General features: G+C 45.1%; 3 protein-coding genes and 1 pseudogene across 5 annotated transcripts; 2 read left to right on the forward strand and 2 right to left on the reverse strand.

The window, feature by feature from the left end:
- Positions 1-1,496: 1,496 nt before the first annotated feature.
- Positions 1,497-7,536, reverse strand: LOC149866652 (C-type lectin domain family 1 member A-like). Its single transcript, XM_090041156.1, has 6 exons — positions 7,442-7,536; positions 6,959-7,084; positions 4,343-4,480; positions 3,483-3,568; positions 2,376-2,494; positions 1,497-2,059 (listed from the first exon to the last, which is right to left on the reverse strand). Exons 1-6 carry the CDS (start codon positions 7,500-7,502, stop codon positions 1,879-1,881), a joined length of 711 nt encoding a protein of 236 aa, XP_089897282.1. The 5' UTR covers positions 7,503-7,536; the 3' UTR covers positions 1,497-1,878.
- Positions 7,537-17,674: 10,138 nt separating this feature from the next.
- Positions 17,675-24,562, forward strand: TMEM52B (transmembrane protein 52B). 3 transcript variants are annotated; one of them, XM_090043986.1, is made up of 6 exons: positions 17,675-17,974; positions 18,206-18,600; positions 19,259-19,302; positions 20,392-20,430; positions 20,849-21,018; positions 23,546-24,562. In XM_090043986.1, the coding sequence occupies exons 2-6, from the start codon at positions 18,547-18,549 to the stop codon at positions 23,788-23,790; spliced, it is 552 nt and encodes a 183-aa protein (XP_089900112.1). In that variant the 5' UTR covers positions 17,675-17,974; positions 18,206-18,546; the 3' UTR covers positions 23,791-24,562. The 3 variants fall into 3 exon arrangements, with proteins under 3 accessions (XP_089900112.1, XP_089900111.1, XP_089900113.1); XM_090043985.1 differs by lacking the exon at positions 18,206-18,600; XM_090043987.1 differs by lacking the exons at positions 17,675-17,974; positions 18,206-18,600; positions 19,259-19,302 and adding an exon at positions 19,309-19,724.
- Positions 21,665-21,880, reverse strand: LOC149866654 (U2 spliceosomal RNA; annotated as a pseudogene).
- Positions 24,563-43,959: 19,397 nt separating the features above from the next.
- Positions 43,960-55,897, forward strand: GABARAPL1 (GABA type A receptor associated protein like 1). The gene is made up of 4 exons (XM_090043988.1): positions 43,960-44,219; positions 48,215-48,293; positions 51,379-51,497; positions 53,133-55,897. The coding sequence occupies exons 1-4, from the start codon at positions 44,130-44,132 to the stop codon at positions 53,196-53,198; spliced, it is 354 nt and encodes a 117-aa protein (XP_089900114.1). The 5' UTR covers positions 43,960-44,129; the 3' UTR covers positions 53,199-55,897.
- The last annotated feature ends 15,160 nt before the right edge of the window (positions 55,898-71,057 follow it).

Raw genomic sequence — 71,057 nt, forward strand, 5'->3', positions numbered from 1 at the left:
AAGGCCCTTACATGTTACACTTAGACCATACTACATCTGTGGAATTTTAAGGGGTGTTAACGTTAGAACATGCTTTGAGTAGTTGCACATTAAGTGTTAATACCATTTCTTGCCCGCACAGCTCTGACTTGCCTTTAGAGGGATGGTGATCGGAGCCTGGCTAGCAGCCAAGACACCGGGGCTCTTTCCCTGTTCTGAGTGGGAAGGCAGTGTTGGAAGCAGTGCACACTGGGACATGTGGGGTAACCTTTTAAAGAGTGCCCTGGCACCCAGGCAACTGCAACTAGAGCTTCCAGCTCTCCCAGACTGCTGCAAGGGGGCAGAGCAGGGCAGGAGGAGGCTTGGAGCAGGCTATTCCCATCAGGAGTCAGGGCGGCTAGGATCTGGAACCAACTTCCAAGGGAAGTGGTGCTGGCTCCTTCCTTGGGGGTCTTTAAGAGGAGGTTTGACATTTACCTAGCTGGGGTCATTTGAGCCCAGTTTTCTCTCCTGCCTATGGCAGGGGGTCGGACTAGAAGATCTACAAGGTCCCCTCCGACCCTACATCTATGAGTAAGGAGAAAATCTGCTTCCAAGAGGCTGTGCGTGTAGATACCTTCCCAGGGCTGGCTTACTGTGCTGTTATTTTACAGTGCAGTAAGCCTAATGTACATTAATAGTACATGTAGACGCACCCACTGAGATCTAGGTGAAGAAGTGCAGCTAAAATTGGGAGTATTGCTGGTTTAGAGCAGTGTGACCATGAAGCAGCAGGCACCCTGTTGTTGTTGCTGTTTTTCTGAGGCCCGGATTGCTGATTACTAAATAGACTACTAAAATTACTAAATACTGAAAATGCTATAAATTACTAAATACTGAAAGATGCTCGGTGCTGTTATTGTTACTGTCTTAACTAAGACTGTTCAGTCCTAGTTAGCATTCAATCTGTTCAATCACTGTCTTTAAGCCATCCTAAAATGACTATTTTCCTGGGTCATTAGCCACTGCTTTTAGGAGAACTCAAAGTGGTGCCCAGCCCTTCACCAATGATCTAGTTTTAGGACAAAGACCCTCTTTTTCACAGCCTCAAATACTAAATGACACTAGTGAGACAGAATTTATAAGGATGAGCAGTCTTTTATGTCTGTGGTACTACAAAAGCAGAATGGCCTTTATCCTTCTCTATTTCTTTTGATTTCAGAGCTTAATATTCACTAAATGCATCAGAAAGGTATTAACAGGAACAGGAAAAGCTGGCAAGTTTTCCTGCTGACAGGGCCTCATTCCTAACAGCTTTAGAGTTGATTGGTGCTATGGAAACAAGACTTCCAAGACTTTGTATCCCTGCTGCCCATTCAGCCTCCCAGAGAGATGCAAGTATAAGGACACCACATATAGAGAGCTTATGGTGTTATGGCTTTTCACAGCCAGCTTACAAGGCTCTGAAGTTTGAGGTCCTCAGTCACAGAGGATCAGGAAGAAGGATATACCACACAAATTATTGTTACCAACAATATTTATACAGGTTGTAAAATTCACAGTATACAGGCTGGACAATATAATTTAAGAAAACAATTATCCAGAGCAAACAGACAGAATGGATAGAGTGTGCCATACCCTGACACTGTTTCTTTGATAGCCACCAGATGTAACACAGTTTCCTATTACTGTCCAGTATTGCCAACACCAGGCATGAAAATTTGGAGAATTAAAATTCTGGTAAGTAAATAAATTTTGGATGTTTGTAGTTCCCTTCTGGATTTTGAGCTTCTGGGATCTACTCTGGTCACATTTTCAAGCATTTTTCCACAATCATGCAGACTAGAAACGGGATCTGCCTTTGTCAGAAATCACTAGGCAGAACTAGTTTCAGTATCGCAGAACCCAGCATGCATTTCTTTATAGAGTATTGCGCCCTGCCATCGGTCTGATTAGCCTTTTTTGCCCAATCCCTGGTGGATTTGCCATCTTCTCACAAATGCAGAACTTGTAATCACTACATTCTGCAGTGCTGACATTTGTACCTTGAATCCACACACAGACCAGGGAAGAACTGGAACTGGCTTCTGGGATGCGAAATCTAGAACAGAAAATCAGAGTTTCCATCCAGCTGCAGCCTGATTCAGGTTGTAAAAATCACAGATCAGCATTATTAGTTCCAACCCTGCCACCACCTTAAATAACAGGTAAGTCAGCTGTCAGATAACTATCCATCTGTTTTTGTCAGGTACACAAGTAATACATGAGTACATGAGCTAACAAAAGGAGGGTGGGATCAGTTGGATGAGTGGGTGATTTCTTGATATAGTATCACTTTTTGCTTCGTACCTCAAATTACATTTTATGTAATACATATGCCCAAAACTCCATTCTTTTTAGATATAGTACAGACTTACAGGTCACTGGAAAAAGGTGTGCCATCCTCCCACAACCATGGTTGGCCAGCTCCATTATGAGATAAACCAATCCAGAAAGAATAGGAACTGTATAACTGTGCTGTTTTCATTACAAAATCCTACATGGAAAGAGATAAGCGGAGTTTTGAATCTCATCATGACTTGGAAGCTGCTCAGAGTTAGAGAGGGGGAGAGATAGCTAGAAACAGAAAAAGAGACTCTGGTATCTGCCACTTATAACACATTTTGTTTTACAAGGAAACCTAGATAAGTCTTCTAAGTCCTGGCAATTATTAAGATTTTATAGGCCAAAAAGAATGAGATGCTGAGTGTCATCAACTGTTGTTGGGTACATTGGGAGGAACTGAGGTTGATCAGTGCTTCATAGAATTGGCTAATAGGTCTGGAAGAAATTCTCTCCCTCAAAATCCACTACTCAGGGCATGCCCACACGAACATACACGTGTGGTTTGCAGCACCATAGACCTATCTGCAGTGCTGCAAACTACACATACTCCACATGTAGGCATTTGCTTTGCTGCTAATGTGCAGCATGGCAGGTTTTTTGACACCAGGAAATCCTGGTGTCAGACAACAACCTGCCAGATAAAAGTGGGGTGGTGCATGTGGTGGCAGCATGCCTTACCTGAAACCAGAGCCTTGCTGGCCAGATCCAAGTTCTGGCTGCCAGCCAGGGTCCCTGCACCCAGATCTCTACTGCTGGAGCCCTGGGTGGGCCCCAGGACCCCAGGTAAGGCAGCTGGGGTCATCCAAGTGCTGGCTCCTGCCTCTTCTACCCCACCCTGGTCAACTTGCTGCATGCCAGAGCACACATGCAAGGACATTGCCTGGGGACAACTAGCAGTACAAATGTGTACCGTGGCTATTTGTCCCCAGGGGATGCACATTTCTACTAATGAGGACACACCATCAGAGGGGGAAATGAAAGGTTTTAGCTCTTTAAGGCTGCGCCATGGGGGTTTAATTCAGTTTAATTCTCCCTAAATTGAAATGGTGGGTTTTTTAAAACACTGTTTCAATTTAGGGAGAATTAAACCAAACGAAACCCCTGTGGTGTGTATATAAGGGTAGTGGCCTGATTCTTACCTGCCTCTTCAGCGGCGGGAGGAGAGGGAGGTGGGGCGAGCTGCTGGAGGGAAGTACTGGGCCCCCGCACAGCTCAGGCAGGAAGGCTCCAGGGAGGAAAAAAAGAAAAAAGATCAGGCTTGCCACTTTCTTTTTTCTTTCAGTAGAGCCTGCCTACACAGGCTTCTGCCAGGTCCCACAGTCCCTGAGCTGTGCAGGGCCCACCAAGCCCTGAGCATGTCAGCTTCCAGCACCCTGTGCACTGTTGCAGTTTGTTAGGTAGCAAACTAAAACACCTCGGAGGTGTTTTATCTTGCTACGTACCAAAGTCATTTAAAAGTGGCATATGGTGCGGAGCATGCAAACAGCAACACCGTTAAAGCAGTGCAAAAAGGCATTTAAGCCACTTTAAAAGCCAATTTTGTGGCATGTACCAAGGCCCTAAATGAGCAGCACATGGTATTCTTACAGTAATGAAAGTCAAAATGAGAATAATACACAAAAAATCATAAGCTTCAGAGTTTAAACTACTTGCTCATGAGATCTGAGAGGACATTTCATTTTACCTATTCAGTCAGTTAAAGAAAGATTTGCCTGCACAATATTGTAGGAGTAAGGAAAGGAGATGGGCAGACATTTGGATCTCATGGGACAAGAGACAGAATAACAAACCAAACCATCTTAGTCTTCAAATTCAATTAAGTCCTGAGACAGGCAATCAGACTAAGAAAGAAGGACCTTGATTTAATTCATCTGAAGATCTGGCTGGTTGTTCTTATGCATCAAGCACCATTCAGGATTTCTCCCTTAGATGAACAATACAAATTATACACCAGATGATAAGAGAAATTAAAAATAAATCTTTACCAGCTCTTTCTTACTCTCTATCTTAAGGAATCTAGAATCCAGAGAAGAGCAAAGAGCTTCACTTTCTTGCCAAGTTTTCCATTCAGCAAAATAGTAGTAACAATTCTCTCCATGCTGTAGCCAGTTTTCAGGGCAAGGAGTACATTTATGTCCTTGAGAACAGAACAGAATGTCACCATGTTGATAGAAAAATGCTGTTTCTGATATTTTCCCTGTGAAAGATTACAAAAACACTCCAGAGACTGCATTATGGGGTAGCAATGGTTATTCCATAGTTTGGTTGTAGTTAAGTTCACAAATCTATCAAAGGTTTGCTAAACCCAACTGATTCAGCACTTTCAAACAAAAATAAAAGTAAAATAATAATAGTAAAATCCATTTGGAACCTGGCCAGAACTTTTAGGGCTATAACCTCTAGCCTCACAAATAATATTATGAAACCTTCAACATGTACAAGAAAGAAGAAACTAAGTATCTCATTTGCATCAACATTTCCAGCAACAAAATGACCCTGGACAGAGGGCAGAAACACTGTCTGTTCCTCTGTGAACAAGAGGATAAATTTAGCCTTTCTTTCCTCTCAGTTTTGTATATGCAGAAAGATTGTGACTGTCTGATCCAGTTAATTTCAAAGGGGCTACCCCTCCCTACCTCTTCCCTGACTTCAGACTAACATAACTGACCACCTCTGCACCTTTCATTGGCATAAGTGATTGGAAAAGGGATATGAAAGAATCTGCTGCTGAGACACAAGTCTGAAAAACTGGTCTCTGTTCACTAGGTTATTGTTGTGATTTAATAGCCAACTTAGGGAATTCTATTTACCATGTGAACATCTGCATTCATTTGTTTTAATATCTTGCTGAAAGTATTGGGACTCACACTCACACTCATTACAGCTGTGCCACTGATAACATCTTAGACCTCATTTGCATTATTTAGTACAGGTGTAGCTACCAAGATGTAAAGCAAGACAAAGTGAAGCTAGTTGCTCCTTAAGAAAAAGACCTGGCTGTCTTGCTGTTTTGTTTTTTTTTAACTAACATGTCATTCCACTAACTTGCTATACCCAGGCATCATAACAAGACCCTGGGTCAACAGTGAAGTCTGGAAGAATAAATAAAGAAATGTGGATGTTTTTATCTAATCATCCCTGAGTCCATGGAGCTGGTAATACCATATTAAAGAGAAACAGGAAGAAGAGAAACAACTGCAGACAATAACTCTTTTTAATAGAAATCCAGGCTTTTTAAAACTCTCAAAAGCTCTGACTGGGGGCAGCGTGGAGGGGAGAGGCTTTTTGTTTTATTTTTCTTTTCCTTTGTAGTTCACAGCTTAACTTGGTCAGTTTATATTCTTGTCTGCCCAGGCCAGATGGCAATTAAGATACAACTGCAGGCTATATTTAGCCCTTTGATATGCTGCAATTGTGCTGCTTTATGTATCTAGAATCAGCTGGTTTTCTTTCAGTGCAGTTTGAATGCGGCTACCCAAGGAAATAACCATAATACTCTGTCAAGGAGATTTTTGTTCCTACTTGCTTTGTTCCCCACTTACATTCTCAATCTACACCACTCCTTGTTTTACTGTATGGATGATTTATGTGTAGCATAACAATTTTTGCAAACTCAGATATTCCTGCACTAGAAGTCTAGATCTTGATCACATGATAGAAAGAAGAATCTTTGGCTTAAAGTTTTGGGTTTTCTTTAAAGAGTTGAATAGTTCTGATCATATTCAGAGCAGTGCTGATGATATTAACATTTTCTGTTTTCTAATAAAAAAGATATATTTTATTTACTGGAACCTCCCCTTCAGTGCAGTTTTATTCACACACACAAAAGTAGTAAGAAACCATCATGGGTGACTGAATAGAAGAGAATTTGTACACATTGTTATCAATAAAAATCACTCCTTTTTAAGGGGTGATGGGTCTTGTAACTGCAACATATGAGAATGAAACAGCTTTAAGGAAACAAAACAGACATCAATAGTTAGACCCATTCATGAGTGACTAGTGCCTCCTTAATCTGGTGGGGGGCACCCGCAGAAGCTACCAACTGCAGTGGCCCTGGCAGGAGGGGCACCAGCCCTACTGACAGAATCGGTATTGGCCGACAGGGGTGCACCAGCCCCATTGGGTGCGGGGGTGGTACGTGCACCCCCTACCAATTGCCTATGTACCCATTTGGGAATTTTCCCACAAAATGGGTGTTTTAGAATTTAAAAAGCTGAACTGAAACTGTTCATGGCAAGACTGAGTTTCAATGAATTGCCCAAAGTACATTTTTGAAGCAGGTGTGGGGGGGAGTGTTGACATTGTTAATACTTTTGACATTCTTAAATGATAAGCTTCATTTTTGGTTTAAAATGCCCTTTTCCCAAAATTTAAATTAATTTACATATTTAAAAGTTATAAAAATAAGTCAAAATGAAAAATGAAACATCTTAATTGAGGCTATCCAAGATTTTTTCCTCAGATAATCAGTTCCCAGGTAGTTTTGAGAGTTTGATGCTTTCCATCCCAGGTTCAGACAGAAAAAAAAAATCAAGCTCTTGAAACCTCTCAAAGGACAACAAAACCACTTCCTGCCCAGCTCTAACAGCACGTACTTCCCCCCACAACTTACCTCTCGAGCTTGCTAGTTGTTCCAGAGTCTTTGATAGGTTTAAGTTCTGGGCTTGCAGGAGCTCCAGCTGCTGCGTGAGGTTTTCTTGCATTTCTCTTTCGCTCATTAGGTGGGACACCTGAGTAACTTCAATTCACAATACAACTAGAATGAAATTATTCCATTTAATATTCAAGTGAACTATATCACACACAACTGCATCTATTTTGAATTCTGTCATCAAGAAATTCGCCTATTATTCCCCCTGAAATTGCTTCACTCTTCAGAAATGTAGGAGAATGAAGCCACATGGGTTTGAGCTGACTAGGCATGGCCTGTGATCAAATACAGGGAAACTGAGGAAGAAAGATCAAGTGATTGCCCAAGGTCACAGAGCAAGGAATAATTTTGAGCTTCCCTCACCCTCAAAGCTAAATCGTCCCTGTTCAATGTCTTCCAAACATTTTTATATTATTAACATTAAAACTTCCTGCTAATACTTACACTTGACAACTAAGACACCAGCTGTTGCCATGAAACCCAAGCAAAAGAGCCCAAGGATCATTGCCACAATTCGCCAATAAGGAGATGGAGTTGGAGCATCTGAGATAAATAACAAAGAAGGCAATAGACAAAAATATGGATACTTTCAGTTCTCTGACTGAAAGTCATCCTAATCTAATGGTTTTGCAGTGATCTTCAAACTATATTAAATGAGTGTTGGGATTTCAGTTAATTTCATAGGAATATTTTACTAAAGCTGCCATCATAATTTTGTTACATAGTAACAGTCCCACCCTGCATTAGTAGACAGAGGGTAGATAAAGGTGTTTGGGGAGGTTAAGGGGAGGTTAGATCACATTTAACATGGTCACTTGATCTAACCTAGTTTGCCTAGGTGCAGTCCTTACACTTAGATCCCTAGTTAAATTGATCTAAATGTGAACTATACAGAAGTTCCAGGAAGTGTAGATTAGTCTAAAAATGGCTGAACCAATCTAAATTAACCCTACCCCCAAGGAAATTTAACTTAGATTGGGCTGAACATTTTTAGACTGATCTAACTGTCCAAAACTTCTGTACAGTTCCCAGCGTAGCCCCAGGACTAGGAAAGCTCAACTACTGGCCCCAGCCACAGCACCAGGGCTGTGCTTTTCCTACCTGCCCCCTGGCACCAGGCTACTTCTAGCACTCTGGCCCCTCGCTTCACCCCCAGATGAACAACCTATGCCCCAGGACCAGCCAATTCCTCCTCTGCCCCCCACCAAGCCCTCCATCCCAGAAGTTGCTCCCAGTTTTATTAGCATTTGCAGATGCTGGGAGCCAAGAAAGTAAGTCTTGGTGGAGAGAAGGGCAGGAGGGATAATAGGGTGGGCTTACTGGAATGGGATTGTGGGGGGGGGGGGCTAAAAATAGCCCCAGGTCCTGTGGGGTGGGGGAGAGAGCTCCCATCCCCACCATGGACTCCCCTGATCCTGCTAAACCCTCCACCAACCCCCCATGTACCTCACTTGGCCTCCTTGATCCCCCTTGCAGATGCTGCCTCCTCCCCAATCTCCCTGATCCTCCTACAGATCCTGCTTGCCTCCAGGCCCTCCCGCAGATGCCCCCTGCCTCACCCAATCCCCCTGATCCATCCTAAATCCCCGCTGCAGGTGCCACTTGTCCCCACAATCTCTCCCATGGATTCCCACCTGCCTTCTGATCCCTCCGATTCCCTCAGTGGGCCCTGCCTTCCCCTCCAAGGACCCAGAGACCCTACAATCTCCCAGAGTCCCCGCAAGCCCACTTAACCCCCTGGTCCCTTTAATCTCCTCACTAGCCTCCCCGCACCCAACTTACTTTAGAGCAGGTGGCCATTATTAATTTGATCGGACCTTCCCAAATGTCTGTAACTAGTCAGAAGCTATAGACTGAATGTGCCATGGAATAGCCAGTTGCATTCTTGTATGTGTGGGTCTCTGTGTATATACTGCATTAACCAAATACATTAATTGAATGCATCCTTTGAATGCATTGAATGCATTAATTTAATTATAAGTATGTTTGAATACAATTTAGTGTAATTAAATTTTATTTATGAATACATTAATGATGTGATAATATTATATTATTTATATTATATTACATTACATTAGATTTTAATGCAATTATTTATATATATATGTATGTATGTGTGTGTGTGAGCGTGTATAGTATAGTATATAAGTGTATGTCTGATTTTTTGAACTGGCCATAAAAGGATACAGATGACTAATGCAACATGGAATGTACATATGTAAGAGCACACATATATTAGTAAAGCTATGTGCACATGTATACATATATAAAACAAAAAGTGAGCAAGAATTTCAACTATGATTAATGATGTTGGATACCTTTATTTTGAGTGCAGATATTTGCAGGATTCCTGATTTTCAAAAAATAGCTACTGAAACACTCAACCTCTGAAAATGTTTTGTTTGTTCTTTTATATAAGATATCTCAAATTGAACACCACCCAAAAACAGTGACCCAAAATTACTAAGCACTTTTGAAAATCTTGACCATACAGGCACAAACAGACATGTTCTCCCAGACTGTGAATCTGCAGGTACACACAGAGTACTCAAACAGAGGCTAGAAACTTCTACTTGCATATGTGCCCCCATGCTGGGAACCAAGGGAATCACACACAGGGGTCTCCCCTCCACATTTACAGAGGCATGCAGGAAAATATTTCTTTAGGGGGGACCCCTGAGCATGCCTGCAAACCCAGAGGGGAGAACCCTGTGAGAGTATGAGGGGTCCAATCCTGAGTGGGGTTTTCCCCGCCCAGCCAGACCTGCTCCCCTGTAGTTGCGGGGGACAGGTCTGGCTGAATGGAGAAACCCAACTTCCCCACTTATGGAGAGGCACCCTGAGATTCCCAGGGCTGATTCCCTGTAAGCAGGGAAAGCAGGGGCCCTCAAGCCCTCCAGGTACCTTGCTGGGGTGGTAGAAGAATACATGCAGTTCAGGCTGCTTGTGCTCTTCTGCCACAGAGGTAATAGATATCCACTGCAATAAAACAGCAGAATCTAATACCACCTTTTGTTGCATCACTGATTTCCTTTGATGTGCGATGACAAAGGGTATCAATGTCTATTTTTTTCACCAATTGTGCCACTATAAATTTTTTATGGTGGCACTACTGAGACATTAGGTGAGGTCTGTTTCCACACATGGAGACACAGGTAGGCAGCACGTGCTTGAATACATAAATACTGACTGAACACATATATACGTGCACAAAGTTAAAGACTGAATTTCCTATCTGTTTCTCTGGTTCCTTTTATCAGACCCCAAAATGAAAAGTCTGAGCTGGAATACTTCATTATGCTGAAGGCATCAGATGAAATAACAGAGATCCAACACACCCAACATCTGGATTAGCCCATCACCCCATCACTGTCACCACCCCAAGATACCAGGGCCTCCATGGAGACCAGCCAGGACCCATGCAGACAGGGTGAGCAAGCAGGTGGAGAAGATGGGGCCATAGGCAGACAGGGAGCTGCATCCAGGGCCAGGGCCAGGATCTTGGGGTGGTGGCAGAATGGGACTGAGGCCTAGGATAGAGCCACAATCTGCTCCCCAAGTACCTCTGCCCGGGAACCTGTGCCCTTTGCAGGGCCGTGCAGGCAGTGAATCACAGCTCTGCCTTAGCCCCAGCAGTGGCTCTGCAATGTCTCCACCCCACAATCCTGCCCCATGATCCTGGCCTTGTCTGCCCATCCCAGTCCTGATCACCACTCCCCACCTGCCCACAGCCCCACTCCATTTGCCTGCCAGTGTGCCCTGCTGTGTGGGTCCCACCCCTTGCAGGGGGTGTGGAGTGGACTTGCTAGGGTGGCTGGATAGTGGGCCCGGGTCTGGCAACAGCGGCAGCCAGGAGTCACCGCTGCCACCACCAGAGCTGCTGGGAAGCAAGTCCAGCTGCTGCACTGCCCCAGCCCTGCTGCACACCTGGAGGTGGTGCAACTACCCATATGCACCATGGCCCAGGCTGCCCGCTGTGCCTGAGTTGGGCGGGACTGAGGGACCCAATGTAGGCTGAACAAAATCCTTCAGTGGGCCAGATCTGATCTGTAAGCCATATTTTGCCTAACCCTGGTCTGGACCTATGACTATTGTACAGTTACACAGCATTAGCTTTACAGCCTCACTTAAGTTGGAGATAGAAAGGTCTAGCTATCTATTCCATCCCCTGGAGATAATGTAGAATGTTTCCCTGTAGTGTATACTTCTGTCATTGTGAGAGCTGGGGGAGCTGATGCCAACCTAGCCTGAAAATATCCCCCGTAAACTTAGCTGATCCCTGTTATCCCTAAGTATCTCACTATCCTTGCATGAACAGTTCTTTCTTGTTGGTGGTATTTACACACTCTAGCAAATATACAGAGAAGTCATATTCCTCGTCATTATTTTTTTAGCTCAGAGAAGCACACTTAGACCCACTCTAGTCAGGTTTACGCCACAGATAATCCCAATTACTTCAATCTCTGTGCCTGCAGTAGGATTGCAAGAGTGTAAAACAGATGATAATATGGGGCTTAGCTGTTTTTTCCTAAAAATTCCAGCCCTCCAGTCTCTTAACCATTTTGCACTTTTTTTTTTTAATTCTCCCTTCAAAATTTTTATTTGTATGATTGTTTGTTTGATGGGAGATTCAGACCTTTGCAAAACTAATTGTAGCATTTTAGGTGAGGTCCTACCCATGGCACAAGCAGGAAAAATTCTTAGCATGAAAACTTGCCATGAAAAGATCTACCCCACCCTGCTACCTTTTGTGTTGGCTCCATGAAGCTCCTGCTTCCTGGGCTGCTCCAGTGTCATAAACCGCAGGTCTGCATATGTCACTTCTTCTGCCATTTCTTGTAAAGTTCTGATACAAATCAAAGTTAGGGCTGAGCATGCAGAGGGAGAACCAGACAGATGTAGTTCGAGCTGTGATCATTCAAGCAGCTGCTGTCATTAGGAAGTGATTCATGTAAAGTCAAATGGAGACTTTGGTTCATGCCTGAGAGTTTTATGACACAAAAGTTCTGAGGCCTTGGAGTGTTGTCCTTTATATACTGTGAGAACTTTTAAAATAGATTGACAGGGTTATATATGTATCATCTTCTGACTAAGCAGAAATGCAGCTAGCAGGGGTTATGGAACCGCTGTCTTCTTATCATGCCTAACCCTAGCAAGGCTGCTGCTTCCAGGGGTGGGTGACGACTAGTGGGAACTGAAAGTGGCTCTTCTTGGCTTACAGATGAATTACAGTAGATCAGCAGATGGGAGAATTTAAGCCCCATCACATTCTGAATCCTTGCTAGCCAGAGGACAGGAAAAGGACTTGAGTTTGTGTGTCATGCCTGTCAGCCCAGAACATTGACTCACAGGCTGCATCCAGATGAGCAGGCATGTGTGGTTTGTGGTGCCGCAAACCTCCTTGCTGTACCACAAACTGCACGTATTGCATGTTAAACCATGCCCCGTGCTGCTAATGTGCAGCACTGGGGCTAAATTTGCTACTGGGATTTCTTAGTACCAAAAAAATCCCATGCAAAGCAAGCCAAAGTGCAGTATACCAGGACAAAAGTGGAAATGGGAGAGCAGACAGCCCAGGGCCATGATGTCCTCGCAGTGAGGCATGCAGAGACAAGAGAGCAGCCAGCTCAGGGCTGCCTGCTCTCCTGTCTCACAGCATGTTGCACTCCAGTTAGCTGGGGTGTGGCTGGCTGGCACACAGGGTGCCTCAGTGCAGGGACTCCACAGCACAGAGATAGAGCAGCAGGAAGCCCTGGGCTGCCTGCTCCTCCCTCTCCATATGGCACTCCTGGGCCGGCTGTGTGAGAGCTGCCTACTGGCTAGCACTACACTGAGACACACTGTGCCCCAGCCAGGCCCCATCTACAGCACATGAAGCAGTGGGACGTGTCCCACTGCAAACTGCATGAGCAGGGGCATGCACTGCAGCACAAAATAGCGGCTTTGTTTGTACTGCTGCAAACGTAAGTCCCTGCTCATGTGGATGCAGCCACAGAGGACAAAAACCCAAACCCTGCAGCATTCTCAGCAGCCACCAGTATGGCGGGCAATAGGCTAGTACTGGGCAGTTTTGACTGCTGTTCTGGAGGTGGCTGCAGTCTTACCTCTACAGCATCCCTAGGCAGAGGGCATGAGAAGTCAGAGGCTCCGTTCTCCTGTGAGAGGATTACTATAGCTGAAAATAATGCTTAATCCGTTTGAGGTTACCTGAGATCATGAAAAAGATGAACATTCATCAAGTTTTACTGTCCAAAGTCTAGGAGACAGCACATTTTGTGCCCAGTTCTGGACAATTCCTTACATATATCCTTTTGTGGAACAAAATGTACACAATGATTGCACCATGCAGCAGTGTAAAACCCAGTAATCCCCAAGCGGGTGGCACAGTTAGTTATAACAGGACTCCATCTTATTAAGTCTCCATCAAATCCTCTGAGGTTTGTGTAGCAACCCCCATGGAACTTGGATGGAGGAGCACAGATTGCAAGGGAGAAGAGTTTGGATGAGGCACCAGAAAGCCAGTCTATGTGGACATGGCAAAAATGCAAGCTAGAGGTGATGCATCTATGTTTTAGTTGTCTCAGTAAAAAGCCAAATTAATTTTACAAGCAAAGCAATGTAGGACTGGAAGGGGCTTCATGGGCCATTACATCCAGTCTCCAGCCTTTCCAAGAATCATAGAATTATAGAATCATAGAAGTCGGAAGGGACCTTGTAGATCTTCAAGCCCGATCCCCCGCCTGGGCAGGAGAAAAAGGCTGGACTCAAATGAGTCCAGCCAGGTAGTCATCAAGCCTCTTCTTAAAGATCCCCAGGGTAGGAGCCAGCACCACTTCCCTAGGAAGTTGGTTCCAGCTCCTAGCTGCCCTAACTGTGAAGTAGTTCTTGCGGATGGCTAATCTAAAATCTACTCTCTAATAATTTGTGTCCATTATTCCTTGTCATGCCAGGGGGTGCTAGGGGAAACAGTGTCTCCCCATACCCCTCTGGTCCCCCCTAGTGAGTTTATAGACACTCACCAGGTCCCCCCTCAGCCTTCTCTTGTGAAAGTTGAACAGGTTTAGGTCATGCAGTCTTTCAATGTAGGGTCTGCCCTGTTGTCCCCGGATCATGCGGGTGGCCCTCTGCTGGACCCTTTCAATGTTGTCCACATCCCTCCTGAAATGGGGCACACAGAACTGGATGCACTACTCCAGCTGTGGCCTGACCAGCGCCGCATAGAGGGGGAGGATCACCTCCCTGGCTCTAGTTGAGATGCAGCTGTGGATGCAGGACGAGGTCCGGTTAGCCCTGCCAACCGTGACCTCGCACTGTCGGCCCATGTTCATCTTGGAGTCAATAATGACTCCAAGATCCCTTTCTGCCTCTGCTCTCAAGAAGGGAGTTTCCCATCTTATAAGTGTGCTGCTGGTTTCTACTGCCCAAGTGCAGCATCCTGCACTTGTCAGTATTGAAACACATCCTGTTTTTGTCAGCCCACTCCTGTAACCTATCCAGGTCTTGTTGCAGTCTTTCCCTCCCTACTAGCATGCTCACCTCACCCCAAATTTTGGTATCATCAGCGAATTTAAACAGGTTGCATTTCACCCCGTCGTCCAAATCACTGATGAAGAAATTGAACAGCGCAGGCCCCAGGACCGAGCCCTGGGGGACTCCGCTGCCCACTTCCCCCCAGGTCGAATATGATCCGTCCACCACCACCCTCTGAGTGCGACCCTTGAGCCAACTTGTAATCCATCTGACTGTGTAGGCATCAATGCCACAGTCGCCTAGTTTTTTAATGAGGATGGGGTGGGAGACGGTGTCAAAGGCCTTGCTGAAGTCTAGAAACACTACGTCTGTGGCGACACATGTATCCATTGCCTTTGTGACCTGATCATAAAAGGCAATCAGGTTGGTCTGACATGACCTGCCCCTAATGAAACCATGCTGGTTGCCCTTGTGCATCATCTCTGAAGCCGGCCCATCACACATGTGCTCCTTGAGGGTCTTCTCAAAGAGTTTCCCAAGGACAGAGGTAAGACTGACGGACCTATAGTTGCCTGGGTCCTCCCTCTTCCCTTTTTTGAAGATGGGGACCACGTTAGCTATCTTCCAGTCATCTGGCACCTGGCCCGAGCACCACGAGTGCTCATAGAGCCGTGCCAAGGGCCCTGCAATAACCCCAGCTAGCTCCCTCAACACCCTGGGGTGGAGAGCATCTGGACCCGCTGATATGAACACGTCCAGCCCCACCACAAGCTCTCTAACCCGGTCCTCCCCAACCTGAGGTCTGGAGGCGTTCCCCTTGAGTGCATCTGGCATCACAGCGGGGAAGTCTCGGTCCCTGCACCATTTGTCCAAAGAAATTCACAAATATATATATCCACTCTGACCCCTCCTGCACACCGCAACTACAAGGCACTTTAAAAAAGACATTAGAATATGCCTGAAGGAAAGACCAGGAGAGACAAGGGCACCAACAATGCTTTACCTCCGCAGTAGCAGGGAGTTAGCCCTTTTATGTGGTACACGGACTGTGGGTCTACTCCATATGTAGTTGCAGGGGAAAAAATGAAATTCTTGTGAAATCCAAGTTCTTTCCCATTTTTTGTGTTTCTAAATATGCAAGAAAAAATATCAGATGTGTGATGAGGCTGGTCTTATCAAAACAGTCCTCAGAATTGTGATAAGACATGAATAACTTCTAAGTTTCCATCAACTAAGAGTTGCACAGTTAATTTTCTTCTCAAATCTACAAGTAGATGTGCTCCCAGGTGAGATTGGGTTAGCTCAAGGAAGAAGATGTGTGTAGTCTATACATGTTTTTACACATGCAGTGTGCACATATCCATAAGCGGACCTTGTGAATAAGGAACTCCCCTTTATCTACACCTACCAACTATGCCTTATGCAGAGCCCAAGGGTGGATATGTATAAATCTGTGGACCGTTGAAATCTTCAGCAACACAGAAGAATATATTTGAAAGACAATGGTGTTTTTAAGCAATTTTGTACATCTGTTCTCACAAGCTTATAATTGTAAATCTTTAAAGAGAAGAAAATTTGGTGAGAGAAAATTCACTTTGGTATCAAATAAATCAAAGAACTATAAAACTGCTTGATAATGAGGAAAAGTATTACATTGATGTGAAGGGAATTTGTCTGTAACTATTTAATGGACTAACAAGGCTATATTTGAATTACAGTTCTATTGCCACAATATTGTCAGACACACCACAGAAATTAAAGGAGTTTAGTAAACAGTGTCAAGCCAGCATGAACAATCTCTGAAGGCTGCTGTTTCAGATGCCAGAGTTGTTCTTTCATTAGAGAAACTTTTATCACTTAACATGCTATTTCTCCAATTCTGATAATTCTAAAATTGAAATTCTCTTCTCACTAATAGTTAAAGTCTGACTGACAGTATGTTGTCAATGACTATCAAACTAAAAAAAAAATCTGGAAAGGTTTGAGCTTCTGTACTTGATGATATATGACCAACCAGATTCTTTGCCAGTGTTAATCAGAGTAGGTCAAGTTGACTTCAAAGAAGTTATGCTAATTTGCACCATGTTAGTATTTGACAGCTGAAAGATTAAACAGAGCAGGAAGATTAAATTGAATTTTTTAACAAGAAATGATCATGTATTTAGGGTTGGCATGAATCCTTTGTAAATTCAATGACAAGGTCCCCTCCTCCTACCACCCCTACTCCCTCCTAAGCTCTACTTGTGTTAATTGTAAGTTGTTAAATTAGACTGAGTTTTTTACTTTGCAGCTAAGTTGAGCCCACACAGATAATTTGCACTTTTTTCTTTTGTTATTTTGTATTGAGCCATATCAGTTCTAAATGTTGCATTTAATAAGAAAGCTGCTGAGCTGACATGTATGTGTGTATGCTATCTGTTCTTTTCAAGCTTTTGTGATATATTGGAAGATTTAAAAGGGAAAGAAAGGAAAGGTGAGAACAAGAAAGTGGAACAATGTATAGGCGGACAAGAAGTCCCTTGGGGCCTCCCACCATTACTCAAAATGCACTCCAAGTTCAGAAACTGGCTTATGTACAAGAATGATTAGATAGATAGATAGCTGGATAGATAGATAGATAGATAGATAACCTAAGAAGAACACCCCAAAGCTATTTTGCAAGTTGCTCGCTCATGCTCATATACACGTTTTTATAATTGGGTTGGTGGATGGTTTCTTAACCTCTGGTTTATGTTCTCGAATCCATTTGTTCTGCTCTGTGGCTATAATAGGCATGACTGGAGCTAATGATTCACTTGCCTAATGTGGATACAACGTGATCACAACATGAAGTAACAAGTCTCCCTCATCACTGCACTGTTCACTTCCTCATCACCCTTCCCCAACAACATTCTTCTATACCAGTCCTGGGTGGTTGCAGGGCACAAACGGTAACACATTACTAGGGAGCATTTTCCTATTTCAGAATTGGAAACAGAGAAAGCAAACCTAATTACATACATGTAATCACTCAGTGGCTACTCGTGAGCAGGAATGTAATAGAAATTCAAAGTGATTATACAAAGGGGAAAATAAGAGGGCATTAAAAGAAGTCTGTTAAACCAAAGAGCTTGAGGGAGAATAGCAATAAATATAGTAGGAGACGCAACAACACATTTTGTTGCAGAAAAATAAAAGTGGTTGAAGGGCATTGGAAGAACTGGGTGGGGAGCAAAGGGTTTCATGGAAGGACTGCGGAGCATCAGCAGAGCTGTGTGGGGAGCCCAGATTGCAATACCAGATGGAGGGACTGGAGGGCAGGTTGGAGATGCATCAATAGAGGCTCAAAATGGAAAAGGCACCAATGGAGGAGTAATGGACACTGTATTAGAAATGTGTCCCAGTATTTCTCCCATGACTGCCCACTCTGCACAGGAGGAGCTTCCCAGGTGCAGTGAATATCCCCTCTATTCTGAACCTGAACTTCTGGTTAAACTCAACATGCCAGATCAGCAAAAGTATAACAACGTAAGTGGGGCAGGAAGGGGTCTGCATGTGGGAGGAGAGAGAGGAATATCGTCTTGGGTAAAGGGATGGATCAGCAGCCTGACCTTCAACCTGCACCATTTTCCCTGGGGAAGGGGGCGGAGAGAATGGTAATTGGGAATGAATGAGGTTAGAGCAGCTTTTTCCCCATAGAAGAGAAGAAGTTCTTCAAGACCAGGGTTGTATCTTTTTTTCTTTGACTCCATGGACCAGATCAATTGGAAATAGAAATCTAGGACTAGTATCTTCAGAGGTCCTTCTGCAGTGGTTGAATAGTACCTGAGTTCCCTTTAGAAGAGGAAGAAAGAGAGTAACAGAAAGAAACAGACACAAAGAGATAGACAAACACGAGTGGAGAAAAACAGAGAAAGAAACAGCCAGAACAGTGTGAGAGAGAGGAAGAAGACCTGGGCTTCAGCAAGTGGTGGAATAAAGAAAAAGGGGATCACCCCTATTCCCTTCCCTGAATTGAGGATCAGTGAGGATGCACTGAATGTAGGAAAGAAGAACGGACTGTGGGTTACATGTGAAAGCAGAGACCTCTCTAATGCCTCATGGAGACCCATAGCCTGGTCGTGACCCTCTTTACCCTGGCAAGTCTCTTGTGGGTGAGTCGCATCACAAGTTCCTCTTTTGTCAAGTATAGCATCTGGCTATGGTATTACTTCAGTACATTTATAAGGTGTCAGAAGCTGATGTGAAATAAAAGTTTCCCTATTATTTCAAAGTGGTGGGAATATATAGAACAGTCCATACAAGACAGAAGGTCATTCAAAGCTGTAATAGGGAAGACAGAGAAAATAAATGTAGACACGTGAAGCAAGAGAACAAGTGGAACAGAACTATAGTGAGGAATGATAGAAAGTACAGGTGACTAACTGCAGGTTCCCAAGAGGCACAGGAGAATTCAGAGCTCTAATAAGCATGATGCTGATGGCTCAGTATTTGACAGTGGAAGGGAATTCAGATGTGTAACTCAGACTGTAGAAAGTGGGTGATAGTTTACACAGAGAGAAAAGAAGAGAATGTGGGATCTATAATGGAAGCAATGACAGCTGGGATGTAAAACAGTGACAGAGGAATAGATACAATTATGATAGAGTGAGTGAGAGGGATAATAAAAGGTGTCTCAAAAGTGAGTCTTTCCAGGCTGGGGCTTAGGACCGGCATTGGGAGAAATAAAAGACAGGATAATACCAAGACATCAGGGAGCCCAAATCAGGACAACTAACATTTATTGCCTCTGCTTGCTTTTTTTCCATATAGTTTCCACAAGTGCAATGTGAGGAGGTCTGTGTGAACACTGAACAGTAAGTATATGAACATCCTGAATTGGTTCCAAAACAGGGCAGCGTAAGTGTGGATTTGAGAAGGCTCCACTTATGGTATTTTCCACGGTCTACTACAAGTGAGCTGCCATAGTGATAGTGCAGATTCCCACAAGAAACTAATGCAGACAGAATGTGGGGTTTATTTGAAATTATTTGCCAAAAAATTCCTAGGAATAAATCTTGCTCTGCAGCTGATTCATAAGCAATTCATGCTAAGTCATCTGCAATATGAACTTGAGACATACTGACGAGATCTGATTGGACACATAAGTCGTGCTTCTGCTTCCTACATAAGTAGTACTTCTACTTCCTACCTGGATCAGTTTAACACTTATCAGGCATGTCTACATGTGCTTTTATGTGCACCCAAACTTAATGTGCATTTGCCTAAGGTTTACACTGTAAGTAGCCTTGATTAGAGTTATGAATTTGAAGTTTTCTACATGAATAGATACTTAAATTTACTATTTCTTGGAAAAATGATATGGACATTTTCAAGAATCTTAACAGAAAGTGAATGCAAAGCAAATATTAAAGCATTCAAGAAAAAATTGATTTTTATTAATGAAATTTTGGGCAAACTTCTTTTTTCAGATGCTTAACTAACTATATGTAAAGTAATGTACTTTGTGCACGAGGGATAGAAATACAGAGAAAAAAAACAAAACAGCATTGTTGGAAGACCTAATTTATGAAGAGAGATTAAGAGAAGAAAGTTTTAGAAATTATAACTCTCTATTAGTAACTGTAACTGAAAGTTGTAAACAGAATAGGAGGTACGTGAATGAGAAGAAGGACAAGGAACAAGTGGGCCAAAGCCAAGGAGACAAAGATTTCAGGCCAGATCTTTAATAGAGAGATTTATTGGAATATTGTACTTGGTGTGAGTAGTGGAAGACCCTCATGTAAGTAATTTAAAATCTGGGACACAGATTTGCCCATAGGCAGTCATCAGCTGGAGTAGAGAGGGGAGGTGGCATGGGACAGTAGAGAAGACAAAGATGGATTTCCCTATCTGTAACTTCCCGGTTTTTCTGTTATGACCTTTTTATTGCTCCTTTTCCTCAGATGCTCAACCACTAACTGGGTCCACCTCTGGTACATCTGGTAAGTTTGCATGTGCATCCCTCCATAAATATCTGGTTTAGCTGTTACTTTAGTTACTGAGCAAACACAAGAATTAAGATTATTTAATGCCTCAAATCTTCCATTTGGCCCCCTCTAATGTTATAAAAGTTGTATTGCATTTCTCCATTCTTCCTGGGTTGCATTATTGTTACCACATTATCTTGGACAGACCTTAGTGTCTCTCTCTCCATCTCAGTTACATATTCCTATTAAATATATTAAAGATAAGATGCATCATGCACAGAATGTTTTTACGATATGGCCAGGTGCAGGGATGACATTTTTTACAGGACTGTCTCCTTATATTTTAATAATTGCAGTTGGATCATGTATTACAATTCCTTCAATGCCTGCACTAAAATGTGTGGTAGTAACTGTGTTCCCTCTCCCTTTATAGGCTGGTGGTAGCTATTGGTGGGCTTCTACTCTTGTGTGGCATAGTCTTAACCTGTGTGAGGTGCTGCTGCCTTAACTGTTGGAGGGCTGGAGAAGAACCAGTTCCTCACCCGTATGAAGTTACAGTCATCGCCTTTGATCATGACAACACCCTCCAGAGCACAATTACATGTGAGTGTCACCTTGCAAAAGCCAAGCTCCTTACAAGGAAGGCTGAGAGACCTTGAATGAAACTTTTTGTACTCATAATATCTTCATTCATGAGCCCCACAAGTCTTGTATTTTCTGTGTGTGGTAAAGGAGTAGCGGGGTGGCAGGTTAGGGAGCAAGGCTGGCATTAGATGAGGGTAGGTTCATTATGTCACTTGGTGGAGTGATGATGGGAAGGTCCTCGGCCCCATGTCCCACCACATACAGCAAATTATCTAGTGCTGGGGAATGGGAGGACTTGGTATATAGGGGCACTTGTACACGTGATGGGGGTTTAGTTTCCTAAATTGAAATGGTGGGTTTTAATTGAAATGATTAAAAACCCACTGTTTCTATTTAGGGATTTCCATCACTGTTATGGCAAGGGGCCTGATTTTTTTTTTTTTTTTTAATACAGCTCCCGGCCCTTTCTTCCATGGCAGCAGTTCCTCCTGGGGCTGCCCAAGCAGGCTGCTAGCAGGCAGATGCTGCCTCAGCTCAGCCTCAGGGAAGAGTTTCCTAGTTTCCTGGTTGTTAGGGTCAGAAGGGGCCTCAATAGGTCATTGAGTTTGACCCCCTGCCCTGAGCAGGAAAGAGCACTGGGATTATTTTTTTTTCCTTTTTTTCTGTTTTTTGCACCAGTCCTGGAAGCACTGCAATACCAGGTCAATGCATGGAGTGGATGGAGCACGCTCCTGTTCCACCACCCAATACCAAAAAGAATCTGCTCAATATAGACCTCCTGCCCCTAAGCTAAGTTAGGGTAGCCTGTCTGAATAAGAAAACAAACTCCCACAAAGATAAGTTAGTATAACTCATCTAAGTCTAACACAAAGATAGGTTAGTGCAACCCATCTGAATAAGATCACTGGGATTAGATGACCCCAGCCAGCTGCTTGTCCAGTCTCCTCTTAAAGACACCCAAGGTAGGGGAGAGCACCACCTCCCTTGGGAGCCCATTGCAGATTCTGGCAACCCTTACAGTGAAGTTTTTCCTGATGTTCAACCTAAATCTGCTGTCTGTCAATTTGTGGCCATTGTTCCTGGTTATTCCAAGGGGTGCCCTGGTAAACAGAGCATCTCCTACTTCTTGCTACCATCCCCCACCTCTCCTCCCCAGCAATGAATTTGTAAACGGGACAAGATCCCCTCTCCACCTTCTTTTGCAGAGGCTGAAAAGATTCAGGTCCCTCAGTCTCTCCTCATAGGGCCTTACCTGCATGCCGTTAACCATACAAGTGGCCCTCCTCTGGACCCTCTCAAGGTTGTTCACATCTCTCTTGAAGTGTGGCATCCAGAACTGGATGCAGTACTCCAACTGCAGCCTGACCAATGTCGCACAGAGGGGAAGTATCACCTCCCTGGACCTGTTTGTGATGCACCTGATAATGCATGATAGAGTGCAGTTAACTTTACTGATTACTTCATCACATTAACAGCTCATATTCATTTTGGAGTCGATTATGACTCCAAGATCCCTTTCTGCTCCTGTGCTGCTGAGAAGGTCATCCCCTAGCCTATAGGTGTGTTGGTGATTCCTTCCCCCTAGATGCAGCACTTTGCAGTTGTCTTCGTTGAACTGCATCCTATTCTGTTCTGCCCTCTTTTCCAACCTGTCCAGGTCCACCTAGATTTGATCTCTTCCCACAACTGTATTTACTTTTCCCCATAATTTCATGTCATCTGCAAATTTGGACAGAGTGCTCTCAATGCCTTCATCCAAGTCGCTGACGAAGACACTGAATAGCACAGGTCCAAGGACCGAGCCTTAGGGGACCCCACTGCCCACATCTTTCCAGGTTGAAACTGACTCATCCACCACCACTGTCTAGGTGTGACCCTTAAGCCATTCGCCCCCCACCTGACCATGTAATCATCTATGTCACAGCCGCTCAGTTTGCTTATGAGAATACGATGAGATACGCTATCGAAGGCCTTCTTAAAATCCAATTAGATGACATCTACCTCAGCTCCTGCATCTAAGCATTTTGTGACCTGGTCTTAAAAAGAAACAAAGCTTGATCAGGGCAGGTGCTGCCGCCAAGCTGGGGCAGCACCTGCCTACTAGCCACCCAACAGGGCAGTCCCTGGGGGTACCACTGCCATGGAGGGAAGGACCTGAGCCCCTGACAGCTCAGGGTCCACCAGCAGCTCACTGCCAGCTGCAGGAGAGGAAGGAAGGCTCTACAAAAAAAAAAAAAAAATCAGGCCCCTCAATGCCTTTTTTTTTTTTTCTTCTAGCGGAGACTGCTCACATAAGCTGCTGCCAGGCCATACAGCTCCAGAGTTGTGGGGGTGCCTGGTCCTTCCCTCTGTGGCAGGGGTGGCATCTGGGGCCACTTGGGTCGGGTACTAGCTGCACGGGTGCTGCCCCACCTCAAAGGCAGCACCCACTGGATCCAACTCTTCCTCAAGTCTGCACGCTGAACCCAGCAAGTATACTTTTCTTTGCCTTCTGACAAGTTGATGGTTTCTGGTTTAAACCATTTATTGTTCCCATCCCTTTTAGCTCTCCACTCTGTGTTCGGTCCTGCTGCCAGGAGGATACTGGCCGTGGCACACTCCCATAACACTGTACAAGGAGCACCACCCCTTTGTGGATCAGAAACGCCCCCAGTGTATGAGGAAGCCCTACGCATGAGCAGGTTCACTGTAGCCCAGGCTGGACACAGAGCCACAGACTTCGCTCCGATACCAGAGGAAAAACAACAGGCTTCAGCTGAGAAAGAAAATTCACAACCAAATCTCCCATGATGCTATCACTTATGACTTTATTCAGCAACAAATGGGCACATCTACATGTGCACTTTACTGTACATTAACCTATTTAATGCGCATTAAAACATCACTAAAAAACAATGCTCTTTAGTTAATGTGCATTTTCTTAGTACCTCACAATGGAGCTACTATATTTAATGAGCATTGACTAAAGTGCATTAATGCACATGTAGACATTAATATTCACGGAAAGAATCTAGATCTGTACTGGCTGGGTACAGGACATGTTTGATTTTTTTCTCCGTTTTTGTCTAATGTCATGAACAAGGAAAGAAAATAACTTGATTTCCAGTTAGGCTATAATCCAGAGTATTTCTGTAGAGCTCTCCTGTTCAGTCTCTGAGAGCTGGGATTGTTAATCAGTTACTAATATCCATTGTTACTATTTATTGCAATTTTTACCCACAGCAGTAAGATGCTTATTATTGTAGTACCAAGCACCATAGGTGGCACATACAATAAGCTGACAGTGCTGTACTGTTGATGCACTCTAATAGAAGATGCAGAAACCCTGCACTGAGATGCAGTAGCTTCTTTTGGAAGAGTATGGACACAAGATGCTCCATTTGGTGGGGTTTCTCCAGTAAATTCAGCCTGGCTATAAGGGAGGTAACAATGATTCATTAGTCAGAAGGGACAAGAGCGATTTGATGGGAGGAAACGTAGGAACAATGAGAACTGGAGAGAAGCCTTTATGTTCTGTGGTTATTGGTAATCTTGTTAATAAAACCAACCTCTTGAGACTTTATAGCCAGCCTCCATGTTGTGTAGTGGTAAAAGGATGAATTTAACATAATTCAGTGTGCTTTGTAATTCAGAGCAAGGCAAAACTACCAGCTGCTTATTTAAGCGAAATAGTATACTGAGGTAGCTATTGTGTGTGTGGACACTCAGGTACAACTAGTTCCAGTTTATCTTAGTCCAGGCTACTCCATGTGCAGAGAAACATTCACATTTGAATTAAGCAAATGCAATATTTAGACTCACAGATGAGACAGAGATGAGACAGAGATGCTATGTGGGAAATAAAGCTCATTCAGTGTTTTCATTGCATCTGTATCGCAATGCTTATTAATATTACTAGAGCAGATCAGACTATTCAAGCTAAATAATATTCAGTGGGTGCATCTACATGTGCATTAATGCACTGTTGCTACCACAGATTAAGTTTAGTACTTCTAATATGAGATACTAAACAAATGCACAGTAGCCAGTGATAATGCACAGTAGCAAGTGCGCACAGTCTTTCTGTGATGCTTAATGCGAAGGAGGCTAAGTCTACTGTGCTTTAGTGCATTAGTATGTTTTTTGCCACGGCATGCTAATGCGCAGTAGAATTAGTCTACTGTGCATTGTCTTGTTTAGACACACCTAGTATAAATGTAAGTCACTTCCCTGAACCTTAAGAACTAAGTTTTCAAAACTATTTAACAAATAGTTTGTATAAATAAGTTTCAACCTATAGATTCCTTTAGAAATCTTACCTTGATTAGGAACTCTTTCTGAAACCTGATTAGCTTTCTCTGTTACGTGATTATTGGTTCTGCTTCAAGATGAAATGGGTGAAAAACATTTATGCAGGCATATAGAAAATAACAAATCATGAATAATTACAAATTAATTAATGATAAATTGATAATGTGAACATGTAGATGGAGGTTCAGACATATAGGTCTTTATGTCTGTATCAAAAGTGCATGTATATGAGGCTATGATTTTGTTGGGACAGTCACAGGTGTCAGGAACCATGGGTCTGAAAAAGTGCTTTGACTCTCACAATGTTCCATGCCATCCGATCAGAGATGAGACTGTGCTGTTCATGGGAAGTGTAGATCAATCTGTAAGGCTGGGTTACTGAAGGGAGTGCTAGCAATCCCCCTGAGGCATTGCACCATGGTAGAGAAATACAGCCAGTGACATAGTTGGTCAGATGTTGCAAACATGCTTGGAAACCTTGATGTGAGTATTGCTCTTTTTTTCTACAAGTCTGATGTGGACTTCATTAAAAATTCCTGTGCCAAAATCATAGCCTTACGTATAGGCCCCCTGTCACTGTAGGATCTGAGTGCTTTACTGTCCTTATTATGGTATTTAGATTTAGCCTCATAACCCATTATGAAATCAGGGAACATTATATGAATAGAGAACTGGGGCATAGTAAGATGAAGGCCCAGACCATTAAAGGCTTTTATGTACCTAACTCTCACAGAAATCACTTAAAGGGATGCTTAAAGGAGGGTTTTGAAGGAAGATGATGGAGCAACTTGGATGATCCAATCAATAGGGATTAGGTGCCTAAATAACTTTGGGTATCCAGACATAAGTGTCTTCCTAAAGATCACAAGGTAAGTCTGCAGCAGAGAAGGTCTCAACCAGTTAAGAAAATTCCTGAATCCCTGATAATTTTCTTGTATTATCCAGTCATTGTCTAACTAGTTACTACTAGGAGCAACCGCAAACTATTGACTTCTGAATAATTTTCAAAACTCTTTTCCCACAATTCACCTTGAATTATTATTAATAATTATTTTCTGGGGTCTTGTAAATTCTCAATAATCTCATCCAGCAGTTGGTTTTAATCCAAGTCAAATATGATTACTCCATTACGTGGCTGAACATTTCCTGAAAAATTCTGGGTGACTCTGCTATAAAAATCTGGAACAGATGGTCACATTTTCACTTGCTGACTCTTTGCATAGGTCTGCCAAGTACACAGAGTTTCAGGAATCCTTAAAGAACTTCTTCCATTTAAAACACAACACACCTTCACTTCCTCCACCCTTCCAGAGCTCGGAGTAGAACACTCCAGTATTTGACACTTCTGTGTGTTTAGCACTAGAGGTCACTCATGCTCCAGCACTTTAGCTTTTGGTAGGGAGCATTGTCATGGAGCAATAAAGATCTGGCTAAAACAGAATTGTAGTACTCCCTTCCAGCCAGCTTTCCCTCTTTCCTGCCATCCCTCTTTCACTCACTGTACAAAATACTGTCTTGCTTGTTATGCAGCCCTATCGCCCGGATGCCACCTTTGATTCAGCCATTTCTGTGGGTTTCTGCATCCAAGTTCTCTAAATCTTGCTGATTGTTTCTGGGTAAAATATGGCTTTTCCAATCTATGCACAAAGCTAAAACTAGTTTGAGGGCTCACCGCTTTGCACCTGACTTACTCCAGCATTTTCAAACGATGCAGTTATGCCCTGCTTCTGTCCACTTAGAATGCTGCTGCAAAGACATTTTCCAGCCGATCATTTTGACCACCATGCCTCTCTGGGGAGACTGTCTCCACTTGGCTGTTTTTCCTCTAACATAACAAATATAAGCTATTTGTCTTCACTTTCACAGTCCTTTATATAGCCTGTCTTTCCTTGAACTGTCATCCACAATGCCCACCTCCTTCGCCCATTGCAAGTTACATTTTTTAATAAATACCTTTGTGCTTTTTTGCATGCTTGGCCTCATGCTTGGGAGAAGTTTATTCACAAAGATGCCTCTATGTTTTAAAACCCTCCTTAAAACTCTTTTGCTGTGATGCACAAAGAAAACTTGGCAATGATTAGCCTGACGGCATGCAGAGACTCCTGCTTACCATGCTGACAAGTATTATCTTGCTGTTCCCTTATACTCTTGCACTGGTCTGTCTATATCCATTTATTGTCCCTTCAGTGGTAAAATAGTTGGCTCAGGGGCTTTTGTTCTGTGTTTCTATAGTTCTGGAACAACGGGATCTGTCCATGATTAGGGTTCCAGAGTACCATAAAATAATTTCACCTGCTACAGGCTTGTGTTTTATTACTTTGACCTCAGATGAGCCTGGAATTAATTAAAATGTCATTGTGTCACTGTATAAGTCTCTGGTACACCTAGACTTTGAATACTGCACATAGTTCTGGTTCCCCTACCCCCAAAAGCATAGAATGGAACTAGAAAAGATATAGAAAAGGGCAACGAACAGGGACAGGGGTGTAGCAAGACTTTTGTACAAGGACAGACCAAATATATTAGGATTTGTCAGCTTGCATAAGACATAGCTGAGGGGCACTGTATTTTGGCATATGCTCCTAATCTTTTCCACCAATATCAGCTGGGGAAAATTAGGGTGCATATTATATGTGAAGAAAAGGGTTCCCCACATATCCAGAAATTTTGGGGGGGGAGGGGCAGGGAGAGGTAGAGCAGTGACAGCATTAATTGCTGAAGGTCTGGGAGTCACAGCAACTAATGATGTTTCTGATCCTGTCCCCTGCCACCAAATTTCCAGACCCATAGGGAGTCCCAGTTCCTGACTATGCACGCAAATGGGCTAGCACACAGGGTTGGTTTGCCCTGGCACAAGTCATGCTGGGTCTGACCTGGCACATGGCCCTGGATCTGGCTTGCCATTTCTTACCCCATGGGCTCCAGAGCCATGTGCTGGGTCTGATCCCACATGCTGCCTCTGGGGTTGTACAGGGAGCCTGAGACCATGTGTTGGCTCTGGAACCATGTGCTAGATCCAATCCAGACTTGGCACACAGGCCTGGGCTCAGTGCATGACACTAGAGGTAATGCATGTGGTCAGACCTGGCATGTGACACTGAACTCAGCAGTTGATCCCAGGCTCAGCACACAGCCCAAATGGCAGCACATAGGGTCAGACACAGCATGTGACTCTGGAGCCAGGGCATAGCTCCAGACTTTTCATGTGGTCCCAGACTTGACCCACTGGATCTGACCTGGCATGTGCTTCATGAGCTAGCATGCAGAATCAGACTGGACATGTGCACCTGGACCCAGCATGCCAGGTCAGACTGCAGGCCCAACCAGTGTAAAAGGCTGGCGGTAGGCTAAGGAGTGGGCTCAACTCCCTAGCTGCCACCACTAACTTACCTTGATCAAAATTTTTTTTTTCCTACTGGCTTCCCTGCAAAATCAAAGCATATACTATACACAGGAGCATGTTATTTGTCAAGTTCTATTATTCTGGGAATTTAGCCAGTAGAACAGAAGTCCTAGACTTCAGAAGAGCAGATTCTGGTAAACTCAGGAGACTAGTTAGAAAGGCCTTCCACGACCAGCAACTGGATGATTTGGAAGTTCAGGATCAGTGAAGCCAACCTGATTACCTTTTATGATAAGGTCACAAAGGCAATGGATACATGTGTCGCCACGGACTTAGTCTTTCTAGACTTCAGCAAGGCCTTTGACACCGTCACCCACCCCATCCTCATTAAAAAACTAGGCAACTGTGGCATTGATGCCTACACAGTCAGATGGATTGCAGATTGGCTCAGGGGTCCTACTCAGAGGGTGGTGGTGGATGGGTCATATTCAACCTGGGAGGAAGTGGGCAGTGGAGTCCCCCAAGGCTCGGTTCATGGGCCTGCACTGTTCAATTTCTTTATCAGCAAATTGGACGGCGGGGTGAAAAGCACCCTGTTTAAATTCACTGATGATACCAAAATTTGGAGTGAGGTGAGCACGCTAGTAGGGAGGGAAAGACTGCAACAAGACCTGGATAGGTTACAGGAGTGGGCTGACATAAACAGGATGTGTTTCAATATTGACAAGTGCAGGATGCTGCACTTAGGCAGTAGAAACCAGCAGCACACTTATAGAATGGGAAACTCCCTTCTTGAGAGCACGGAGGCAGAAAGGGAACCCAGAGTCATTACTGACTCCAAGATGAACATGGGCCGACAATGCAAGGTCACAGTTGGCAGGGCTAACCGGACCTCGTCGTGCATCCACAGTTGCATCTCAAGTAGAGCCAGGGAGGTGATCCTCCCCCTCTATGCGACGCTGGTCAGGCCACAGCTGGAGTACTGCATCCAGTTCTGTGCGCCCCATTTCAGGAGGGATGTGGACAACATTGAAAGGGTCCAGCAGAGGGCCACCCACATGATCTGGGGACTACAGGGCAGACCCTACATTGAAAGACTGTGGGACCTAAACCTGTTCAGCCTTCACAAGAGAAGGCTGAGGGGGGACCTGGTGACTGTCTATAAACTCACTAGGGGGGACCAGAAGGGTTTAGGGGACACACTGTTTCCCCTAGCGCCCCCTGGCATGACAAGGAACAATGGACACAAGTTATTAGAGAGTAGATTTAGATTAGACGTCCACAAGAACTACTTCACAGTCAGGGCGGCTAGGAGCTGGAACCAACTTCCTAGGGAAGTGGTGCTGGCTCCTACCCTAAGGATCTTTAAGAAGAGGCTTGATGACTACCTGTCTGGACTCATTTGAGTCCAGTCTTTTCTCCCGCCCAGGCAGGGGGTCAGGCTTGAAGATCTACAAGGTCCCTTCCGACCCGACTTCTAGGATTCTATGATTCTATGAAGCTTCCTTTAGGGGGCAATTTTCAGTGCTCAAAAAGAGGTCAAAAAATAGGGAAGGGGCCAAGAGACTCCCTTGGCTCAACAAATATATTTTGAAAAAGAAAAAACAAGCATATAAGCAATGGAAAAATGATTCAGCATTCAGAGAGGAGTACAATCATATGGCCAGGGTCTGCAGGTATCAGGCATGGGAAGCCAAGGCAGGCATGGAGATCAAGCTGGCAACCAAAATGTAAGTGGTGGGGTATTAAGAAGCAACCAGTATGGGTTTGTCAAGGGTAGGTCATGCCTAGCAAATCTGGTGTCCTTTTATGACCAGGTAACTAACCAGCTGGATAAGCAATATGAGGTAGACACCATTTACCTAGACTTCAGCAAGGCCTTGAGATCCTTTCAGTCAAGCTGGGAGGTACTGGACTAGTCTAGTCTACAGTGCGGTGGGTTGGCAGTTGGCTCAGAGTCCAATCCCAGAGATTTGTAATTGATGGGATGGCCTGATCCTGGAGGGCTGTTTCCAGTGGTGTCCCCCAGTGATCAGTGCTTGTGCCCATACTCTTCAATATCATTATCAATAACTTGGATAAGGGGGTGGAGAGTGCAGTGATTAAGCTTGTGGATGACATCAAGCTGTGGGGAAATGTGGCCACATCTGAGGAGAGGGTTAGGATCCAGGCTGACCTCAACAGACTGGTCCTATGGGCTGAATGCAATCAGATGAGGTTCAATAGGGACAAGTGCTAGGTCTCTCATCTGGGTAGGAAGAACCTTCACCATAACTATACAATGGGTGGTGGTCCACTGGCTGGCACTGTATCTGAAAGGGACCTGGGTGTGACGATCCACCAGAAGATGTACATGAGCCAACAGTGTGATGAAGTCACCAGCATGGTAGGACTCTGGTGTGTAACATCCAGCGCGATGCAAATAGATCCAGAGAGGTGCTCCTTCCCCTCTATTCAGCATCAGTGAGGCCACAGCTGGAGTACTGTGTCTGGTTCTGGGCACCACACTTCAAGAAGGATGTAGATAAGCTCAAAAGGGTACAGAGAAGGGCCACTCATATGATCAGGGGCCTGGAGGATAGGCCTTATGAGGAGAGACCCCGGGAACTGGGTTTGTTCAGTCTGACAAAGAGAAGACTGAGAGGTGATTTGATAGCTGCCTAAAAATATGTCAGGGGTGAACACCAAGATCTAGGGAAGCAAGTCTTCAGAAAGGCACCCCCAGAGAGGACAAGGACAATGAGCACAAGCTAACTGAGGAAAAATTTAGGTTCAACGTTAGGAAAAACTTATTTTCTGTAAGAGTATCTACAATCTGGAACATACTCCGAGCAGAGATGGTGCAGTCACCATCCCTGGAGGCACTGAAGAGGAGGCTGGACAAGCACCTCAGTTTCATAGTTATTAGGGTCAGAAGGGACCTATTAGATCATCAAGTCTTACCTCCTGCCCTGGGTAGGAAAGAGTGCTGGGGTCAGATGGCCCCAGCCAGGTGTCTGTCCAATCTCCTTTTGAATATTTCCAAGAAAAGGGGCAACACCATCAGCTGAGCCCAATAACCTCCTGCCCATAGCAGAGGACTAGATTTGATGATCTTACAGGTCCCTTCTGATCCTTTGATTCTATAAAATCATAAATGTCATGAAAGAAGTAAACAGGAATTTATTATTCACTATCTCTTATAACTGGGGAACATATAATAAAATTCATTAGAGAGCAAGTTTAAAATTAATAAAAGGAAGTTCTTTTTCAGACAGCATGTAATTAACTTGAGGAAATCATTGCCACAAGATGTTGTGGAAGTGACAATTCAATCAGGTTCAAAAGGGGATTGGGCAAATTTATGCAGGATAGGTCTGTCAGTGAGTATTAAATACAACAGCAAGGCTACAATCACTACATTAGGACTTGTCAGGCCCCTGAAAACTGGAAGTTGGAAGGGAAGAGGGACAGGAAGCAGCAGATCAGTTGAGGCAGGACCTGCTTAAATGCTGTTTCCCTCAGCATCTACTCTCAGCCATTGTGAGAAACAGGCCTATTTGTCACACAGCAGGCACATCTACATATGAAATCAGTGTGATACAGTTTGAACCAGAGTTTATTGCTCCCAGGTGCAACATTTACACATGTGCTCGGGACCTGGTACTAGAGCAACTCAGCCCTGGCTGCCAGGGGACCTGCTACCATGGATCCTAGTACCATGGATACTACTAGCCTGGAGCTGCTTTACCTCGGCTCAAAGTGCTGAGGAGGGGCTGGCTGGGGTACGAGGGTGCTACAGTGCAGGGTTAGTCAGCAGGCAGCCTCCACACGGTACCAACCTTGTGCCCCAGCCAGCCCTGGTCACCATTTACACATGCGTTGCAGCAAAGTAAATAACTCTGCCATAGGTTAGTACTTGTGCTGTGTGGTTAATTAGTTTACTCTGGCTTAATAGCACTGCACATGTAAACAGTGACACTTTACTGTGGAGCTAGTCATCTCTGCAGTACAGTGCACATGTAGATACCCCCATTGACAATGGGTCTAGGCCAACAATGAACTACAAGCCTGCCTCAGTGACTGGAGGGAAGCCACCAAATGTACAGCAACTGAAGTCTTGGGACAAAGGAGGGTCAAACAGGAATTGGAACGTAGGTCATAAGTTAATAACTAGGATTTCAAAAGAAGACGTCAAGCAGAGAACTCTAGCTACTGCCCACTGACCCTTGAACATATATAAGGAGCCTGTGAATGCCACCCAATAAAACTCTGCTCAGAGATGTACAAGGACAAATGAATTGTGAGAAACAGGGTACTGGGCCAGAAGGACCAGTAATCTGATGCAGTACGGCATTTCTTCCACTCTTATTAGCAACATCATAAATAACTATACCTAGATGAGCTATTCAGGCCCTTTCAAGACATGACTTGACAGCATACTCCTGTATCAGAGTTTTATTAGTAAAGAAAAGGTTGGATGGTGCTGGAGCTACGTGGTATTCTCCTTTCAGAGACAGTACTGACACCAAAAAGGGTACCAGGTGATGCTGTGCTTTAAGGGTATAATATGAGTGACCCAGCAAAAATCTGGATCAACTCTGAGTGCAAAATATCAGTCTGATACTAAGGAGCACTATGGTGCTGGAAGGTCACTATTTTAGGTAAGACCCTAAAAAAATCATAACATGGTCAGCCAGGATCCCATAGTGTTTCGTGAAAGATAAGTACCATTAGTGAATTGACTTAATAAAAGCTTGGGATAATCAAACACCTTCAGGCTTCTTAATACCTCCACTACATTTCAAGAGAGTATAAGGTTTTTTTTACTTCCTGGGCAAAACTATTTTTTACTGTTGCTATATGCTTTGTTCCATAACAGCGCTGACTCCATCTGAGAAGTTACTACAGGCCCAAAATAAACTTTGTGTGACAGTTTGTTACAATCAAAATTCTATTTAAGATTATTTTTCTCTTCGATATTAAAAGCAATATGGAAAGTAAAATAATAGTAACTATAGTAAAGTCTCATTAACTGAATAACAAATAAGCCATTGCAGCATTTAAAAATGCATTATTTAAGCAGCAATCTTTTTCTATACCTTGGTATAGCCCATATGATCTGAATAAAATGTGTAAGGAAAGTAAAATAATTATCCATGAATCAGTAAAGAACTTTGGACCTTGCTTAACTGCTGTGTGATATCCCTGAAACAGAAGTGGCTGCATTTTGGCATCTTCACTCTGCCCTGTGTTTCGGCATCCTGCAAAATATAAATAAAAGTGTAAAAATGATTATTAATACAAATAACATTAATGAATAAATCCTTTTATTTAAAGGTATCATAACTACATAATCTTCTCAATTCCACAAACCCCACATGAGGCTAATAAGCATTACAATCTCCCTTTACACTCAGGAAGCACTTAAGTAATTTTTAACAGAGCCCTGATTCCCTGCACCCTTCCCTAACCATTAGGTGTAGTTTTTCTGCAGGGTTATATGTGGCACAGCTTGGTGGCAGAAGGCCTGAGGACTGCACCTCTCACAGATATGGCGTCTGCAGCCCAAAAGTCCTAGCTGCTGCGAAGTTGGAAAGCCTCAAGGTATTACCAACCATATACAAATCCATGGTACCACTGGCCACCTAGCAGGAAAGAGCTAAGAGCAACTGAGCTCCATAGAAAGACGAAATGTTGCACATGAGTTTTTAGTGGCCCCTTCTAGGCAACACATGGACTAGCAGTGCCTGACTCTTGAAAGAGCCGCTTCACAGCATCAGGACTTTATTGGGAGGCATTGTCCTGAAGAATGACCTTGGTGGGAATGCCATGTGAATGAAATGGGTGCAGTGCCCAAGAATGGACAGCAACCAGAAATCCCCCTTGGAGCACACAGGGGTTCTACAGGTGTGTTGTTCCTTGGTCTTCATTAGCCTAGAAAAGTGGCTTTCAGCCTATAGACCATGGACTTCTGGGGGTCCACAGACTGTCTAAGGGGTCTACGAAAGATGACTATGATAAATCAAAAGTATGTGAATACCCACACTTACAATTCAAAGGGGCCTGCACCTACATCCGACATTTCTAAAGGGGTCTGCACCTCTGTTTGAATTTTTTTTAGGGGTACACAAATGAAAAATGGTTGAAAACCACTGAACTAGAAATAACAACAGTACTATCTACATGGCATAACCATGTGAACAATAGAAAGCACATTGAGATATTGGACTCTGGCTAATAACATCTGAGTTCTGACTTGTGCTGCTGCTTCTTGCAGTTTGAAAACCTGCTGTCCAAAAAAAAGAATCCATCTTCCTCACCAAAAAAAAGGCCTCATAAATGCTAGCTGTGAGCATTTCAAGAGCTGGAGCTTAAGGCAAGCCACTGGATGCATTTTGGAGACATGAGACACTTTTCTGCAAATGTAAGCAGTGGTAAAAAAAAAAATCAACAACAGGAAAATCAAATAGGGCCTCACCATGGACAGTACAGACCCATTGCCTAGGACTGTAGAAGAAAAGGTGAAAGATAAACATCTGCAGTTAGCTGTTGTCTGCTGAAAGTGACCAGCTCTGGTTCTGGGGCTGCTGTCATGCCTTGAGCCAAGAAAAACATGTGACTGGTCATAAGTGATGCTGGTGAGGTGCCAGTCATTGATCGGGGAGCTGCCACACAGCAGTGGAGAGAGATGCCAAGTGGTAAACACAGTCTTACCCTTTGGTTTAAAATCCAGTCAAACCATTCAGCCACCTCTGTTGTCTGGTAAACAAACTAAATTCTGATATGCCTGAGGCCCCACTGAGGAAGAAGATATGTCAGCCCACATTGTGATAGCCACCCTTCTAGATAACAAATGTTCCTACTGTGGTATTGTTGCCTCCTAGGTCATGAGTGCTAATGGTATAGCAAGCTGCTATTAGGAGTGGGATCATGCATCACAAGCCTCTGACAGCAGGGAAGAGCAGCTACTGGGAACTCCCCAGGTTTGTCCATCTGTTTGATATGCCAGAGAAGCACAGGAGAGAAAGACATTAGGTTGTATGCCTATACTGGAGTCAAAGGTGCAACGCAGACTGTGTAGATATATCTGGGCTAACCAAACAAGATAACTTGAATGCTGATAGCAGGTAGCTAAGAGCTCCATGTGAAGTGTGACACCATGCACGAAGCTGGATAAATAGGAAGTTAGTGCATGCTGGGTACAGCTACACAAGATGCTTAATTCACAGTAGATTAATTCTACTGTGCATTAGTGCATCATGGCAAAAACTGTGCTAATGCACAATCGAATTAGTGTACAGTACTGTGCATTAAGCATCACAAAAAGATCATGAGCCATTGCTACAGTTCATTAGCATCAGCTATTACACATGTAGTACCTCACATTAGAGTGCATTAATGCACATGTAGACATGCCCATTGATGTGACTTACTGTAGTTACATTGCCAGCAGAACCAAAGCTGCTCCATTTAAAGCTCACGTGCATGTCTGCATGGACTAAGGTCACACTTTGACTGAGGTGTCAACATTCCCAGTGGGCGTATCTACACATTCAATTAATGATGCAAAGAAATAAACTGCAGCGCATATTGTGCCAGTTTATTGCTCCTGGGCACCATGTTTGAACATGCACCCAGGATCTCAGCATGTGGAGCTGTGTCAGAGCAGCCCTGGGTGGCAGGGGACCCGGGGGTGGTGGAGTCAGCCTGCCAGCCCAGGGCTGCTCTGACCTAGCTAAACGTGCTGCAGAAGCGCTGGCTGGGTGGGGCACTAGGGTGCTCCAGTGTGGGGCTAGCTGGCAAGCCCCATCAGTGTCTACATGTGCAATCCTATTATACCAGAAAAAACGAATTTACTCCACCATAGGATAGTGTTTGTACATACAAGTACTATCCTGTGGTAGAGAAAAAGAGTTTACTCTGGCCTAATAGGGTTGCACATGTACAGTGATGTTTCAGTATGGAGCTAATTAGTCCACTGCAGTAAACATCTCATGGACATGTGTCCAGTCTGCAGCAAGGCAGGACGAAGCATGCAGGTCTATCCTGTACTTTATTGATAAATCCATACTGATCACTATGGATATTCATATTGATAAATCCTCTTCATAAAATCCAGACTCATACTGGAAAAGTCTCGAGCATCAGGCAACAGCAGTGCCTTGGATGTCATGAGAGGCTTAAAGGCAGATGCCCCTTCATCCTATGGTGCCACTAATCACCCAGGGAGATATGTTTGTGTGTTCAACATAGGGAAGGGCCACAAAATGTGATCTTCCTTAATGCTGGCTGTGTTCAGACCTGGGGGTCTGACTTGTGCTTGATGCTACTGTTTCTTAGAATGTGAAGATCTGTTTTCCAGAAAAGCCCTAGTAATACCCTTTGCATGCATTTCAGAAGTGGAAACTTAGGCAGTGCCATTCAGTCATTTTTTGAAGGCAGGAGACTAGAGGTTGCATCATATGAAAAAGAAAAGGTTGGACAGCCACTGGCGGGGGATGACCTAGGCACAGCTATGCCTAAGTTCTACCATGGGTATTTCCCATGATTCTGGGCTTTGCTAGTTGCTACTCCCCCCCCCCCCCGACACCTTTTTCTGCTGTGTGTCAGGTTGGGGGATTTTTAAGTCTTCCCAGAGGCACTGGCTGTTAACCACAGCCAAGGCTGGGGACTCTGACTGGAGTGTGCCAATGCTCCTGCCCTGGGATCAAAGCCAGAGGTTCCTGGCAAAAGGGTTTTGCCCCTCCATTCAGGGTCAGACCGATTGCTATATTTGGGGTCAGAGGAATTTTACCCCATGGTCAAATTGGTATGGACTGGGGGGGGGGCATGTTGGGGGTTGCCTTCCTCTGCAGCAGGCATAGCCCCAGGACATATTTAGTGTATACTGACATTTTACAGAAGCAGGACATTGGCTGCCATAGTTCTCCTCCTTTACCTATGGCAGGTTAGAGTGTTAGGTCTATGTTGTATCAGGTTTGGCAGTAGTTTCACATAAAAGTCTAAGGATCTTCCCTATCAAAATTTATCAACTCGCTCATTACATTTCTCATCGCGGACCAGTGGGTCTCTTTTTCAAGGATGATTTGCACAGCTTTATTTTTTTTTCTGTGTGTGAGATCAGTGGTGATATAAATTGCTGGGTGGCAGAGGATGCTGTGGCATTGATGGATGATTGTGCCTTTTCCCCAGCTGAACTCTAACCTCCTGGTATAGCCACAAAGAGAACCCAGAGACCCATGCTCATATTTCCCTGTGTGGCAGGGGGCTTGGTCATAATACCAAGGCAGTGAGCCCTGCCCAATTGTTCCTGTCCCATGCATGCCAACTCCAAAAGCAAGGTGGTGAGGATGCCTGGGGCACTGCAAGTACCCCACTTCAGATATGAGAGTAAATGGGAGAGATGCTGCTAAACCACAGTTGATTTATCGCTGAGGTTTATTAAAAATGAAGAACACACTGCATATCCTTTGTCATGTCCAGTTTCTACCAAAAGTCAGGCACTTTAAAAACTTCTTCCCCAGTGCAGACCACTGCCAGATCCTTTTCATGCTCCCCTTTCCCTTTCAAGTTCATGAACTGAACTCAGAATATATCTTCAATCACTTAGCAAAGTGCAGCTCAATGTCACCGTGCTAGCTGGTGCTATGTCCCTCCTGTATTATGAAACGCCTAGTTTAGATTATGGTTTGTATGGGATGGTTTAGATAGATGACCTCTGGAGGTTGGACTAGATAACAGCTGGAGGTTCCTTCCAGTCCTACTTTTGTATGACTCTATGGCCACATCCAGATGAGCGCAGTCATGCAGCATGTTCAGCTGTTCTCTGTGCTGCAAGGGAGCAGTGTGGAGGGTTTTACTGATCTGCTGCTGCAGCCCTGGGAGGCCCCCAGGGAAGGATGCTGGGGCCAGCCCAGTGCTGGCCTCAGCCTCCTCTACCCCACTTGGGGTAACTTGCCGCACGCCAGAGGGTGTGGCACAGGTATTCCCCAGTGGCTGCTAGCAGCAGCACAAGGTGCACCGCCACTAGCTGTCCCCGGAGAACCAAATGTCCATGCATGTCTGGACATGGCCTATGACTCTATGCTATGGAACCAAGCTAGACAAGACTCCAGGTCAAAGAAGAGAAGCAACCTGGGGAAATAATAGGGGTCAAAGACTCAGATGGTGTGAACTGATGTATCACCATTCACTGCCAGGTAATTACATGAATTAGCACTACCACAGAATTTGGGCCTGGGGGAAGAATGGAGGAGGAAGGCCTGAGTTTTACCAAAGAGAGGAGCAAGACCAGGCATGAGATAAATAGTGAAGCATGAAAATGAAGGAATTTTGAGGAAGGTGGATGGGGGAAAAAAAAGCCAAGGGTGGTGGGGGGAAAAAAAAAAAGGTTCAGGAACAAAAATTGTGAAGATACTGAACATGGAAGTAGAGAGAAGGAGAAGAATTGTGTACAATTGAGCTTTTGTGGGAATTGCTCAGAAATACCTCATCCATTCTGTCACATTGTGTCCTTGGATGTGAAATGACTATGGAATAGAACAGAAGAGGAATGACAACAAATCCTGGCTAATGGGCCAAGCAAAAGAAACTTCTTCAACCTTGTTGTGTTTTTTTCCTGTTACATCAAAAACGACCTTGTCCTGTATTGTTGCAGGAAGAAAGGGAGAATCCCACTGGGAGCTTGGTTTGGGGGAGAAAAATCTCTAACTTTTCAACAATTATTTTATTGTTGTGTTGTTGAACAATTCTTACTGTTGTTTAGTTACAGAGAACTAACAAGGTTTGCATGCTTGGCACAACCCTGCCAGAGTGAGAGGGAGGGCTTGGGAGAGGAAAGAAGTACCAAGTGTAGGGAGAGGTGGGGAGTCTTACCTGTCCCAGGGACTCAAAGTCCCCAGTGGCTGCTACTGTTGCTATGTCAGCAGCACTGTCTTTGCACCCTGCTGCTAAAACAGTGGCAGGGAGCTGCTGCTGTCACCACAGCAGGGACTCCACAGGGAGTCTACTATTCTGGTGTCCCCTCAGAGTCAGTGCTTGGGGCTGGAGCCCTGCTCACTCACACCTTGTTATGCTGCTGGTAGAGGGGTACAAACAGTACACTAAGGTTCATTGTGCTATGCACTATGCAAAAAACAACAAGGAGCCCGCCTCTGCCTCAAATCAAAGTCTTTACAGTCTGATTTGAGCAGACGCAGAAACTGACTGTGACAAAGAAAAGGAGAGCTGGAGGAGGGAAACAAGACTAATGAAAACAAAACCACATGGCTTAGCAGTTGCATAACTAATATCCCTCAGCTAGAACAGATATGGAGCGAAAGTTTGCACCAGGAAGAAATGACACACTCCCCTCCCTCACAAACATGTAAAGAATCAGTCAAGGAGGTACATAAAATGTGACAGCTCTGTCAGTTTGCTAAGTCTTGGGGAATGGAAACTGTCTTCATCCAGAAACCAGGTGGCCGTGGGTGGAAGGTGCCTGGTGGGCCTGAAACCTGCTGAGGATTCCATCTTTATTGCCAGTTGTGAGTGCGGTTTGCTAGGTGCAGCAATGGGGGATGCACGTGGTACTAACAAAAAAAATCTGTTTAAACATCCTGTGTAATTTTAGCTAGAAGGGAGACAAACTGATTGGCCATATGGCTTTGCCTTCACTGCAGAGCTAACTTGAGCGCTTATTCAGTTGCTGTCCCTAACACCCCTTGTACTGACACCCTCACAACCTGCTGGTGCCGGATGGTGCTCTAAACCCAGGCTGTCTGGCCCAGTGGAGATGTGGGTCAGCTCCCGGGTGCTCCTTCACTCAGGCAGATAGCCAGCCTGCTACCCATGAGGATGCATGCGTAGCCACCTGAGTGCTGATAGCCTTTCAGTGCCTTCTCACAATTTTCCCCATGTGCTCAGAAAGACACAATTCCCTGGCAAAGAATCAGAGAGAGGGCCAGATTATCACAACACCAACATATAGATGACATACCTCCAGAGGTCCTAGTGACGCACACAAGGAGCATTACAGTAACTTGGTGGAGCTTTGCCGTGTGGCTGCTCACTCCAAAGCAAGGCTTCAAGCAGGGTGCACAGAAGATGATCAGGATTAACTTTGCAGTGGAAGCATAGCTTAGAGAGGCAGCTAATATTGCCAGTGGCTCATTCCTCCTATCTCCTGCTTCCTTTCCCTCAGGTGCTTAATTCTCAGCCATTTCTGCAAGCACGGTATCAATAGGAATTTAATCAGCAGGCACAACAGGAGGCAGGAAATCAAACCAGGCAGGGTAGGTGATGAGCTACTGATACATTCACAAAAGGTTCCTATTAAAATGTCACTTCTTTGGCATGTGACAGATGCTTCACCCCAGGGGTACATGTGCTGCAGTGAGGAACAGGAAAGACCTGGTGAATCAAGGCATGTGTCCTCCCACATAAACAAACTAGGCATTTCATAATGCAGGAGGGACATAGCACCAGCTAGCAAGGTGACATTGAGCTGCACTTTGCTAAATGATTAAAGATATATTCTGAGTTCAGCTCACGGACTTGAAAGGGAAAGGGGAGCATGTAAAGGATCTGGCAGTAGTCTGCACTGGGGAAGAAGTTTTAAAGTGCCTGACTTTTGGTAGAAACTGGACATGACAAAGGATATGTATTCATTTTTAATAAACCTCAGAGATAAACCAACAGTGGTTTAGCAGCATCTCTCCCATTTACTCTACCTGTATCCATGAGGCATGAAGACACCATATGGGCACTGTATCTGGGGCACGCTGAAACACCACGTCTGGAGTGGGGTACCTGCAGTGCCCCAGGCATCCTCACCACCTTGCTTTTGGAGTTGGCATGCATGGGATAGGAACAATTGGGCAGGGCTCACTGCCTTGGTATTATGACCAAGCCCCCTGCCACACAGGGAAATATGAGCATGGGTCTCTGGGTTCTCTTTGTGGCTATACCAGGAGGTTAGAGTTCAGCTGGGGAAAAGGCACAATCATCCATCAATGCCACAGCATCCTCTGCCACCCAGCAATTTATATCACCACTGATCTCACTTACACATAGAAAAAAAAAAATAAAGCTGTGCAAATCATCCTTGAAAAAGAGACCCACTGGTCTGCGGTGAGAGATGTAACGAGTGAGTTGATAAATGTTGATAGGGAAGATCCTTAGACTTCTCGTTATCACCGGAGCAAGAGGCAACCACGCAGGGCTGGTGCACATGCTGCAAGACTGACACAGTCACTGATCTAAACTGGCTAGTTTATTCACTCCATGTCCTCTTTCAATGGGGAACAGCTAAGGAACCAGCCCAGATTCCTGGAATGTCTCTGCTGTTTGTACCTGCTGAGTAACTCAGATGAATAATGGCTAGCCCATGGCTTGCTCAGAAGCTGCTCACTTCATAGATTTCCTTTACGCAATTGGTCACCTCAATAATATGATGTGGCTTCCGTGCCCTGATGGGATAACCTGAATTGCTGACGTGGGAATAATCCGTAACAAACAATGAATGAGGAACACTGGCTAGTAATCCCTCCTACTTGAACCAGAGGGTTCATCCGTAGATCTCAAAGTACTTAAAAACAAACATACAAACCATCCCAAAAATTTAGTGTCATCATCTCCAGTTTACAGAGAGCGAAGCTGAGGCCGGGCAGTGATGTCATCAGCCCAAACAAGTAACACACACAGCTAGGAACAGATCATAGAATCACAGAAAGTTTGGGTTGGAAGGGACCTCAGGAGGTCATCTGGTCCAACCACTGCTCAAAGCAGGACCACCCCAAGTTTGATCATCCTAGCCAAGGCCTTATGTAGCCAGGTCTCAAAACCCCTCAACAACAGACAGTCCGCAACCTGTAGAGCATGCTAGGTCCTCTGTCAAAGCTAGAGTTCAGTACCTCATCTGCTAAGCAATAATGCCTCTTTCCTCATACTCATTCTCAGACCAATTACAGCTCTCCCTAAAGCACAGAAAGCCTTCCTGATTGGCAGGGTCCCAGAAGGAACAGGGGTGCCTATCCAGGCAGAGATGCATTCAGGGGCAAATTAAGATTAAGGCCCTGTGCTCAGGGTCCCACCTGATCTGTGCCCTGCCCCACAGCTGTGGGATCTGTCCTGGCCTGCACAGCAGGAGCAGTGGGCAGAGCAGGACAGCTGCCCCCCAGGCTTGGAGCAGAAGCCACAGCCACCCCTGTCCACAGGTCTGTGCTGGTGCTGGCAGCACGGATGTGGAGCCACTGCCCGCTGAGCACACGTGGCACCAAACAAGCTCTGGCCACAGCCCCTTGCCCCCTCGTGGCTCAGTCCACCTGCAGCAGCACACAGCAAGGGTTTCATCTGCACCGAAGCAGGGACCCCTGGGTCCAGGCACAGCTGGCCTGTACATTAATCCACCTATGGGTGCATTAAAGCCCCCCAGGAAGACTCACAGGCTCATAAAGGGCCATTATGCTCGAGAAAAGATTTCCCAGTGCTTGCTTCCCTATGCCTGGCTATGCAACCGGCTGCCCAAACAGAGGCCACAGCCAACCCCCGTGCTGGCACCAGGCTTCCGGTCTAGAGATCCGCCAGCGGGAGGGGCACAGCTGGCAAGGGGCAAATCCCTCTTTCCCAGCAGCTCAGCTCAAGCCCCTGGGAAAGGGTGATTTGCTCTGCTCTTCCCCGGGAAGTCGCTGCTGGAGGAGGCTGCAGGTGCGTGACTCACACTGCGATCACAAGGTTTAGAGGGAGGGAGCGCAGCCCCCGCCGGCGCAGGGGCAGGGGTGGGAAAAACAGCCCTGTTACAGTGTGCTAAGCCCAAGGACACGCTCCTCCGGGCTCGGGCCGCTGGCTGCAACAACAAGGGGCGGGGGGTAAGCAGGGGCATTGCCCCCCCACCAGCTGCGGGGCACCCAGGGACCGGGGCCAGCAGGGATCTGGCTGCAGAACAGGGGCAGGAGACAGCTCTACCCCCAGCTGAGCCCCACACTGGCCCTACCCCCGCGCAGAGGGCCGCAGGCCCGGGAAAGAGGAGAGGATAGCTCGCTTTGTAGCAGTGGCGTGTGGACCAATCCATTCCAACACCCAACGGGGGAGGGGGACTTCATCCCCAAAGCATTATGGCACGGGCCTGAAAGTTCGGAGCACAGTCCCCGCTTCTACATGCAAATTTCCACACCAATACATAGCTATAGGCAGCAGCGCCGTTGCTCTGCCGCATCCTTCATGCCCGGAGCTCCCCGCCCCCCGTCAGTTATGGAAGTGCCCAGAATGGCCGAGGGAGGAGGTGGGCGGGGGAGGGGGGGGGTGGCTCCCTGTGACGTCACAATGCCCCGCTCATTGGCCCGGCTGTTTGTGTATCCCGCGATCAGCTGGCGTGCGGGGCGGGGGCGGTTGCGGCTACTGTGCCAGCGAGAGCTCCGGGGCCTGGGGCATCGGGGGGCGCTTTGGTGACACAGCAAACAGGTTCAGCCGGGGGAAGGGAGGAAAAGCTCCAGAAAGAAGGAACCCAGCCAGGTCCAGCCAAAGCCGGAAGAGCGAGATGAAGTTCCAGTACAAAGAAGATCATCCTTTCGAGTACAGGAAAAAGGAGGGCGAGAAGATCCGAAAGAAGTATCCGGACCGAGTCCCAGTAAGTGCCCCCCGGCCTGGGGTCTCTGATGGCAGGGTGCTGAGCTTTGTTTTATCCGGGGGTTATAGGTTTGGAAGGGTGTGTGTGTGTGTTGGGGGCAGGGTAAGGATAGGACTGCAGGCTGGGTTTGCTATTTTTGTGCTGATCTGTTTTTAAATCTTCCTTTCTGTGTACTGAGCCGCTTTTCTAGGTCCGGATCCTAGTCACGTTACTTAGACATCTAGGTCCTGGGCTATAGGGTTATATCCAGATGAAGAACTGTAGGCTTTGATGTGTTTGTACTGGTGATGGGGTGGAAGCTGCCCCTCCTTCCCTCCCCCATCAGCCGCAGCACTGTGGTAGGGTAAATGCTGCTAATCTTTTTTTATGGCAGTCTGTGCGTGTGGGGGTGGGGAAGGAACCAACCATTTGCTCTACAAAAATGGAGGAAAGCATTGGAAAGTGGAATAAGGGGAATCCTTCGCAGAAAACTGCACAATGTCATTTGGGTGTCTTCCTTTTATTTCTAAATAGTGTGCTCTCTTCCAGCCCCTCTTTTCAGTGCAGTCTTGCTTCCTTCTTGCCCTTGGCTCTGAGAAATAATTGAAGCAACCCCTCAATTGTTTGCCCTTCTGTGTAATCTCCTTGTGGAAAAAGCCATTGCATAGAAAACAAGGTCATGGTCTCCCCACCTCACTGCGCTTCCTCATCCTTCCGTCCCTTTGGAGAGCTTCTATCATTCTAATTATTAATAATAATTAAGAAATGGAATGGTGAGCAGAGCTCATTAGTAATCTTTGGCCCTTTTCATTAGATGTTTTCAAAATGTTCTTTCTTTTAATCCCCACTGGAGGCCTCTGTCCTAGATTTACCATTCAGGGTACAGCTTTCTAAAACAGTCTGCTCTCCCCCATGGATCCAATGGGGGGAGATGCTGCAAATGATGTATGATTCAGTGCTCCATTTCAGCACCCTTTTATGAGAGGTCTTCTGGTTGGGCTTGCACAAGTAGGAGCACAGGTGCATGGGCAAGTCACAAGGCTGGAGCAGCAGGTGCAGTGCTGGTGCTAGTCAGGAGTGAGGTGATGGCCTCCATGTCTTTGGACCAAAATGGCTGGGGGCACTGTAAATCAGGAGCTGTGAAGGAGTGTGAGCACTAGAATAGCAGGCTGTGCCGAAGATCATGATGGATGTGTCTGAGAGCACCTTGTGCGGCACTAAAGACCACAATAGCAAGAGGTGAGGAGGGAGGTCAAGGCTCGGGGACACCAACGGAGTTGTGCAGAGGATCCAGGTCTAAAATAGCAACATATGCCATGGCTTGAGATGAAGGAGAAAAGCCATGTGGGGAGGCCTATGTCTGGAGGAACAGGAAGAGGTTCCTTTGGCTGTGATGGAAATAACTTCCTGAAAATCACTGACAGTCATAGAAAATATCCAGAAATGGCAGACAGGGCTCCTTGCATCAGCTCTGTGTCTACCCTTCCTGACAGCTGAATCCCTGGTGATGACGTCCCTTCAGCCGCTTACACTGCAGTGCCCTGGTGCATCTCAGCATTTTAGCAGAGATTAAACTGTTGGCACAGTCCCACATTACAGCAGACACCGCCCAGCAGTAGCAAGATCCAGAGATGACCTGTATTTACCCTTTGGTATTTCTGCCCCTCCCCTTTGTCCAGATGTCTGTCTCTGCATTTCTACAGCCAGGTTTTCAAACCTTTGGGATCAGAACCAGTGCAGAGAGTGAAAGAAGAGGAGATAATGTTGCAGAAACAATCTGTGAATGGTGTGGGATTATTTGGGGAAGGTGGTAGGTCCTGAGAATGGATACCTGGGCCATGTCCAGACAAGCATGGCCGTGTGGTATGTGGCAGTGCAGACCCATCTGCAATGCCATGCACCTTGCATTCAGGTGTTTCCCGTTGTGCTACCTCGCAGTGCAGGGGGTGGGGGGTTTGAACCCTGAAGATCCAGGGGTCAAAAAACCTGTGCAGAAATAAAGCAGGGCAGCACACAGCGTTGTGCGGCCCAAAACTGGAGCCTGGCCAGCCGGAGCCATGATCCAGCTGCCGGCCAGGCTTCAAACTGGAGGAGCTTCGTGGCTACAATTTCCTTGGCCCCCAGGACTCCAGGTGCTGGCCCCAGCAGCCTTGCAGTTGCTGGCCCCAGCCTCCCTTATCCCACCCAGGGGAACCTGCTACCCTCCAGAGGGCTCATGACATGGACATTACTTGGGGACAACTAGCAGTGGCACAAGGTGTCCTGCTGATAGTTGTGCCCAGGGAATGAAATGTCCACGCTTGCCTGAACACAGTCCTGGTGGTACGTCATCCAGAAGAATTGGCTTCAATGAATATCCAGCCAGCCGAATAGCCACATCTTCTACTTACCTCCTTGCAAGATGAAATCTCTCAACCTCTGAATCATACCACTTTCTGGGGCTTGGTCACCCCCATACTATTCCTTACTTACCCTGAGGCCTACACTCCTCTCTCCCCAAAAGTCATATTTAGATTCACCCTCCTATGTCAAGTTCATTAGTTCACTATTGTTTTTACAAGTTTCTCTTTGGCTTTAGTCTGGAAAACCTTAGGGAAGAAGTCATTCACTCCTATGTTCTTTCCCACTTCCTCCCAGATGGCACAGTTCCTTGTAGCAATGCCACTATTCTTCACGTGGCAGGCAAACGTGCTGCTCAAGTCCCCCAAATCATCCTTCTTCACCATGCCATTCTCACATTTAATATGGCGTCTTTACAGATATCTGTGCGCAAACATATCCCCATCCCCAGGATGCAACATCCCCCTCCCCAAAACATAAATGCATTTCAGCTGCTGAGTCATTCAGGACTGTGAAGATACCTATGCAGATGCCCTTGTTTTACGCTGGCCTGTAATTTTCTTTGTCCTTAGTTCTTGGGATTCTAACATTAAATTCATCTCAAGTGACTTTAGTTAGAGCACTGAGAACTCAGTACACCTGGAAATTGGGTCTAAAATCTCTCCAGTCAAATACTTAACATTACAGAACAGGTTTGAATGCTGGAGTCTAAGACTCTTTGTTTCCTTTTTTTGTTTTCTTTCTCTGAATTGGGGAGAGCAGAGGGATTTCAGCCTCTGGCTGTTAAAATGAGTCAAAATGGCTTCTGCCATTTTGTTTGGAATGACAGGCCACATAATTTATATTGTGGGCCCAGTCTTTCTCAAGTAGCCAAAGCAGAGAATTCCAAGGGAAAAATTGTTTCCTACTTTTTCAATGGCTTGCTGTCCAAAAAAAAATCTAATCAAATTCTGAGTTTGCCAAATCTCTCTCAGCTTTCGAAGTATTGATCACATTTAACTTAAAAGACTTTTACCTAGCTCTGAGTAGAGAGATAATTTCCATAGTTCTTTGCTTGCTAATATACATGTGCCTCAGATTCTTTTGTACAGCACATACTGGTAATTAACCAGTGGAACTTGGTGTCACAGGATATGAGGGAGATCAAGTCTAGTAGGTATACACATTTACATGGATAATAAAACATCCACAGTTATACTAGGCGGGATCAAACCATTATGAAGAATATAATCCCTTATGTCTGGGATATCAACTACCCATTTGCTAATTGGGTTGGGAAGAAACTTCCCCAGTGAGCCATATTCCATTGTAAGGTTTTAGGGTTTTTTTCTTTTTCCTGGGAAGAATGTGGCATGGGCTGCCATAGGAGGCTGGATACTGGACTTCATGGGTGATCAGTGTGTTCTTATTTTACAGTCTTAAATTTAATCCTTACATCTGTTCCTCCAGGCTGTACAGTGATGCCTTCTGTCCCAGTCCTGAGCTCTCCGTTCAGTTCTACGTGTTGCCCCTCAGTGCTGCCGTATGTGTTGCCCCTCAGTCCTGCTTCACAGAAGTTGGTTCTTCAGCATAACTTGAGATGATTTCCATGGGCCTGGCAAAACCATCTCCCTGAAAGGGCATCTGGTGTTTCTGTTGTCTTTCTTATGGTTCTCACTCTGTTTCTTTCTCTCCAGGTTATTGTTGAGAAGGCGCCTAAAGCCAGAGTACCTGACCTTGACAAAAGGAAGTATCTTGTGCCTTCTGACCTCACAGGTAACAAACCCCTCCCCCTTTTTCTTATGTCTTGTAATGAGACATTCCCAGGAGTCCTTTGTATCCCAGTGGGATCAACACAAGAATCTTCTTTGCTGGGAGAATAAATAACGCCCCCATCATGCTGTGCATCTAGTACAGGGGTGGACAAAATACAGGCCACAGGCTGGATCCAGCCTGCCAGTTGATTGTATCTGGCCTGTGACTGCCCCAGTAGAGCTCTACCCAGGGCAGCCTGCACCATGCTCCTGCCCACACCTGCCCTGTGCCCACTGATGGTACTGCCCCAGCCCCGAGCAATGCACATAGGTCCCTTCTGACCCTAGAAACTATGAAACTATGAGTGGGTGGCAAGCAGCCCCACCAGGAATCTGAGTAGATCATCTAGTCCGACTCCCTGCCATGGCAGGAAAGAGTACTGGGGTCAAACGACCCCAGCAAGGTGTACATCTAGGTGTACACTCAGCGGCTCGTAGGTGGCTGCTCATCATGCCAGGCAGCCAAGTGGGTGGAAAGCAGCTGAGAGCTAGAGCTGGAGCCCCTTGTGCTGGGGCAGGAGCTGCTTGGCTACAACTTCCCCCACATCTGGCTGGGCATATGATGCCCTGTGCTACCTGCTGCCTGGAGTGGCACAGCAGGGGCAAAAGAAGGTGAAGGGGCCACAGGAGGTAGTGGTATCCAAGCAGTACGCAGATAGCTGCAGCAAGAGCTGCAGCAGTCCCACTGGAAACCTGTGCATGCTGGCTCCAGCTGGGGTGGTGCTATTGATGGATGTGGGTGGGAGCACAGCACAGGCTGCCCTCGGCAGGAGCAGGCAGAGCTCAGCCCCACCTGCACTGCACCAAACCACTCTGCTTGGGTGAGCTTTGCTGCACGCATCTCCTGCCTCTCTCCCCTCACCCCCAGCTGGCACCTAGGACCTAGCATGCAGGCAACCCCCGACACACATGTGGGCACTCCTCCCCACCCCCACCCTCAACACACAGAGTATGCAAAAAGTAAGCCTTCATTCTGACCTATTATGCAATCGCTTCTATATCCCCTATGCAAATTCACACCAATCAGGACAAAAATATTTCTTGAAATAAAATTAAAGTAGATGTTTGCTTTTTAGTATATGATTTGTTTTTTTTAAATCTACGATTTGTTAAAATGATATTTTTCTGAAAGGTTTTATGTGTGTGGCCCTTGATGGCTCACCAAAACTCATTAAGTGGCCTTCCAGTCAAAATAATTGCCCACCGCTGATCTAGTTCTAAGCTAGGAGTTAGGAGTCCTGGGTTCTTTTCTCACCTCTGCTGCTGATTTGGATGCTTCTTAATACTGCCTTACCTCAGCTTCCCCATCTTTCATCATTGCGCAAATTAATTTCACAAGTGGGTTGGTCTGTTTAATTACAGTACATAAAGTACTATGAAATCTGATGAATGGCCCTCTTGGTATTCTAATGATGGCACTGGGTATGTGTGTCACTGGTGACTTCTTTTGTAATAAGAATAACTTTGCTGTGTAACATACACTTGGATAGAATTAACAGCCCAAGAGGATTTATCTCGGGGTGGGCAAAATGCAGCCTGGCCCATGGGACCTCTAAAAAATTTAGAAAATTAATATACATCTGCCCCTGGCTGCCTGTCATGTGGCCCTCGATAACTTGCCAAAACTCAGTAAGCAGCCCTCCACCTGAAATAATTGCCCACCCGATTTATCTTGAATTAAAGTAGTCAAAGACTGTCATTGGAAAATATTCCTCTTCTGTTTTGTCAGTTCTCAAAATAGCCGCACCGTGAAATTCTTCATGCTGCTTGATTTGTAGCATGACAGCCATGAAGTTCCACTTCCAAGCAACCATGGGTTGGTTACCGGGTGTGGTTAAACCTGCTTCTGTTTTGGACCATGAAAAGGAAAATATTGTGAATCGATTAAAGGAAATCCCCCCCCTCCTTGCAGTTTATAATTAACCATGGAACTCATTCCCATGGAACAAGGTTTAAGTGAATACTGAGTATGGATTAAACAAGTTTTATGAGTTAGAGTACCATCTGCCATGACACTAAGGGAAAATTTACAAGGACCTTCAGCCCAAAGGATTTAATGATTAAGCTGGTCATATGCTCAGTAGGGTTGATTCTTCCCCTCCTCATAGAGAAGCACTGAGTGCTAGAATAAAGTAAAAGCTGCGAATAGAAGCCTAGATATAGGAGAAGCCAGTGGTCTGAGCCAGTAAGAGGGGAAACAGAGATACCGCCGTAATCTAAGCACTGGACAGCCCTGGGAAAGCTGCAAGTGGTCCATGGATGTGGGTGAATCTCTGATCTTTCCTGGAATGCTTGTTGTCTCTGGGTTCTGTTTCCCTTTTAGCATTGTTTGTTTATTCCCAGTCTTTATATAATGCCTGTGGTCTGTTTTTATGGTGAAACTGAAAATAAACTGGGCCCAAAGGGAAACTCGTAAATCAAAATGATTTGAATTCTGCTGAAGAAGATTGGAATTGGAACATCGGTCGAAATATTGCTTCTGATCTTTTTGTCTGCAACGAGACAACCTGGGACCCCACCAAGCCCTGACCAGCCTTGAAATCTAGACATTTCAGATGTAGCACTGGACTTTTTACCTTAGGGCCTGTCTTCTGCTTAAACTTACGCTTTCTGATAATAAGATGTCAGTAAATCGCTTCTCGGCCTCTTGAAGGCTCAGATCGAGCGAAAACATTTACTTTTCTTCCTCCAAGGGGTCAGGTGTCCTGAGGGTGAGGGCATCTCAGGGGAAAGCTGTTGTGGGAGCAACTGGCTTACAAATTGGTCTTTTTCTTAAACATGTATCCCAGGCCACTCCCTCAGCCGCTGGTTGAGTGGCCTGGGACTGGGATGACAGGAGGACTGCAGGGCAGGGTTGAAGGGAACTGGCAGAACTGCTTGAGAAACCTAGGACTGAGATAGTAGGGGATGTACAAGTTAATGTCAAACTGTACTGGCTCAGGCATATGTGCATTGTCTGTATTCTCTGGGTGTTCTCTCTCTCTGATCCTTGAGTTTGAATCACTTCCCCTCCATTCTTTTTTTTTCTCTTCCTCGTCCCTCTTCAGTTGGCCAGTTCTACTTCTTAATCCGAAAGCGGATCCACCTGAGGCCAGAGGATGCCCTTTTCTTCTTTGTCAATAACACCATTCCTCCTACCAGTGCTACCATGGGCCAGTTGTATGAGGTAAGTCCCACCCATCTCTTCAATTTATTGACCCCAAGTAAGTAACTGTCTGCTTGGTGAGCACAGCTGACATCTTTCCATGGGCCTCTTGCTCTGTGTGACTGCACTGTATAACTCCTGTTTTCTTGCAGTGCCTCTTCAAGTGCAGCACTGTGCCCATGGCCTGTTTTCCACTGGCTTTTGAGCATAACAGCAGAATGGGACATTCCCACAACGGGCTTGGAAGAGGTTGGCAGGGGGTCCAACTTCTAATACTTGTATTAGCAAATCCATGCTCACTGCAAGAATGTTACATTAGGCAGCTGTGCAGCTTCCCCACCATGACAATAGCATTGTTATAGGGCAAATTTCATCCCAGTTCTTCCAGCACAATTTTTTGGCAGTCCTGGTGGCCTAGTGGCTAGAGCCCCAGGCTGGGAGAAAGGCCTCCAGGATTCTGAGAGGTGCTGCTAATTTTTTAATAGTGGCCTATTACAAATAAGCATTTGTTCACAGCTCTGAAGGAAGGAGTAGCTGGAGAACCAATTCTTTGGCTTTCCTTCTTAAGCAAAAACATTTTCCCAACAGCTCTGGGCAGACAGAGCTTTATGATGAGTGCAAATTTTGTGACAGTTCATTCTCTTTGTATCTAGACAAACATGTTGAGTTTATTGCTGTTTTATAGTCTGAAATCTGTGAGTGAAGACCTCCTAAGGAAGTCTGCCTTTCACTTGCCAATCTTTACAGAACCCCTTGGCACTTGGTACCATTTGGTCCCTTTTAAAATCACGTAATTTGTCCCTGAGAAGGATTTCTGTGAGCCCTGATGGCTTTAGCTCTTACAAGCCTGGTTTGTTGACTGAGACAACAGGATGAATCTGTTTGAAGGAGGGAAGTTGCCCTGCATTTCCCTTTGTTTTGGAAGTGGCATTGCAACCTCTCTCAAGTCCCATGCAGCACGTCATTTTCTACCAAGAGGCTCCACCTAAATTTGAAAAATGTGACAGAAGATGAATATGCTAAGACCAGTTTTCACACCTTGGCACCCCATGATACATGCTAGCTGTCAGAACTGAGATATCACATATGAGACAATGGGCTTCTCTCTGTCTCCCTAATAATGCTTATTCCCACTGGAGAATATTCAGTGGAGCTGCAGATTTAAACATCTGTAAAACGCCAAGGTCCTCAAGAGCTACTAGTTACTTGTAACTTGTCCTCAGTTGCTCTTCCTGATCTAAAGGCCTTATTCTGAAAGATGCTGACTGTATCTTCTGTTGGCTTACCTCCTATCCCAGCTATTCTCAGAGTCAGGACTCTGGTGCCAAGTGTCAGATTGGAAGCTGAGACCCTGTGTCCCCCATGTTCTTCATTGCAGCTTGCCAATGACACATGCATGGAACAATCATTTTTGTCCTTCTGTCAGCCATTGGGGGAGGTCTATTTTTTGTGAATGAGAGAACTTACCTTTTTGTAATTGACCATAGAGAAGAGCATGACATAGAGATTCTAGGAAGGAAGTGAGAAATGGAAAAAAAAATCTTCGTGTGTCTTGCTGTTCTAGGGGTCCCTAGGGTGGGACTTGCATGTAAGGTGAACGTCAGCTTTGACCTCCCTCCATCTGTTTTTTTTTTTTCTCTCCCCTACCACCTTTAGGATAACCATGAGGAGGACTATTTTCTCTATGTGGCCTACAGTGATGAGAGTGTCTACGGCAAGTGAGCTCCGGTCCGATCCGGTCCGGGCATGCAGGCATGATGGACTGACAAGACTGGTTTGTGGGGAGGGGGGGGTTACATCAGAGAGGAGGAAAGAGAAAGAGTAAGAAGAGGAACACAGAACTGGAAACAAACCACATACATAATGCCGCCATTTTCATGCATTTATTATCGTTGTTATTTTTCAAGCAGGGTGGGAGAGGACATGGCTAGCTGGAGTGACCTGATGAGGAGGTTCTGAGCAGTGGGATGCGAGGAAATTTCCCCACATCTCCATCCTTCCCTCCCATCCTCCCTGCCATGGGTGGGAATTCTCTTAGCTAGTAGCGGACTGTTAGGCAACCAGACTGACTGACTGTCATCATAGCAGTGGGGAAAGGAGGAGGGAGGGACTACGGGGAGGCAGCAGTCTGTGTGCCCATTCCTTAGATGAGGGAGGCGGTCCTGGAGCCGTGTCCTTGTCATACCTTACCTTCACTATCTTTCACAATAAGTCTGGGGTGTGCCATGCACGCTGGCGCTCTTGATGTGCTCCTGTGCTCCGGCTGTCCCTATAGTGACAATATTCACTCCATCTTGATACATGTGAAAGAGTTCTGGTAGGGCTGGTATAACATGCCCTGCCCTATTTCAGTGCTAACCTTTCCATCACCGGTGGTCATTTATTCTTCACGTTGAGGTGCAGGAGGAAGAGTTATAAGTGTGTGTGCGCTTTTAAATAACAATTGCATTGAAGTGCTGGACCTCCCTTGTTCCTTACAATGCACCCCAAACAGATAGAATCGTTGAAATATCAGGCCAGAAGAGACCATCTGTCATCACTTAATCCATCCCCCTGCTGTGAGGCAAGATCAGGTACATAAGAACACCCTTGACAGGTGTTTGTCTAAACAACTCTTAATGTCCATGATGACAGGGTTTCAGTCTCCCTAGGTAGCTTGTTCCCTTGCTTGCACATCTTTCTTGCCAGATAGTTTTCTTGATAGCTAAGCAAAATCTCCCTTGGCTGCAAATTAAGCTGATATTTTTTCTTGTTGCACTCTCTGTTGGAGTAATGGATTTCTGTCTTCTTCCTTACAGTTTTTTTAGTTGAAGGCTGAAAAAAAATGGGGTTTTCTTATCTAACTCCTCTCTAATCATCTCTAGATCCTGGCATTCTCTTAAAAGAGCTATCTATTTCACTTTCCCACACAAGTGGTCGTTGGGACCTGTTTTTGGGCAAGGGTGCCACACCATGGCCACACAGGGTACTACTGCTTTGGGGAAAGGGGAGTCAAAACATCTAGGGCTGTATTATTTGAAGTCAGTGTTGGTCTTAAAGAGATTCCAGAGATTCCATCCTACATGAGCCTTATGCTGAGATGCCAGAGCAGTGTATTTTCAGTGGCACAAATAGCAGATGTTCTCATAACTGCCATTGCTTTAAATGGAGACTTGGGATGGGAGGTGAGTTTTGAGGAAATTTCAGGTTGCGGGGTTTAATCGGTCATTAAATGTAATAATCTAAACATTCCTAAATCGGTAGCATCTGGATAGAGGGACCAACAGGAGGTGGGGGGGAAACAACAAAGGTGGAAAGGACAGATCCTGCATAAAGTGAGGAAACAGAGAGTGTTTGCCATAATATCATATGCAGATGGACCCCACCTCTCTCTTTTCCTGCATAGTTGGCCAGGGAGGAAGAGGTAAGAAATCTTAAGTTAGCACTTCATAGTGGCAAAGAAGCAAAGAAGTTGCTAGCCTCTGGTTAGGTGCCTGAAATCTGTTTTCCCTGCCCATCTTTCTCAACTGCTGTCCCACTGTTTTATCCAGGAAAAGAAGAGCATACTGTGGATGAGGCAGGGAGGCACTGACGGCTGTGTGGGGAGCCCAACACCGAGGGAGTACAGGGCATTTGTGGCTTTACCTGTACTAATATGCAGGCAGAACATAGGGCACAAGAGGAGAAATGTGTAAGCAAGCAATCCCCCTTTTGCACCTCATGAATTTAGGTTTTCTTTCCTGTCCCACACTTTCACAGGATGCTCAAGTCAGGGTGAACTTACACGTGTAACACCATTATTGGTTAGTTTGGTTCTACCAAGGATACCACAATGCTTTCCCCCCTTTTCGCCACCCCCCCCACACACACATTGCTTGGGGTGCTTCCCTATCCTTTGGGTGGAAATCCACATTGGCCTCTTCTTTCCATGAGCTCTGAACTTTCTGAAGGTTTAGAACATCCCCCCTGGGTAAAGCCATGTTGTGGGGGGCTGTGGAGGACTGTGTCCTTTTCTCCTTAAAGCTTATGCTTGCTTACCCACTTACCTGCACACACACATGTCCGCGTGCTGTCTTGCACTCATGCATGCTCTCATGCACGCGCAGAGGAGAGGCATCTGAAACTGGGAGTGCTTGATTCTGTGTTCAGACCTCTCCCCCCACCCCAACACTGCTGCTGGGTTATAAGTGACATCTGTGGGACTAACCTCAGCTGTGTGGTACACGTAGGGTTTTATGTTGATTTAGTTTATCTATTTTTTTTGTTTATTTTAACTGGATCGTGGCATTTACCTCTGTTTTTGCGCTAGTCCAATATTGTACAAGGCAATGATGAAAATTCTTTCTGTGATGGTTGTTCTAACCAGCTGCAGGTTCTTGTAAAATAAAGTTCATATGGTATGAGCTAAATCAATCAACCAATAAAGACACATTTGAAAAGTAGGGATTTGGTCTGGAATGGATATTTTTTTTCTAATTTCAGGTGACTGCAATACTTCTTTCCACTGTCAGATGGGATATGTCAGAGCTGCCCACAGGTGCACATCACTCCACTTTTATAATGTACCAAGGAATGTCTACATTACAGGCTTTCTGGTGGCATACAGTTGGCACTAGAGTGACTGTACTTGCCTGGGTGACTTCTGGTGACTTCATGCAATTCCTCTACAACAGCTCTGCTGGTAAGGGGCATAATGCACTTGGGAAGGCACCAGCTGTTACAAGAGCCATGGCTGCCAGGAGAGTGAACAAGACACTTTATACATTCTTGTGGTTTCCCTGTGGCTTGCATATCTGGTTTGCTTTTCTGGCAGAAAGAAGATACTCTGCCCCGAGAGAAGCACTGTCAGTGTGGTCACAGCTTTGCCAGAGGAACCTAAGTTCCACTGGCAAAACTATAGAGCAAACCCAGAATCCATCTTTCAGGTGCAGTGCACGTGGGTATCCCACTCCACTACATGGGTCATATCCTTCTTTCTTGTGTGTGTGTCCAAGCTGTGCCATTTGGCACGGCTGTGAATTCTGAAGGGACTGAGAAGCCTGGGAGGACCTTGAAGGGTATAACATACACCGGGGGACATGCCTGAATGACAGCTTCTGAAAGAGCAACCGCATTAGGCGTGACCACTCTGCTTCTTCCCTGAGTCCACTACTGACCATAATGTGGCAAGAAACTAAGTAGGGGGCCTCAGTCTACCCCATGAACAGGGAAGCGGGGAGAGAGTGCTGAACTGGGAACCACTGAAATCTGGACCTGTCATGGTGGCAGACAAGGGCCTCTTCTTTGCAGATACAGCTATAGAAGAATACAGATATTTATATACTATAGCACAGAGCTATTCAACTGGCAGCCACAGGCCACATGGAGCCCATGAGGGGTTAAATTGTAGCCCCTGGGCTCTTTCTGCCCAGCCACTGCTCCCTCCACTTCTCTTGACTGAAAACAGCCAGAGTCTCTGGGGTCCACCTCCCTTGTCCTGCTGCTGCTTGTGTCCACTTCAGGGAACAGCAGCCATGTGTGTCCCATGTGCCATGCATGTCCCCTATGCCTTCCAAATAGTGGCAACTTTCCTCGATTCCCTTGTCACCTTTGACAATACAATAGGACTCAATGAAGGGCCAACCTGCTTTCAGTGCCATGATGTAGATTGTTTTTAACGTATTTGAAGATAAGATTTCTTAACCAGACTTTAATCATCTCCTGGAATTGGAGGTGCAAAGAACAATATTTACCACATTTCATTCTAAGAAATCCACTTTTGTTGGATGAGGCAGTGACAGAGGCATTGATCAGAGTGGTGAGCCAAGAAGAAAGGAGGCCTCCTGGAAGGATATAAAGCAGTGGACCCATATGGCCCATTGCTTATTATAGCACATTAAGTTAGGACCCAGCAGGCTCAGTCTCTACCCAAGTAGAAGGGGAGATATATATTTATTTTTTTTATATTTATTTTTTTCATTTTTAACTGCCAGCCTCGCAAAAGTCAGGCTGGGATCAGGCCAGGCTTTTTCCATCTTGCCCATCATTACTATTAAATACAGGCCACCAACTGGAACTTAGTCTGCAATTCTGTTGATGGTACTTCAGAAGGGACTGGCTCCTGACCTGTGCTGCTTCTCCAGGGCAAACAGAAATATGGTGGAAGACTTGTGTCACTAAGATCTGGTTCTGACACTGAACAACCATGGAGTAGAAACACCAAATAGGACAGGGTCATGTTTGTGTCTGTTTTGGAGTCAAACCCTGTTTTTTACTTCAAGTGTTTGCTTTTTTTCCTGATATCTTTAGGGATTGGGGATTGTAAACTGAGGGATAATTTAGAGCACAGAGCCTGCTATGTTACTTTCTCCACTATAACAAAGCAAAGATGCAGCCTATGCAATAGTTTGGGGTTGGCTGGCATACACAATTAGCTGGGCTCATGTTTCTCACAGTCAAGAGGCAACTGTGTTGTAATGTATTTGGTGACAAAAATGTTCTTATGCAATGTTTTCTGTACTAGTGTTTTTCTAACGAGTTTGTGACACTGATGACCCATTCCCCACAAACACGAGACTGAGGTCCACAACAAGCTTTTCTTCACAACGATGCAACAATGATGTTTGTGTGTCTGTACCTATCATGCTGCCTAAATGGATTTGTACGTGTGCATTTGGATCAGGCTGGAAGCAAAAAGGTACCCAGGGAGAGCATGACAGAAATACAAAATGGACCTGGCTTATTGATTTACTTCATTAATAGGGAAAATCTGATCCTGTGCACAGATACTGCATGTAGTAATTTTGTTAATGTTTATCTGCCAAGCTTGATCAATAATATTATTAAAACTGGGCTGCAGAGAGATGTAGAGAAAGCTGGGGATCCTTCTGGTTAAAGCAGAGTGGATAATTAATGAGATGCCTTGGGTTTAATTGCTGGACCTGGGATCCTTTGCATCCCTGGGGTCAATGCTTCATGTCAAACAAAAGGGTGTCAGAGGAAGGGGAAGGAAAGGGCTGGTCTTAGTCAGAGGCAATGAATAGCTTCTGAGGATCCCTGTTAGCTCCCCACCCCAGTGTGGTCTCACTGCTGCCAGGATCCAATCACCACGGCAGCTTTGAAATTATATTAAGGAAACAGACAACAGTTTAATCTAAAAATAGTAATCACAATAGCAAAAAGACAGCTGAGCCTGGTTGTGTCTGGAGGAAAAGAAAAAGCCATGGGAGCGGGGTGGGCTCTTCAGGGCTCCCATGTCACTGTGTTTCTGAAACTCCTTTGCTCAGGACAAGTCACAGATGGCTGCTGGGCTCCTCACTCTGGAGGAAACCCAAGCAAAGCACCATCAAGACGCTGCAGCACCTGACCTTGCACTGCCAAATCTTGCTGTGTTGTCACAGGCCTTGTGATATTTGTTTTCCTCATGGAGTCCTGTTACCTTACAGCTGTCTCAGATTCCACTCTATATAAATGTTTCAAGCCCTTACTATTACAGAGAAAGGCCTGAAAATATGATGAGGCTGAGATTAATGCATAGGCAGTATGTGCAGGCTCAGACACTATTAGGCCAATGAGAAACATACAGTTGATTTTAAAAATCCTATGTTTTTTTCCCCACCACTTTCAAGGTTTCCTACTACCTCACTGATTTTTGGACTCCTGGGTTTAACAATCCTGCTTGTCTCGTGACTCCTAAGAACCTGGAAATAGCAAGGCATGCTTTGAGATGGAGCAATTTAACTCTTAGAAAGCTGGAGCTTTTCACATTAATGACTCCCTCAGAAAATGAGGACCTGGTTGTCTCCTGCCTGCTGGCTTTCAAAGTGGATGTACATCAGCATGTAGGAATGAGTAGAGCTGCTAGGCAGGGAGCATGGTATACCTTTACACGGGAGTAAATAATAGCACTGGGGTGGAAAATGAGGCACTTATCTGGAACACTGTACATCCCTGCCCTGAGAAATGGGTTTGGGATGGGCTTGGGTGCTGGTTTGCAAACACAAGCATGTCCTGTCTTCCTTCCATTCTGTTTCATTTGTATTACTACAGTGCCCAGGAACCTCAGTCATGGACTACAACCCCTTCTGGCTTTTGACCAGAAACCTCCTCAAATCCTCTGGACAATTGTTCTTAAATCAACTCCCTTCTCCTTCCCAGCAGGTCCAGTTACCTATGGTGAGAAATCTTGCCTAGGTTTCTAAATATCTGCACTCATCTTTTACCCTCCATGACCCACTAGCTGTAACATCCTTTGACATTCTCCTTACTGCCTCAGTACTAATCCTCTTTCCCCATCACTCTCTCCTGTGATTTATACCCACTCTATTTCACAGCATCCAGAGAGCTGCTTACAAACATGGACAAAAAACCAAAACAACAACATAAAACTGCTTTACTTTCCACATGGCATGCATGCCCAAAAGAGGCATTGTGTTAGTCTGACCCAGCTTACCCAACTTCTGTATACAGTGTATTTTTGGTCTCTTTTATCTAATAGCTGATTGAATCAGCTATTAGATAAAAGCACCAAAAGCCCAACTAAAGCACCCAGTCCACACAAATGTTGGGGAGCCGGATCAAAGGAACATATTTCCTTTTCCAGTAAAGTGCTTCCCCCCTTCCCCGCCCCCATGACTGTCAGCACCCTAGTAAATACAGACGCTGACTACATAGCAAGGAAGTCACCCTATGCAACTCTGGTTGGTGACTATCTGTGCCTGGAGCAAGGGCATAGTTAAGTCCTCTATCAGCCCTGCAGTCCTGCTTTTCCCAGCCTTTGAGTTATATTTGAAATGCCATGTCCCCATTCTTTCCTCAGTCATGCCAGGGCACATATGCCTTATGCGGCCAGGGTACCCACTGCTCATGGTCTCTTACTGCAGCCCGTTTCTCTACTGTTGGAACCTGGAATCACTTGTGACATCCTCAGACACACCCTCCTGTCCCAGAGCTGGGCGTATATCCCCAAGAAGGTACAAAAGGGTCTGACAGGGGGGCCTGGAGTTAAACACAGTTGCGAGAGTTTATCCAGAGACATTTGCAATAGCAGCTCAGAGCAGAATCAGAGAGAAAAAGTCAGCTGCCATTTCAGATAGAGAGGGGTCAGATAACTGGGGTATGTTACTTTGCTGATGCTCCATGGGTCCTTCTGCTGCCCCATGCAAGCCCTTTGTATCCTTTACCCAACAGACCCAGGGCCAGATTAATGCATAGGCAAACTAGACATATGCCTAGGGCCCTAAGTGAAGAAGGGGGCTAGTTGTGCTTATTTTACATATTATAATTATCGAGTGAAAAAAAGGAATATAAATATACAGTGTTAAGTAAGGGCCCACAAGTCTGTTTGCCTAGGGCCCACTTAAGAGTTAATCTGGCCCGGAACAGACCCATTTCCCAGGATCACCACCCAGCAAAGATTCCCTCTCTGCCTTATCTTCCTGGCAATGCCCACATATTTCTCTAGCCAATGCCTGGCCTTTGTTCTCTGGGTCCTGATGGATGGCAGGGCCCAGCCTATCTCCAGGGCAGCTCTCTCTTCCCTATGATATCTCTGCCTCCTACACCCTCCTTCTGTCTTGCAAGGGAGGTGGCAGAAAACCTCATGTTTCACTGCCATTCAGCAACGAGGAGTAGTAGCACCTGCCTCCTGCCCTGGGGAAGGGGATTTTCTTGCCAGTAGTAGTACAGGCCAGGCTGAGAGTGAAGTGCAGAAGTGAAATGCAAATATGCTGCATCAAAGAAATATGATTACGTATCACACTCACTGCACACACCAAAGACACAGTCTCACAGCACATGCACCACACGGGCCTAGCACCACATCAAACATAGCCACACACCAAGCTCACTCCCACAGACTCCATATCCTGCATACCTGCCCACACCTCACTCACTGCACCTACCCTGTATCATATCAAATGCACATTCAAATACCATACTGATCACCAGGGATCCTGGTTTTCTCTGATTTAAAAAAAACAAACCAATTTTCGGTTAAAAAAAAAGTAACCGCAAATCCACATTTTCCATGATTTAAATGAAACAGCTAATATAGAGATAGATATATAGGGGTGTTTCATTTTAATCATGGAAAAATGTAGATTTGGGTTAACTTTTTTGTAACTGATAATTGGGGATTTTTTTTAAATCAGAGAAAACCAGGATCCCTACTGATCATGCATAAACGCCACACATCACATTCTTGCACTGTATGCACACACAGACACCTATGCACACTTCTTATGCTCTGCATCAATTCAGACATACACATATTCACGGAACACCATCTGTACACCCGTCTGTACACCCGTCCGTTGCACCCTGTATCACAACAAAGTAGTCCACAATACACACTTTAAGCTAAATTCAAATCCACCAATTAGGAATAAAAATGGACTTAATTGCAATTCTATTCCTTCATGCCCCTGTCCTTGAAAAACTGTTGATACAAAGGACGGTACATTCTCCTTTTCCTTCTTGCTTTGTTTGTGATGTAGTTTTAAGGATCAGATGACAGTTCATTACAAAGAGAGGCACTAATGGATTTACATGGCCTTGAACAAGGTATAAAATGGCACCAAGGTGCTTAAGTTTATTTAGAAGTGCCCACACTAGATGGAGTAGAACTTGGCCTTAGATTTATAGCTTGCACCTGGTGGCAAGGAGGTAGTTGGCTACATTAGTCTGAAGTCAGGCAGAAGGCAGGGCAGGGTATTACCTTAAGCAACCTATGTACATGCTCATTTGAATTTTAATGAGAAAGTAGTGGAGCAGACTCAGTTAATCAAGTCTGCTCCGCATTCTAATTAAAACTCTCTAGCATGGCCTCATCATCACATCTATTAAACCTCTGTGTGTTTTAAAATGGCCATGGGGGTGCTTTAGCTAAACCTTGTTGACTCAGATTTAGCAAAAGCATCCCGAGGCCATTTTTAAATGTGCAGGGGCTTAATAGATGTGACAATGAGATGTTTTAATTAAAGCAGCTCTCTGGAAACTGCTTTAATTAAAACACCTCCCCCACCCCGCAGCACGTGTATAGCCATGGATGCCTATACACATGCTGCGAGGCAGTGCTGTTGCACTGTAATTACAATGCGATTAATTGAGTCTGCTGGAGAATGGTAATTACTGTGCTCCAACAGCCTCCAATGTCATGTGTACCAGTGTCCCTGCATTGAAAAACAGTGGTGGGGGCACTTTAATTAAAGCTTGTTTAAAGAGCTTTAGTTAAAGCACCCCCGCTGCCATTTTTCAGTGTGGAGAGGCTGATGCACATGATCCTCTGGGTGCTTTAATTACAGCAGCTGTCAGAGAAGCTCTAATTAAAGTGCCACCTCCCCACCCCCCCCCACACACACTCCCAGAGCATGTATATAAATGCCCTTAGAGACCAATTAGTTCAGAGAGGTCTGAGTTTTCACAAGGCATTTACATGAATTCAGATGCTATGAATGAACTTGTAGAAAGAAAGGGTTTTAAATAGAAATGGTTTTAAATGCACAGCAAAGAGGAAAGGGGAAGGGGGGCACTGTTGAGAAAGGGAAAATGTAGGTTGAAAAGGTCAGTAGGGATAAACAAAGCATTGAGGCACTCACAGGAACAGATGGTGAAATGAACAGCAGCAGGGGAAGGAAAACCACTAAACTCACAGAGCAGGGAGCATCCGAAGTACAGACTATTTTGCAGAAGTGTGTAGTGGCAGGGCTTGAAGGGGGAAATAGGGGAAAAAACACAATGAACCATACTGCGCAGCTGACTCCCCCCCACACACACACACACCCCTCTGCACACTTTGCACTGGGGCTAAGCTAAAGTGCAGTGCAGAGAAAGAAAAAGAAAAATGTGCTCACATTCTACATAAAACAGAGACTTGACACCCACACAGCTAATAGCACTGCTGAGAAATGCAGAACAGTGGGGACATGATATAGGGAGAAAAAAGGTACATGCAACAGCGGTCATACCCCACACCACAGCAGAGGTGACAGGGGAGTGTGGAATAGCAGGAACAAAGCAGTCACAACACATGCTCACTTACCTGTGTTCCTGCTACCTTCCAAGAAATGTGGGACTGCAGGAAGATGAGCAACAGTAGCCAGGAGCCCAACATAGAAATAAAAGCCACCCTCCAAACAAGTGATAATAATGAAAGAAACAAAGAACTAAACAAAGGGAGCCCCATCTCTCAGGAGTGTTGTGCCTTGACAGAGTAGGTAAGAGACAAAACTGAAACTAGAGTCACTCCTGGGCAGGATGTAGGTAAGATCATGTTTGAGATGCCTACATAGAATTAGCCCAAAGGATCCAGGACTGAGATACTAGCAGGCTGCAGGACAGAACTGAGGGGCACTGGTAGAGCCACATGGAGTACCAAGACTAAATTAATTGAAATAACTGCAGCTGTAGAGACATAAAACTGGACAGAAGTAATAGTAAATCAAATCCTTGTTATGGATTTTTTTGCACTTCTGTAACACCTTTGTAGGTATATCCCAGTGCATGTCACAAATAAAAATGAATTGAACCTTACTGTCCCCTGGTTAGGCCAGTTTTAGTACTCCTTATTGCAGCTGGGAAATTGAGCCATGAAGAGGTGAAGTGACTTGCCCAGGCCAACACAGTGAGTCAGTGGCAGAGCCCGCAATAGAACAGAGGCCCCCTGGGTTTTCAAGCCTCACTCACAAGGGTGTACACCCTCTTATGTGTTCTGCCCTGAATGGGACCTCTGGGTATTCATCTACCTGCCTATTAATTAAATATAAACCTAGACTGGTTTGTGATGGCAATCTTGCAAATTTGCTTTGCAACTGTTTGCAAATAGGAAGAACTGAAATATTGCCGGGAGCAAGACTGATATGCCCTTCTGGCAGAATGCCAACAAAATGTTAATTAATTTACTGCCAGCAGTTTCGGGGGGGGGTGTTTGTTTGTTTTTGTGGTTCATTGATGCATTTATGCCTTCCTTCTGCAGAATAATAATAATAAACATCTCAAGGCAGACCTGGGAAAATGTTTTGAGTGTTTTCCTCATCCTAGTCTCCAGGAAGTTATTTCAGTTCTTCCTATTTGCAAACAACTGCACAGCAAATGTTGCAAGTTATTTTATCCATTACTGGCCTTTTTTCTGACAGCTTGCACATTTCTAATAATTGATCTCTCTAGTAAGAAGTTGGAGCAAAATTCTCAGAAGCGTGTAGGTGATTTAAATGTGGCTTCAAAAAGGATCCTAGTGCAAGTGCCTTAATCCTTCACAGAGAGTCCCAACTCCCATTGATTTATATGTATTGATTTCAGAAGGAGTTAGGCCCTTGCATGCCTTTGATGTGTACCTCAGAAGCCTAACCCCCACTAATGTCTCACAGCGTCCATTGAATTTCAAGGAAACCTATCATTCTAAAGGCCCAATTTTCAAAGGTGTTTGGCACTTAAACATACAGATAATCATCTACCTGGACCTGTAGATAACTTTAAGTGCCTTTAAAAATCAAGCCTTCCATCACCTGGATGTCTTTGGAAATGTACCTATCAGAACTGAATTTGCCAGGATACAGATGAGAAAGGAGAGAGTCCCTTGGAATGTAGGGGTTTTCTAAAGGATTTGCCCTGCAAGTGTAAGACATCAATGATTAGCAATAATGTCACAGGTTCTCAGAATCCATTTCATCCTAAAGGATCATGTGTTGTCTCATGGAGAGAGCACAGCCTGGCAGCTCCTTAGTCTGCCTTCTGGGCTAGAAAGTAAAGACTATTAATCCTGGACGGTAGTATTTTTTTTTTAACTTTGAGTAGGCAGACTGCAAGCACCCTCTGAGTCAAAGGGAAAAGCATCTCCCACAGAAGCACCAGCAGCTGGGTTCACAAAAGGAAGCAGACAAAAGACGTGACTGGACCCTACCATTTACCTTTGCAAAAAGCACAAAGCCATGCAAGAGTGAGGGGGAAGGTGGGTTGAAATTTAACAAGTAATTCCCCAGGACAGACCCAGACCACATTTTGGTCTCTGCCACAACAAGGAAGTCAGGGCAGCTAGGATCAGGAACCAACTTCCAAGGGAAGTGGTGCTCACTCCTATCCTGGGGGTCTTCAAAAAGAGGCTAGATAATCACCTAGCCAGGGTCGTTTGACCCCAGCACTCTTTCCTGCCCAGGGCAGGGGGCCGGATTTGATGATCTGCTCAGGTCCCTTCCTACCCTAATAACTATGAAACTTGTAATTCATAGTGAAGAGAATCAAAACCAAGGAAAAGTAAAACAGGTTCACATGTACCGTGCCAAGATTTCCACAGACATGACATGTAGCATGATCGTTTACTTCAGAGCTGTCCAACTGGTGGCCCATGGGTTACACAAGGCCTGTGTGAAGTTAAATTGCAGCCCATGGAGCTTGTTGGAATACCTGCCAGAGCCATTGCACTGGCACAGCTCCAGAGCCCCAGGGGGTGAATGCTGCTGATAATTGCCTCTGCATCCCCTTGTCCTGTGTCAAATTCAAGGCCTTTGGTTGCTACTGGAAACTCAAATCAGCGTAATTAGAAAAGCAGGGGTTGGGGGTGAGCAGTAGCAACTTCATTCTCTTGGTAACAACAAGCTGCTATCTCAGCACTGGACATATATATGCACAAAAATTAAAGTACCAACAAAAAAAGAGGAAGCTTGGACATAACCTTCAAACACAGCCTGAAAGTCTGGGAGGAAGCCATACACCTTCCAGATCTTTCCAGTTTCAGCACTTCATGACTCTCTCTAAATTTCCAGGCATGAACATGTGCATTGTATTTTTTCCAGTGGAAGAGAATTAAAACGAAAATAAAAAGCTGCTTAAACAACCTGCATTTGAGGGTTCTCTCTTCTCCTGATAAAACTTGTGTCATTATAGTTAGATCCTAATCTCACTGAAGCTGGTGTCAGTATTCTCAGCCCTGACTCAGAATCTGGAATAACCATATGGATTTTAGTGAAGTTATTTTAGCTTAGCAGTGGTACCATGCATGCGAGTTTTGACCCATGGCTCCTGAAAAAAAGGAGCAACTTCATTAGAAGAAACACAGGCAGATCTGAAGAATATGTCATCAGTAGTCCCTCAATACAAGGATGACAGAGAAAAATAAGCATATAATCTGGGAACAACCAAGGTTACATCACCCTCAGGAGACTTTCTTTAGGACAGCGAATGTCCACATGCTATGGCTTCTCTCAGAAGTCCTTTAGCATCCTCCAACCATGCCCCAGGGACACAGTGTGACATTTGTTGGATTCTGTGCCTTTTATAATCCCCACATTGTGCTGCAGGGAAACATGGGCTGACCATGGGCAGTCTGGGTCAGCCAATCAAGGCTGCCCTATGCACTGCTGCTACCTGCCACCAGGCAGACTGAGAGAGCTTGCAGAGTATGCTGAGATGTATGCACTATTCAAATATCTGGGTAAGTTCTTCTATCAGGAGAACAAATCTGGGAGAATTCTCCCAGATTATTTGAATGTGTGTAGGTAGCCTAAAACCCTAGTGAGTGTGTGATCAGCTTTGAGTAAGGTCTGCTTTGGTCAATGTTTTAGCAAAGCCAGCCTTTCTGTGAGTTGTACCAATTAATGGTTATATTAATCAATACTCCAATAAGGCCATTGTGACTTTTAGAGTTTGGTTCTGCTTTGTAAGCTTTGTGCCTTTTTTGGGAAAATATGCACATAGGATGGAATGGGTGTGCACATAAACCCTTTATCTCCAATGTGTGCAGACTGTACTGCTGCTGCTTCTGTTCCTTAACAAAGAAATGTAACAGGTCAAAATGCTGGCTGAAGGTTTAAAATTGATAATTTTCTAAGCTATCAAGATCTTTCTTTTCTATTTTTGCAATTTTAAGAGCACAGTGTTATGTTTTTAGACCAATACACAAACATATTAAGCTTCCCGTTAAGATCAGAAAGTGACCCTGTAAAATTGGCACTTTCTAACTAGACAAATTTTACCTTATGTGTCCAAAAAGCCTATCTGATGACTACTGGCAAACACTTGTTCCTTAATCATCACTGCTGAAGGCAACTATGAAAGCATCAACTACATTCACTGCTGCTTGGTGTCTTTCTTCATTAAGGTGACACATTTTATTGGACGACTATATAGCTGGGATAAAGTTAGACATGCTTTTCATTGCATTCCAAGCTACACAGTTGGTCCAATGAAAGATATTACCCTAAGAAATCCTTGCCTTTTGCATAATTTATAGACCACCCTGTGGGTGGGTGTTTTGAATGGGGGGGGGAGTGGAAGGGTTAGGGTTAGGGCAGTGGGGGGAGTTGAGGCAGATGGGGCTCATTCTTATCCTCCAGGTCACAGGCTCAGCACGAGACATATATGCCAGTGGACTGAAGGAGTGTCCCCTTGTCGGCATCACTCCTCAATAGCTATGGGGTTAACCTTCTCACAGAAGCCTTTTAATTGTATGAAGAATGACACTGTAAAAGGCTTAATTTGTCAGCATCTGTGAGAGGATTAACCTTGTAGTGTTGGTCAGGTAGACACTGCAGCAGTGGGAAAGGATTGACAAGGGGACTCTTGCTCAAACTCTGCTTTTTGTCTGGAAACAATCTCTTTGGTGTTGGGTTATTTAAGACACATGCCCCAGTTTTTGATTGCTTAAATTTGGAGAAGGTGTGGGGGTTATATGAATGAATATGGTATTTAAAATTCTTAGGTCTCTCTTTGTGTGCAAGACTTTGGCAGTTCAAAATCATTGCCTTTTGAACTGAAAACTGTAGCAGATTGAAGTTTAAAACTGTGCATGGAGTAACAGGCTATTAAGATCTGAAGTATTCTGGAGGCAGCATTCTCAAAGGGAATGCATGAGGGAAGCAGTTGCAGCTAGAATTGGATGATTGGAAACTGAGCCTAGAAAGGAAGAATGACTGGTCATAGCCAGTAAAGGACTGAGCCTTTGATTGAACTCATTAGATTATTTTGCAGTTACAATGGTTTTTCTTGTTCTGTTCTAATTTTTTGTTTCTGATCCAGTTGAAGGGACTGTCTTTACAGCACTTTTATGGACTACTGGGCATGTCTACAGGTGCATTTATACCATCTTAAATTTACTGTGCAGCAAATTACTGTGCAGTGAATGGGAATATGCCAGTGTCTACATGTGCAGTTGTTAAAGCACATTAACACTGTATGTAGACTGGCTTGGGACTAAAGTTAGTCCTAGGTCAATCTACACACACACACAATGTTACTGCGTAGTAAGGCGTCCACTCTTGTGTTACTGTGCAGTAACTAATCAGGCATAAATTTGATACCTGCATGATGCAGGTATCAAATTTATGCTCAAATTGGTATAAATTGCCATATTTACTGTGCAGTATGGATGTGCATGTGTAGACACGCACCCATACTGTGCAGTAATTTCAGTTACTGTGCAGTAAATGTGCACGTGTAGATACACCTGCTGCCTCACCCTAAATATTATCCCAACTCTAAACTGTTCCTTGTTTTCTTCCATTGTGAGAGTTTTTGGCCTCACTTAATTTGGCCCAAAAGGGATTATTGCCTAGCTGGAACATTGAAAAACAAACCTAATTCTGCTCTGGATAACTTTGGTATGAGCAGAGGAGACCTAGCTGAAGTAAGTGGGGTTTCACTGGTATAAAACTGGTGCAAGTGAAAAGAGAACCAAATCCATTATAGATGGAACTGGCATCTGGTTAGAAACCAGAACAAAATCCAGTAGAACATGCTCTGTATTTCATTTACACTTTGCTTCAAAAATTTTTTTCCAAGTCCCCAGGGAGCATGAGATTTTGTATGCCATTTTTAAAGTATTTTTTTTTTTCAGACTTTAGTGGTACTTGAATACAAACTAGTGATACAAGCGGTCAACTGTTAAATAATCATCATTTTAATGTAGTCTTGTGGTAGATTTCTGTCTTTTCCTCCCATGAGTCTGACTATATTCTGTGATGATGGCCTTGCCCCTGTTAACAAGAACTAAGAAAAGAAAGAGCACTCCATCTTCTAGAAGCCATCACAGTGCTCCTCTCTCTCCTGAGTCTTTGTGTATGTGTTTGTATGCATGTGAATGTTTTCTTATTCTCTTCCCTTACCCTTTGCCCTAGATCAGTCCTCTCTGTTGTTTTTTACTATTAACAACTCTAAACATATCTCCCTTGACCCTCAACATGTAAAGAAAAAGCTCTTCAAGGAAGCTAAGTTTCCACCAAGTTTGTAATCTTTCAGTCAGCTGCCCCTCCTTCATCAGAGTACCTTCTGACCTACCTAATAAGGAGGCTCCACTGCTCCCTTTATGTTTTCTATAGCATTAAGCACAGTCCTTAATAAGTAAATGCAAAGATAAACAAATAACCCTTCTCCCGTTCTTCTACTTTCATTCTCTCTCCTTACTTCTCTTCACATCTGGCACGTAGCTGAGGCAGGAGATTCAGGCAATGGTCAGCTGGAGGACGTCAGCTATAGACAGTCTCTTGTCAGGTGGTAGGGCAAACAACAGCTGCAGGGGTTCCTCACAGGCCACATTGAACACCTCTCCTTGGCTTCTCACCCTGGTGGTATCAGCTGAGCAGTAGTTTGCTATATCTCTGGCTTGATTGCTTCTGTGGCGGGCCAGTAGGGGGCGCTCCTGCATTGAGCTGCCCACCTTCCAGGCTCTGAATGCCTCCCTAGGGGCGCCTTATGCTTGGCCAACCCCTCTCCCGGAGCACACTCGCTAGTCTGGGGGTAACATGGCCGCCACCACCCCGAGAAGGGACTGTCTCGGCCCTGTGTCCTCAGGGAAACACAGGCCTAATAGTCCGACAGGTACTTGACCCAGTACAGGCACTTGGGGCACTTCCCCAAGTCAGGGGGCAAAAAGTAAAGTCTCCCTTAGTCCACAGACCTAAGGGGTCTCTTAGGCATAATTTAGACCCACCCCTCAATAAGTCTCCCACACCAGTCAAAAAGGAGAACTTTATTGATTACAAGGGGTAGGGTAAACTAGGGTACAGGGTTGAGCAATATCTTAGAAATCCTAAAGAGCAAACAGTGGGGCTGAGGTAGCCTTTTGATGATGCATCTGTGTTACTGCCAGCTAAATATCTAATCAGATCGCAAGTAGCTTATTCACAAGCTTCTTCCAGAGTTCTCCAGTTTCCCCTCTGAAGTCTTGGGGTGAGAGAGAGAGCTAGGTCCAGATGGTAAGGTTTCTCTGTCTCCCCTGCTTTGCTGCTGCTTTACCTCATGGCTGAAGAAGAGAGCCTCCTTCCCCCGCCAACCTATATAGCCCCTGTGACCTCATTCACCTAGTCCAGTGAAGGTCAGCCCCAGTTGGCTGTCAGCCAACCAATTTGAAATATATCACCTGTTACCAGGCAGATTCCAGCTCCCCAGGTAGAAACCCCTCACCCAAGTAACTGATGCCAGTCACATAGGCATCAATTCCCCCCTCCCTCAGGAATAAATAAATATTAATAAATAAATAAATAAATACTACTGAGGGAATTGCAGCTTGCCAGGTGTTCTGCAAAGCTGAAGAATAGGTTAGGGCAGGAAATGAAGAATTCATCCCCCAGGTGAAGTTGCAAAGAGGTATTTTAAGAACAGCAACATTTGATGAAGTAAACTTGGGTTCATAAAAAC

Source organism: Crocodylus siamensis, chromosome 4, assembly GCF_052110815.1.
Source record: "Crocodylus siamensis isolate JL-2025a chromosome 4, ASM5211081v1, whole genome shotgun sequence".
NCBI classification, from domain to species: domain Eukaryota; kingdom Metazoa; phylum Chordata; order Crocodylia; family Crocodylidae; genus Crocodylus; species Crocodylus siamensis.

Bases quoted from the DNA above. Each gene is read 5' to 3' on its own strand.
- GABARAPL1 (XM_090043988.1), top strand. From the start codon at position 44,130: ATGAAGTTCCAGTACAAAGAAGATCATCCTTTCGAGTACAGGAAAAAG. The intron at 44,220-48,214 runs GTAAGTGCCCCC...CTTTCTCTCCAG, and splicing joins AGTATCCGGACCGAGTCCCA to GTTATTGTTGAGAAGGCGCC. The intron at 51,498-53,132 runs GTAAGTCCCACC...TACCACCTTTAG, and splicing joins CCATGGGCCAGTTGTATGAG to GATAACCATGAGGAGGACTA.
- TMEM52B (XM_090043985.1), top strand. From the start codon at position 17,690: ATGGAAGGACTGCGGAGCATCAGCAGAGCTGTGTGGGGAGCCCAGATT. The intron at 17,975-19,258 runs GTAAGTGGGGCA...TTTTCCATATAG, and splicing joins ATCAGCAAAAGTATAACAAC to TTTCCACAAGTGCAATGTGA. The intron at 19,303-20,391 runs GTAAGTATATGA...CCTTTTCCTCAG, and splicing joins GTCTGTGTGAACACTGAACA to ATGCTCAACCACTAACTGGG.
- LOC149866652 (XM_090041156.1), bottom strand. From the start codon at position 7,502: ATGATCCTTGGGCTCTTTTGCTTGGGTTTCATGGCAACAGCTGGTGTC. The intron at 4,481-6,958 runs GTAAGTTGTGGG...TCTGTTCTCAAG, and splicing joins ACAACTAGCAAGCTCGAGAG to GACATAAATGTACTCCTTGC. The intron at 2,495-3,482 runs GTAAGAATCAGG...CTTTCCATGTAG, and splicing joins TCCCGCCGCTGAAGAGGCAG to GATTTTGTAATGAAAACAGC.